The sequence below is a fragment of the Brachyhypopomus gauderio genome, chromosome 3 (genome assembly GCF_052324685.1).
Source record: "Brachyhypopomus gauderio isolate BG-103 chromosome 3, BGAUD_0.2, whole genome shotgun sequence".
NCBI lineage: Eukaryota > Metazoa > Chordata > Actinopteri > Gymnotiformes > Hypopomidae > Brachyhypopomus > Brachyhypopomus gauderio.
Window position 1 is genome coordinate 14705161 of NC_135213.1, and position 72089 is coordinate 14777249.

General features: G+C 41.2%; 2 protein-coding genes and 1 long non-coding RNA gene across 7 annotated transcripts in view; 1 reads left to right on the forward strand and 2 right to left on the reverse strand.

The window, feature by feature from the left end:
• zfp36l2 (zinc finger protein 36, C3H type-like 2) overlaps positions 1-1936 on the reverse strand; it is a 2555-nt gene extending 619 nt beyond the window's left edge. The window contains exons 1-2 of one of the 2 annotated variants that reach the window (XM_076999719.1): positions 1632-1936; positions 1-1370 (exon numbers count right to left, since the gene is read on the reverse strand). The exon at positions 1-1370 is cut by the window's left edge and continues 619 nt beyond it. In XM_076999719.1, coding sequence (XP_076855834.1) covers positions 219-1370; positions 1632-1682 — 1203 coding nt within the window. In that variant the 5' untranslated portion in view covers positions 1683-1936 and the 3' untranslated portion in view covers positions 1-218. The remainder of the gene's footprint in view (positions 1371-1631) is intronic. The other variant, XM_076999720.1, reaches the window with a different exon arrangement.
• Positions 1937-14957: 13021 nt separating this feature from the next.
• On the forward strand, positions 14958-47538 carry ppm1bb (protein phosphatase, Mg2+/Mn2+ dependent, 1Bb). Of its 4 annotated transcripts, XR_013129971.1 has the most exons (7): positions 14958-15314; positions 37618-38459; positions 38982-39099; positions 40950-41061; positions 41281-41338; positions 41963-43569; positions 44950-47538. XR_013129971.1 is itself a non-coding variant. In XM_076999721.1 (6 exons), the coding sequence occupies exons 2-6, from the start codon at positions 37629-37631 to the stop codon at positions 42248-42250; spliced, it is 1407 nt and encodes a 468-aa protein (XP_076855836.1). In that variant the 5' UTR covers positions 14958-15314; positions 37618-37628; the 3' UTR covers positions 42251-44029. The 4 variants fall into 4 exon arrangements, 3 of the variants coding, with proteins under 3 accessions (XP_076855836.1, XP_076855838.1, XP_076855837.1); XM_076999721.1 differs by lacking the exon at positions 44950-47538 and having other exon boundaries at positions 41963-44029; XM_076999723.1 differs by lacking the exon at positions 41963-43569 and having other exon boundaries at positions 14960-15314.
• Positions 47539-57626: 10088 nt separating this feature from the next.
• LOC143510404 (uncharacterized) lies at positions 57627-62671 on the reverse strand. The gene is made up of 4 exons (XR_013129972.1): positions 62613-62671; positions 59728-59875; positions 58992-59131; positions 57627-57870 (listed from the first exon to the last, which is right to left on the reverse strand). It is a non-coding gene; the product is annotated as an uncharacterized LOC143510404 (long non-coding RNA).
• Between the last annotated feature and the right edge of the window lie 9418 nt (positions 62672-72089).

The following is a 72089-nucleotide window of genomic DNA, read 5'->3' on the forward strand; positions in this document are numbered from 1 at the left end:
AACGTTTTCCCTAGCTAGTTTATCGGCTAAACAAAAGCCCTTGATTATATCTATATAAAGGCACCTTCTTGTTAATTTGTTGGTTTGGGAAAAAAACAAAACTTAAGATTAATGTGACCTGCTTGACCAAACACCCTTTGAAATCCCAACATAATAATAATAATAATAATAATAATAATAATAATAATAATAATAATAATAATAATAATAATAATAATTCAGTCGTCTGAAATCGACAGCCTGCTGAAGATTGGCAAACGTCTGTTAGAATCCAGGTTTGGTGACTCGGAACCACTGATTGTGCCAGACGAGCAGCAGGACCCACTCACGAGGCTCTCCGGGTCGGAGAGGGACTCCAGCGGGCTCGGAGGAGAATCAAATACCGGCGACTCGGAGAAAGAGCGCACGGGTGGCAAATGGCTCATTTTGAAAGGAGGCGATGGGGGACAGGCACTGGGCTGGATGTTGCTGTACAAGGCACTGCTGCTGAAAGCACTTTGGGCATGTGGGATCAAGGGGGCGAGAAACGCCTTCAGGTCTTGCTCGGGGAAGCTGAAGGCGCTGAGACACGAGGCGGGAGCGAGCGCGTCCTCGAGGAACCTGAGGGAACAGGTGGGTGGAGGTGGTGGAGGTGTACGGGACACGGGGCTCTGGGACACCGCAGCCTCCACCTCGTGGCAGCTGGAGAACCCCGAGAAACTCAGGCTATGGTGCAACTTTGGCCTTTCCCTTTGGGACAGAAACGGATTCGTCTCCTTTTCCGCCAAGACTCCAATTTCCCGTTTGAGTCTAATTTGTCCGTGTGGGCCGACGGTGCTGGTCACGGCTCTGCGCTCGTCCACGTTATGAATGAAGTGACACCGGGGCCCATACGGACAGAACCCAATAGTGTGGAATGTGCGGCACGGCTCGGTCTTGTACTTAGGATGTCGAGAAAGGTTCCTCAATTCGTGATATCCGTGGGCAAACTGGCACTTTTCCCCATATTTACACGAGCCGTTTTCTTCAAAAGGTCTACACAGTTCGGTTTTGTATCGGGTGGAGTTGATCTGTGAGCCCGGTTTGGGTTGAAACATCTCCTGAAGTTGTTGGCTGCGTTCTCCGGTCTCGCTAAACGCACGGCTGCGAAACTTGTTTTCTTTATTCATGTATGCTGGTGTAGGACTCTCCTTGCCGCTATTACATGGAGAAGAAACTTGGACCTTGGTACCACTGATGGAGTCCATGTGGCTGGCCGAGCTGCTCCGGAAATAGCCGGGCGCGTTGGACCTGTTGTTGTTCGTATTGGAGGTTCCGAGGGGTATCCCTATAGTTCTCCTGTCCAGCATGTTGTTGAGGTGGATCGCATTAGAGCACTGGGTCTTCTCCTGCTGAAAAGAAGCAAACCCGGTGAATCAATCGTGTATTATTTGCTATAATAGAGTTCTACTAACATAGTAGAACTTTATCAACATATCAACGCGTCGCTCTGAAGTTTCTAACGTTTCAAAGTGGCCTTCACTGACACGAAGGATAATTAAAGAAGATATATATATATATATATATATATATATATATATATATATATATATATATATATATATATATATATATATATATATATATATATATTCTATGAGGTTTTTACTTACCCTGTAAAATAGGTCAAAGTCGTAAATTGAAGAGAGTACTGAAGCAGACATTTTCTTCAGTGAGTTCCAGCTCAAAAAGACTTGATGGACCAAGTAGGATCCTTGTGCGCGGTAGAACTTCCACGGATGATCTACTGCGATACTGCGATTCTATTCGGGTAAACGCGAATAACCCAGCCTGGTCTGCCTGGCTGTTCTGTTCTGTTTGGTGGCGGGTTAGCCTCGGGTTTAGGGAGTGTGTTGTATCGGTGAGGTCTGCACATGTGTATAAATCCCTTACATCTGCTGGAGGGGAGGCGCTTGAGAAGTTTGTGCCGTGGCGCTTGAGAAGTTTGTGTCGTTCGGATCGTTAACTCCCACGTAACGTCAGAACCGTCCAGTTTGCTGCTAACTTTCCATGTCAGTCACGTCGTGCAAACACATTTATGGTGCTTGGAATCTGATTTCTTTTATTAAAAGTGACTTTGTCTCAAGTGACTTTGTCGTTTTGGTAACCGAACTATGAATGTAGATCATGTTCGGTACCGTTTGCCATTACATATTTCACCCAACACTGCTGTAACACAGTTCTAATGTCATAACATGGTCACATTTTCTTTGATGTTTTTATTTATACCATAATAACATGAATTATACACCACTAAAAGTGTCGCAACACTTCACCGTGGTATTTACAAAAATAAATAAATAAATAAAACTAACGCAGGCTAACAGCGCCCTCTAATGCTATTTCGTGTAATTAATAATCGTCAAAACTGTTCGGGTTGAAATTTTAAAAGACTCATTTTGCCTGTTAGCTAATTCTATCCCACAAATCGAAACTATTATGTAACTGCATGAAAAGCAATAGTTAGACCATTGATACTCTCTCAGCTCACCCACTCCCTTATTATATAGTTGTGGAACTCACCTAAAATAACCACGTAGCCTATTACATAAACATAGTAGGACACGTGTCTTATAATGTTTAAAGGTCCCCTCGAAGTGCACATAATCAAGTTAAATACAAATAATTTTATAAATACTTGGTGTAAACACTGCTGGTCGTAAAAGTGGTGCAGGAGTGAGATGGAGTGAGAAGTGTGCACTCATAAGTGAAGTGAGAAATTTGCCCAGTTCAGAGTCTGTTTGTAGGATTCAGGCACAGAAGCGATTTAAATTTGCTCCATGTTACAATTTAGTGAAATTCCCATTGCCATAAATTGGCAGTTTCTGTTACTGCCTTTGACGGCACTGTCATCCTGTCTGTAGGACGTTGGGCTCACAGGTTATGTAATGTGTTGCATCAGATACGGTGCAGTCTCATATTGCACGATTCATCTCCTCGTTTAAGCCAAGCATTAGCTCCTCAACAGAGGGACAAACAGAGGCAAATGAGTGGCTAGACAAATAAACAGTTTCATAACAGAGCAGAAAGTGACAGAACACAAATCACACAGGATGCAGAGATTGGCTGCAAACCCTCAATTTGGTGTTTTAAATTACACTGTTAGAGGGGTTTCTTTTTCGTATATATAGCTTTAAAAAAAAGACACACAGGCCAAAGACCTGGCATGGGTCATAGACAGCCATATTATACCGCCCCCTCCAAAACAAGAAAACTCTCAAACAAACTTTATCCACAGTAACCACTCATCCATTACACAGACTACGCATTGCACTGAGACTCTCTGATCATTCCAAAACATTACATCATTGCTCAAAGAGGGAACATGGCTACTATAGCCAGCATGGCTGCCAAGACGTCTGCGCTGCACTGCACACTGCCTGCTCTGTGATGTCCACAGAAGGTTTCCAAGGCGACCGTTTGGTATAGAGGGCATCCCACAAAGGAAGGGCCTTTTCCGCTCGCTGCGAAGCATGCTAATGCCGTGGTGTACACACACACACACACACACACACACACACACACACACACACACAGCACTGCATGGCACAATGGTCCTGAACAGCTGTGACGTCCAACCTCAAGGAGCCTGGCGTTCTCCTGAGTTCACTGCAGTGGGAGTATAACATGACTGTGCTCATACACTGACGTGCTTTGCTTTTCATGCTTCTAACACCTCTCTCAACACCACTGCCCGGTTTCCATAGTTCTTGGGTCCTGCCAGTTCCAGACAGCAAGAAGAAACGAGGGGAGCTCAAACAGCACAGTCTGGGACAGGAGGTCATGTTTTCTGCAACGATGCGTTCCACGTAGCTGCATTTGTGTGCCAAGTACCCCAGTGGCCTCAATTTTATTTCTCTTTTAAAGAATTTGTCCTTTTAAAATCTCTAGGATACACGGATTGTAAAATTTCACTCCAGATCTAGTCATCATCAGTGCAACAGAGCCAAGGATCTCCCCTTCAGCGTTCTCCGGGTTCCCTGCGCTTGCCAACTGTACTGCCGTCCCACCGAACACACCTGCAGCACAGAGGCTCCCTTTATACCGCTTAAAGCTGTATAAGTCGGTAAGCGAGCTGGTTGTAAATCAGAGCGAGGAGCCCAATATTTCTGCAGCGTCGTCTTCCCAGGCAGCGTGTAGCGGTGCGTCCAGAAGGCCCGTTTGAGGTCTGCTGTGCTTGTTTATGTTTGGTTACACCCAGAGCTGAATTTAACCCCAGCTGCCATCTGCTGCAGCACCCAGCACCCTGCCCAGCGCATCAAACTGGTTTGGGACGGTTTGTGCCGCACACCGGCTATAGAACCCGGCTTACCATGCTGGGTTATTATTGTCAGAGGCGTTCCTCTGTAGGGATTTGGCTTTTTTGACAGGCTTTTCTTTCCCTTTTTTTATATGTTGTAACTTAAGGGTCACGTAAGGTGTGCCTCGGTCTAACTCTAGGACTGCTTGCTGTGAATGTCTTGTGAGGTGTTTTTAGCTGGTGTTAAGCTAGGAAGGCTATGCCTTGTGCAAAGCTAGCAGAAGTGACACAAACATTCAGACAGTCCTTGTGACATTAGTTTTTGGGAGGTGTATACGGTGTTATTATCCAGAAAAGAAAACCATGTTTCTAACTTATGCTTGTGGTGTTTTGGTGTGTTCTTGTTTATCGTTTACACACAGAGCTGCGAGAAAGGCCGCGGTGTTCCTGTGCTCGGTGCCACAGAGCTGGGTCAGAAGCTTGGTATTCTGAGCTGCAGAGTGCCCTGTTGGCCTAGCCGCAGCCAGGAAGCCTTTCATTAGCGCAACCGAGGGAGGGACCCTGGACACCCCCATCGAGGATCCTGCCACACCCCGAGTGTGTGCTGCTCCATAGCTCTCCGTGTAAAAGTGTGCAGTGACATGATGTGGAGAAATACACCAAAAATACACAGAATGTAAATATAGGGAAAAGGAATTTTGACAATAGGTTGAATTCTAACATAAATTCTAGAATTTTAAGATTCCTGAAGCAATATAACATTGCTAGCAAACACACCAAAATAAAAACATGTAATTTAAACAAAATAATAAAAAAAACTGTTTAGGTAATAAAATGGTAAAAGATACACACAATCTTTGATTACCTGTATATTATAAATTAAATCGTGTAAGGAAGAGAAGAACTAAAAGTGGGAGCACAATGCCCCCTGGTGGTGAAGTCTACCCTTTTCCCCCATTTTTTGTGTTTGTGGGATTTTCCTTTTTGGACTTGGCGTCAAAAGCATCAGTACATTTAACGTTTCCTATGAAAAGAAATAGCGGCAAACTAATGATAATTGTAACTTGACAGAAAATTATAATTTTGCATTTATCAAATTGAATAGCGCACAATGATTTTTAAAAATGACATATTTTAATCATGCGGGGAACCACCACGAGCTTGAAATAACTCAAATGTAATAAAAATATATATTGTATTTTAATTCATTGTAATAACACGAACTAAAAACACGTTAGTTCTAACACACTGAAAAAAGTAAAAATGTTCAGTGTTAACACTGAGGAGACTATGATCTATTTATTTTGGACCTGGTTATTTATTAGCTAATTAATAAACTCATAGGGTACAAAACATGTGTTAGAACACCATCATAAATTTATCAGCATTCCTACATAATTTTTGTGTACATCCGTTGACGTAATTGTTTGAGGTGAATATTTGACTTTCAACGCTAGAGGGCAGTGTTGTCTTATTTCATTTAATGTAGGAAAAGGGAAAATATCTTGTTTATTGTTTTCCTCCCGTTTGACTATATGAAGGATAAGATATTTTGCCTTCCCTAGAACAGTTATGTGAGCCCGTATGTGTGTGTTCGTGCACATGTGCAACATGCAACATGCAACAATTGCTATCCAGGAATTACAAATGCGAACCAAAATATAGTTTTGTCATCAGATGCAGCATTACAGTCTATATAACGAATGAATAGGGTAATAATAAAAATAAAAAACCAAGGGCTGCCATCTTAAGGACTTCCTGACCTGAGCTTTACTTGCTAGAACAGTAGGGAGCTGCAGCCAAGAGAAACACGTAAAACTTTCATTTGTATCCTCGAGGCTGCCGGGTGGGTTAATGCACGTTGGCTCGCACCCCCAGACGCCTGGATTGAAAAGCTGGTTTCTGCTTGACTGGCTCCCGAGCCGAGGACTCATAGCGAACTCTGACCCCACATGTGCCTAAGTCGTGGTGACAGGAGTGACATGGCTCGGCTGAACAGAGCTGACGGGAGGAAGAGGTCACGTGCAGGGGGCACGAGCTGCTGCTGTCACGGGGGGATGTAGATTAGACTGAGCAGTCACGGTAATGCAAACCTATTATTGCTCTTTATGAATATTCATAGACCTGAGTGGGCAGGTTATGGTAAGGAGAAAAGAGGTGTGAGTGTGTGTGTGTGTGTGTGTGTGTGTGTGTGTGTGTGTGTGTGTGTGTGTGTGTGTGTGTGTGTGTGTGTGTGTGTGTGTGTGTGTACATTATGTTGTGACTCAAAAGCAAAGCCATAAAGCGATGTCAGTAACCCAGACAAACAAAATAGATGAGGGCAAGGCAATATGGAGGAACCAGGATAACTAGGCAAGGAGTCAAAAATCAAAACAATAAACAAAACAGGGATGACAAACAGCTTACAAAATCATTACAAACACAAGGGGTATGCATACAAGGATAATCACAAAGGAAATGGACAACAGATAAATTCAATAGACAAGGGATTGGGAATGAACAGCAGGATTATGGGGAACATAGTTAATGGGTTTCATGCTGGGAAGAACAAACATGACAAGATGTTTCAAATTATACTGAAAATGCAATGAACAATGATCACTTAAATAGTAAGATGTATCTGATGAAAGAGCAGTATCTATAATGAAATTATGAAGAGAAATATAGCAGCAAGTAGCAATCTACAGGGCTAGGTTTGGCAAATATTGGCATCTTTTAGCAACTTGTCAGTTGATGTAAAAGTATCCCACGTTAAAGTAAGTACACACAAATTAATGTTTGGTTTTGATCTGTCTTCAGTTTTAAAGTCATTAAATTTTCCTTTTTAAAAAGAACAATGTGGGAGCAGAGGTGGGTAGGAACGCGTTACATTTACTCCGTTACATTTACTCAAGTAGCTTTTTGGACAAAAATATACTTGTAAGAGTAGTTTTAATATGAAAGACTTCTACTTTTACTCCGTTACAATCGGATTTGCGCCGCGCGTTACCGTTACTTTCGTTTTGTAAATAATTCGTCTTTTCAGCGAGAAGACTGACCAACGTCTCGTCACCCGAGTATGAGTGACCAATCAAATGAAGCCGGTCAGTCACGTGATCACATACGCAAACTTTCTCCACCGTAGCAAGAAAGTGACAGAAAAACCTACCGAGCATCCCTTACCTCAGTGGTTCCCAAAGTGGGGGGCGCGCCCCCTAGGTGGGGCGCGGAGCTATTGCAGGGGGGGCGCGGAGCTTGAAAGTAAAACGTGCACATGTGTCAATTAGGGATGCACCGATTCCGATATTAATATCTGAAAAAATTCTAGATCGGGTATCGGTGACAATGTGACCGATCCATAAAAACAGATCTATTCAGTCTAGTTCTATGCTTATATTGCTTGCTTTTCGGAGTTAGTTCAACCTTAATACTCGTGCTGGTGGTATTCCACTTAGTCCGTTTATTTGCTGGTTGACCAAAATAAACCTGGGCTCCAGCAATACTTCACTGTTCATGCATGAACTGGTGAGTTGTCCAAATCTCATTTAATGCGTTACTTACAGAAATGAAATAAAGAGCAGTGGTCTGACTCGGCAGAAAGCTAAAAAAACAACAATATTCCATACGCGCACGCAACTCGCTCCCTTAAAGAGACAGTACACATATTTCTGGCCGTTACATGCTTTGTGCTCTGCGTGATGTCTGCGCTTGCAAACTAGCCGCATATGTATTGCTGTTTCTCTTATTTCATCTCCTTATTTATTTTAAATTATATTTAGAATTCTTGAACCATTTAAAAGGTTTCTTGCAGTTTATTTTTTTCATGTTTGACCAAAGTTGTGAACCTATTGTTTTTGTAAGTTTTCAACACATCCCTAGTCAATATGGGGGGGGGGGGGGTGTAGGGGGGGCGCAAAAATATTCTCATCTACTAAAGGGGGGCACGGCAGAAAAAGTTTGGGAACCACTGCCTTACCTCATACAGCCAATGTTTACATTACAAACGTGTAAAAGGACAGTTATATAATGCGCTGTCAGTTGTGTCTGCCAAATGTGTGGACATTTCAGCCTACAAGAACTCGACATCAAATTTGAGGAAACACGATGCGATAAGTTTGCCGTATGCATAAATTTGTGTAATGCTATATCTCTGAGGCATAACGTTTGTATGATGTAATTCTTAAATGTAACGCAGTGCAATACTAAAAACCAGTTCGCACTCTGAGTGTACACACTAGCAATATACGATGATTAAGTCTGCTACAAATTGATTCAGTTGGCGTCAATTTGTAGCTATACGTATTGGCTATATATTTTTATATATTATATTTATTTATAATACATTCTTTTTGTTATCATTAAGTCATTGTTTCCAGTAATTCAGTTTCCCATTATGTAATTTATTGACATGAGACAGTACTCATGCATTTACTCACTACTTGAGTAGCTTTTAATTAAAGTACTTTTTAACTTTTACTCAAGTAAATTTTTGGATGCTTACTTTTACTTGAATAACATTTGGTTCAAGTAACAGTACTTTTACTTGAGTAAAATTGTTGAATACTCTACCCACCTCTGTGTGGGAGTCATATATGCTTGACAACACTGAGAAGGCCCAATTTTAGAAAAGTGTTTAAAAACTGCATGTTGTGACGGGTGAGGAGTGCCAACGTGATCAAGTCTCAGGAGAAAAGGAGGGTTTAATGATAACGTGCAGCAATTAAAGACCCGTGACAAGATCCAGAAGTATAAAGAAAAAAGACATATAGACGGACAAACGACCCTCAGGCGGTGGCTTGATAGGCCCCGCCCACCTGAGAGTGGAACAATGCAACAATAACAAGACAACTGCTGGACAGGGGTGACACCCAGTCACTAACATAACAAAAAGATAAATAGAAGAGAAAACATTTGCAATATATAATCGCAAAAGTGTCATGTACTACATAAAATATAACCCAGTCCAGTTTTCACAAATGCTGAAAACACTGATTTGAAAGTATTTGAAAACGCTCCGCCCACTGCTAATTAGCATAACTTGCATGCAAGTCAGTTGGAAAATGAAAAGTAAAGCGTGAGAGGAAAAGCAGCAGCAGCAGACGGAGCCAGTGAGGACTTTCGTTTGCATTTTCGTGAAAACGGGTCAACGATGTGAAGAATAAAGACTTCTCCAACCGAAAGGTTTATTGAAAATGAACGACAACATTCGAACATCAAAGAGGGCGACCTTTGACAAAGGATGCCACGTAACAACAATGACAACATAATCATAAGTCATAAGATCAGAAACATGCTTAAATGAGACTTAAATATAACCGCCAGGTGGTGAGGCAAATGAGACACAACACACCACATGAGGGAGGCGTTGCGAAAGCAAACACAAAACAAAGTTTAGCACAACATAAACAAGAGGCCACGTGCTCTGCCGCAGCAGTATTCTGGTGGCTCTGTAACAATGCGTTTCATGAATAAATAGCAAATTATTAATAACGGTATTCTTGTTTGGCTGGCTTTACCTCCCATATTTTTCCAGTAGCAGTAATGGAATTTGATACTATTTCATTTATAACTGCAAGCATCCTCCTCAAGTCCCTGAGCCCTTTCAAGGTGCAATGTTATCTATTCCTGTGATATTACTGCTAAAGTTTTGAACGTGATATTTCTATATACCTGCTGCCCAAGCATAATTTCATGTTGGTGTGTGTGTGTGTGTGTGTGTGTGTGTGTGTGTGTGTGTGTGTGTGTGTGTGTGTGTGTGTTTGTGTGGGTGTGTGTGTAGGAACAATCTAGTGCATGTAAGCTGGAGGAGAACAGGCTGTAATTGTTTGACCTAAATGTGTGTGTGTGTGTGTGTGTGTGTGTGTGTGTGTGTGTGTGTGTGTGTGTGTGTGTGTGTGTGTGTGTGTGTGTGTGTGTGTGTGTGTCCTGGTCAGAAGGAAGTGAAAATAAGGGATTGTCTTTTTGTTTCAACCATGCAGTGACACAATCAGAGCGTTGGATTTAAGAGCATCCAGATCCGTCTTGGGATTTAGCACTAGTAAATAAGTGGGATCAGGCCCAGCTTTAAGGACACAATCCACTTACACTTTGTACTTCTGGTCAAAGAAGATTAGTCATGACAATTTTTCATTAGTATCCAAATTTCTTTTATAAGACGATAATACTCTTCCACTGTCTTTTTATATCAGAGAGAGAGATATTCTCATGAGGAGCAACTCAGTAAGGGTTTGAGCAGTCAGAAGGATGAACATGATGAGACCGGAGGATCATGAGAATCACTGGTTCTTTACAGATTACAGTGGAAAGAATTAAGCAAGCTTAAAGAGCCCTGCTACTGCCTGCTGTTACAAACAATCCCTCAGCAAGGAATCATCCCATTTTAGCTACTTCAGTCCATTTCTTTATGAGACAAATAGTTCACAAAGTTACACTATACACACAGATTGCTGCAAGGTATCCAGCATCCTGAAGGACACACTGTTTAATCTAAAAGTACTAAAACAAGGTGTGTGGGACGCTGTTTAAAACATCTGTTCTACATTGCGTGTGTGTGTGTGTTTCTGGAGTGTATGTTAGTCTTACAGACAATGTGTTACATCTGAAATTTACATGCTTCTTCTGTCAAAGGTATTGTGTCCATTTTATTCTTAATTCTTATTCTTCTTTTATTCTGAATATCATTATCATCATCATCATCATTTTTGTATTCTTGTTTAATGTCTTATTAAGTTTAGCATTGTTAGATTCAAATATGTTTCTGAGACCATCTGGCTAAAATGGGTAAACCTGCCTCTAAAGAAATGTTTTTATTTACATGCCAGACCATATTAGTTCTGTTTTCATGAATCAGAGGCAATAGTAAGAAGACGAGATATTGCAGGTGTCTCAAGAGAAAGAGAAACACACTTAAAATCCACTCTTACTGTTCTAAGGGATTAAGCTACTAATAACAAAGATAAGTTACCAAGATAAGTAGCAGAGACACATAACGCCTCATATGGGCATTTCCAAAGTAATCAAGCATTAAATAATCTGTAGTAATATGAAGCTACTAAATCATCTATTAACCATCTATAATCAGAATATAAGAATACATTGCCTAATTTATGTGGTAATTAAGTCTGTTATGCAGTATTTATTTGATGTAAAGAATGAAACGTTTCTGTTGCTTCTGGCTTCGATGGAGAAGATTTCAGATGTTTTACTTTGCTGGCTTTTCAGGGAAATTAAATATAGCTGTGACAGGTGAGAGAATGCAAATAAAAAGGAAGCGATCACACCAGTCTCGGGGGAAAAGGAGGATAACGTGCACCAACTGAAAGCCTGTGACCTAATCCAAATGAAGGATACAATAACTACCATTCAACTGGTACAAAGACACAACATATATAGACAGACAAACAACCCTCAGGTGTCGGCCCTCAGGTGTTGCGAACAGCAGGGGGCCCCCGTATCGTGACAATAGCAAAGAAAGTGATAGAAGCTGCATTTTATTTTGTTAGGATATTAAAGTCATCAGGCAGACTGATAAAATATATGACGGCTTGAAAATACTCTCAGTACCAGCAGACTTGTTGAGACTTGAGAGAATACTGAGAGACGTGTAGGCAGAGATGCAGGGAAGTAAGGGGAAAAAAGGATCCTATGCTAACTAGGCAGGTGTGCTCAAATATGTGTGAATATAGAGTATAACTTGTGTTTTTGCTCAGGTGTGTTTGTATTTTAGAGTATTAGATGTTGCCATGATGAACCCAAGCCAATCTATGAATGATCACAGAACAACCGCAGTTTACTGGCGTACTGCACTATGCACATTGTCTAAAGCTGTAATGAGCATCTCATTCTTTTCTTTTACTCATGGCTATTATGACAAAGACATGTAGCCTCTCAGAACAATGAGAGAGGCCACAACAGGGGTTCATTCCCTTTGTCTGGAGCCAGGCGTAATGGACCCCTCCCAGAATGGTCACCCTATTCTGGCACCCTGCCGGAGCGTGGCCCTAGTGGATTACCCCATGCTCAGTTGGAGAATTTCACGGAAATCAAGACAGACTTTTCCAAAGAGAGCCACAGCACACAGGATCCGCCAAGTGTGTCTTTGCTGTGACGCAGAAGTCAGTAGTGTGCTAGGCTGAAGTGTGGGTGGATAGAGAATACCCACAGAGACCATCCACCTGTGGCCAGGCAGGTGGTGCTAGGCACCGTAAGGAAGCCTTACCAGTGCACATTTCAGTGCCCGAGCACACCCCACACACGCAGGCCACACATCCAAAGTGACGTGTTTCAGCTACTGTGCACCGAATAAAATCAACAAGAAAAAGAAATTAAAGTGCAAAAGCGATGGCTGAAGTGAGAGATTCTGAGCCAGTTAGTTCGTCTGCATTATTACAGCCACTGGTGCTATAGGGCGGTGACATGTTTTTGTTTACTTCCAGCAATCACAGGGACATTCTCCAAATGTAAGCTACCAAATGCAGAGATGAGATGAGATGTAGTGAAGCTGGTTTAATCTGACTAAATCTGGGTCAAATGTGAGTCAAGAGGACTACAAGATTTGCTCATTTTATTCCTCATAGTTTCTGCTCTTTTTTTTTTTACTGATTTCAGCACCAATCATCTGAACTCAAAGGTTTTCTGAACATATTACATATGTTTAAATGGGCTTAAACTGATTCTCCCTCCAAAAAAGCACACAATATCTTGCCAGATGCAAATGCCATTCTGATAATTACATTAGAAATTGGTGAGAATATATCAAATTCATATTAGTGATTTGAGAAAAGCTGTTCTGTGCTACTCAGTGACCTAACATTAACAGTAAAACAAAAATGCTTGTCATGTTCTGTGAAAGATACCCACACTGAGATCCACAAAATTATTTTAAAACAACATTTATATTACATTTATATTACATTTATAGCTTTTGTGCAGAGGCAATTAAACCAAATTTAACATTCTCTAAATCACAGTAAGCATATGACAGACCAACAATCTGTTTCAAATGAGACTTTCTTCTACTGTTCAATAATCATTGTAAAGCCAGCAGGTTAAATGTCTGACTCCATTATGCCCCTCTGACCAGAGGCCCCGTAGCACCAGGGCATGAGAGGTCACCCCTAGCCTAGACCCAGTAGCCAAATAAATGCTGGCACACATGGCTCCTGTGGTGGAAAGGCCTCATGTGTATGGATCAGGGACCCTGGACTTGAGGCTATTTTAATGGCATCACTGAATGGTGGTTTGTAATATTCCATTGTGGGATTCAATGGAAAATGAAGCTTGCTCTGTATTCCACCTCCCAGCGCTGAGTGTGATGGTCTGAATGTTTACATTGTGCTGAATAAAAGATGAATTTGCTTTTAAACTGTTTACTGCGACTAAAATGCTTGGCAGAGATATGGAAAACCAAGGAGAGAGGGAACAGAATCAATGCATCACTCATCTATATGGAGCACGCTCCATCTGAAGCATGCTTTCTCTCTCACTCTCACTCCAGTGCCAAGTGTCATATACTTCCATACCTCAATGAGCTTAATTCCATTCAAACTCACATTCACTCGAGTACAAGTGTAAATCAGTAGACTGAACCAGAACCAGAAGGAACACTGGTGCTTCCCTGCTGATCGTTCCACAGAGCGCACCCAGAATGGTCCTACCAAAAACCAGGCTTAGACGCCTCTCTAAGGTTAAAATTTCAGGTGCCTACTATATATTGAAATGTTTACATTAGGTAAAATCAGTTGCATCCCCTGCATACAATTTTGAAAAGCATCTGGTGAAACTGTAGTCCTTTACTGATTCTCTTTGGTGGATGGTGGTATAACCTTTGTTGAGAGACACAATCAATTTAAATACACTTATTCAAAACTATAATTTATATTATATGTGATGGTGTCCATGATATTCTGTATAATAATTATAATAATTACAGGTGTAAAGTGTACGATCCAATATTTCTTCAGCAAAGAAATTTGTCACTGAATCATTAATTGTAACAGCAGCATTAGATCCCTGGTATAAGACTATGATAACGTATTTCTCCAAACTTGACAATAAAATATCAAGACTACATAATGACATCATAACCAGATGACTTGGTGAGAGACAAAATGCTGTAAACCACATATGGCCACTTGATGGTGCTATCAAGCAATTAACGGTTGCACACTCAGAACTCACTTTTCATTAGATTTTTTTGGTAGAAAGAGAACTGTTTCACTTGTGCATTTCCTGGTTCTTGTCATGTAACACACATAATATAAACGGATCCCTACAATTAGGATACTTGTGTATTACGTTTGACAGAGACATATTAGAACATTACAGTGGTTTGATCAAAATTTGACTTCTATTTTAGTATCTATAACACTAGGTGCAAGTTTACTACATGAGTGCACGATTACCTTTACAACAACAAAACTTAAAATATCACAGATATCGCTATCACAGAAAGAGGAAAGCAGAAATTATCTTCCGTTCAGACCCGTCATGTACCATGTAACAGGCCTAAGATTTGGCACAGCCTTATAGCCGAGTACAGTCTTGTAGCTACATTTACAAAGATTACGCTGTACAGCTCAGACCTAACTCTTGTGACTGAGATAAATGACAAGACGTTAACCAATAAAACCGCATGACCGAAGATCGATGACGCTGTTTGTCAGCGATATAATCCAATTAGCAAGCACGCTTCGCAAAGGTTTGGCCAATCATCAAACTTCAGCACAACGTGTCCCTCCCCTCCGCCGAGACTCTGACCCGAAGGTCTGGGCCTCACTGTGGGAGAAAGACCAGTTTTAGTGTTTAAGTCCTTTATCTCGAACCATGGTCCTCGTTTGAGACCAGGCTGCCAACACTTGTGTTATTGCTTCTTCAGATGGTTTAAGCGGACAAAGTTGGCTTTAAAAATGCCTAAGAATTCACGCTGTCAAAGCAGTGAAACGCCGAAAACGGAATTATCGCCTCTCGTGTGAAACATTTTATCGTCGTTTAAAAGGGATAGAATTTGGGGAAACGTCCGTATATAAGAAAAATAGATTGGAAGCGAACACCGATATTCGTGGTACATCTTTAAAAGGTAAGTGGCTAGCTTGCTGGCTACCTGTGTGTGTGTGTGTGTGTGTGTGAATCGTTCGCTAGCTTCAACGTTAGCTAGCTCGACGGCTCTCCTGCCACTAGCTAGCTGCCTCGCTAACATGGCCTCGGTTTTAAAAATAAACGGGCTAACTGAGTTAACTGTGAGCCCGGTTAGGCGAGTACAGTCTAGCGTAAACAGGAGCTCGTTGTGCTCTAACGTTAGCTCGCCTGCTAAGCTAGCAGGAGACGAGGCGTATGGTTGTGTAACAACGGACCAGTCAGGGTAGAGCGGTTCGATATGCTAGCAGGCTAATCGTTGTGTATTTGCAGTAATCTTTCTGCTCACAGTCACTTTCTCGTGGGTCTGAATCGTTCCCAACTGCCTGAAATATACATTAAGCGCGTTAGATGTTGTATTTGTCCAACTACAGCTTTCTTATTTTTTACAGCTGCGTAAACGTGATCGACAAACTCGCCCGTCAGAAACAGTACGAGACGTTGGTTGTTGGTTTTATTGTGTAAATACGCGGTCGACGCGCACCGTGTGGTGGCAGCTTCTGTCACAACGTCGTTTTGTTCCGTTTCACTTGAAGACGACGCTAGTAGTTTGTCGACACAGTCGGGGCTGATGTTTGTCCTTGGAGGCTGGTTAACTTCAGCTCCTTGTTTGGTTACTGTACATGGTTTTGAGCTGGATGTCTACCGGTTTGACCCCTGTGGAGAATACATGGAGATGGCCGTGTTGAGATAGTGGTTAAACGGGCCTGTGGGGCCTGCGCCCTCTCATGAGCACTCGGGCACACCAATCTTTTAAGTAACTCGTACCTAACGTGGCTCAAGGAGATCTCGGACTTTAAAACTATTGTATATCGATCATAATTTTTCCTGCTATTTTAAAACGTTGACACTTTGACTAGTTCTTTTTATCGCTCCCACCAGCAGGCGCTTATCATATGCGATTTGTGAGGACACAGTTCATTATGGACGTTTACCTGCTTATCTAGTGAACTGGGCCAGAATGTAAGTCACAGTTTAGATCCCCGATCTTGGTTAACATCTTGAAAACTGGATCTTCTTTTTTCACACTTGTTGATTATTCTTAGCTTACACGAGCCATTTCAGTCTTTTTGTTCATTGTAATGTGAGCTCTGAGATATTTAAACGCTGCAACAAGTAGAAACTTCATTCTAGGACTATGTTGATTTATGATTGATTTTATGTCTGTTTTAATAACTCAGTCGATTTTAAATAAAAAGGACCGATTTAAAGGCCATTTAGGCAATGTAGATTTGTGTGAAAGCTATATAGACACAGACAGGCATAGGTTAGACTGTGGTGTAGATATGTGTAGTCTTAAAATTGGCAATTTTACAGCAAACCTGTTGACCAATGCCTTATTCATATAAATAGTCGATACATAATTTGTATGTAGATAACTGTGATTAAGAATGTTTTAGTTTGTTTTATACTGCTGTTAAAATATGTGCCCAATAGTAAAAGGCTATGCCTTTTATAAAGAAGAGCCATGTATTCTCATTGGACATTGTAGAATAAATGGGCCTACATTGGGGGGGGGGTGTAGCCAACATTTTCGTTTTGGCAAAAATTAAATTATTGAGTCATTGAAACAGCCAGATGGGGGGGACAAGGGAGACATTTTACTGTAAAGAGACTTGATGTTTCATATAGATTGGCCGATTAGCACATCTTTAAACATCTTTAAAAAAATTCAATGAATATGGTGTTGATCTGACATACAAGAACCTGCCCAAAGCTGTAGTCTGAGGTCTAGGCAGCCTTGGGTTTTAGCCTATACATTAGCATTTAGCCTATCTTTCTATTTTTTATTTTTATTTTTTAGCTCAAAATGGTTAATTTGATGATCTATGAGCTGGCTGGTTTTCAGTTTCACTGTTTGTTGTGATCTGATGAATAGGTCAGGTTTAGTTTCATTATTGCAAATTACTTTTCATATCTAAATTATGGAAAGCTTTCAAGCTTGTCCAAGCCTGTACCATTCTCTCTGATGTGAATTTCCTAATAATTTGTTTGAGATACCTCAAATAAAGAAATATATAATGTTTTTAACCTTGAAAGAATTAGTTTTCTTAGTTTAGTAGATTAAAGGAAGCAGCCACCAGATCCGTGTAAAAAACATTGTGTGAGACATACTTTCATTTCATATATATAATAAGGTAGAGTATGCTAAGGTAGAGAGTTCCTGGTAGAGAGTATGCTGTGTGCAGTTGACTGCCGCTTCTCGTCGGTGTGTGGTCACGTAAGACTTGTACCTGTGTTGGAGTTGCGAAGCGACCTTGGGTAACTTGAAAGGCGCTATATAAATTGAACCTATGTAAGTATGTGTATATACACACACCGCTCACTGGACATTTTCTCTTTTTTGGACCATTCTCTGTAAACCCTAGAGATGGATGTGTTTGGAAAATCCCAGTAGATCAGCATTTTCTGAAATACTCAGACCAACCTGTCTGACGCCAACAACCATGCCACGTTCAAAGTTATTTAAATCACCTCTCTCCCCTGTTCTGATGCTGTTTGAACTTTAGCAGATTGTCTTAGCAATGTCTACATACCTAAATGTGTTGAGTTGCTGCCATGTGATTGGCTGATTTGACATTTTGCTTTAGTGAGCAGTTGGACAGGTGTACCTAATAAAGGAGCCCGTGCGCGCACACACACACGCACACATATATAGTATGTATGTATATAATGTGTGTGTGTGTATATATGTATGTGTTTATATATATTCCTGTCTTTATGACTACACAAACACTTGTGTATTAAACATTAGGCTATAAAAATGTTTGTCTTACAAAACTCTTACCATTTGTCTTTTTCAATGGATCCTAATTGCTATGCGAAAGAACAGTGTTGGTAGCAAAACTGGCAAATGAGGAGGTAAAAAGACAAGCATATCTATACTGTATGTGAGAGAACATGCCCAAAAATTCCCACATGTTCAAAATGTTGTTCCAGTATGTTGTTCCCCACATATTGGGCTACATTTGTTTGTTTTTCAGTTAGATGGTAAATGTGCACAAAATGACTAAATTATCACTTTCTTGGTCAGGAGTAATCTAATATCTTGTTTACTACTTCATAACTATGTCTCATCGTAATTGAACAGTTTTTATGACCTGTATGTAGTGACAGTAACTTGCATCACAAAATGTACACCATAAAAGCAGTTCAATAAGGATGTGACATTCATCATTCAGTTATGAAATCAGTGATGTAAACAATACTAATATGGACACATCTTGTAAACATGCATTAAAAAGCTAAATATTAGACTAAATGGAACAATATCACTTTCTTGTTCCGGACCAGTGGAAGTGATGTGCAAATATGAATGCAATCTTACACAGCATCATTTCAAGATTACTTGAAACTCTAGAAAATGTAAAGACATAACAGCTGAGCTGTTCTTTCCATTTCTAGATATTATTTAGGCCTAGAGCTTCTAGTTCTTACTTAAGAGATGACCTCTTACAGCATACCTTAAAAAGTGTAGTAAATATGGATTTGTTTAGTTTGGGAAATACTGACTCTTACTCTTATGTGAGAGTAAAATGTGAAACTCCTGTAACCCAGGGAGTGGCTGTCATAACAAAGGTAATGAACAATGTAGTGTAATTGTAGCTAGACTACTTGCTGTCAATATAGCTGTAAGGTTTGATTTACAGTTACATTTTAGATTTTAGGCAAATACATGAAAATGTAATAAATAATTTACAAAATCATGTTTATAAAGTGTAATTCTAGCATTTGTAAATTAGCTTGCCATTTTTAAATTAGAAAACCTTTTTTTTTCTCCTAAAATCTAATGATCCACACTCCTCATAATGGTGAGCACCTGCTATTGTTGAGTGCCAAAGCAGTATACATTAAAGAGGAATGTTTGATTTTTATTAGTTAACCAGTATAGTTAAACATTGTAGGCTTTTTGCAGAAAAACAAATGCACAGCAGCAACTGAAGGTTTTTTTTTTGTTTGTTTGTTTTATATAACTTTCCTGTGTTAGATCTTTTCTTATGAAGTGTAACCGATCATGTTCAAATCACTTGCCTTAATTGCCTTAAGGGCTCAATCATTGAACTTTATTGCCGTATTACTACTCTATGCAGTTTTATGATTACCAGCAAATTATTTCCTAAATTTGTTTAACAAGCTCAGTCATTCTATTTTTAATTTTCATTTTTCATTCCTGGAGAAACACTTCTGAAGTTTTATAGTTTTACTTTTTAGTAGGTTGTTGTGTGTTCATGCTATACACTAAGCTGTAATAATTTTGTAGGAATATTTTGAGTGTGTTTCAAGTTTTTGCGGCATCATGGAGTTTTGTCCCCTTCCCAGGAAGGGCATTTTTATTTAGAAAAATGGCACTTGAGTGAGGAAAGCATCTGTGGAATTCCATCACAGGAGCTGTATTCCTGCACTGATGTCATGTAGACAGAAGACGTCAAGGGGGAGGGCTTTGGGCTGCAGTGCTAAATACTTTGTTTTAAATCTTGCCCTTGTGTGATTTGCCAAGGCCATATGATGTTGGTCATCTTCCCCAGGCATTAATGTCAAATGAGTAGGAACTAGAGTGTAATACTGTATAACCTACAGCAGGTCTCAGCAGGTCACTGTCCAGATGCAGAAAATCACAAATCCTGTTAATTTGGATTGGCTTAAGAGCAGCGCTCAGTTTCTATGCTGCTCAGGAACATGACTATCCGTGGTAACACAAGCACAGATAGTGTTCATGTCTTCCTTATTGGTTAAATAGAGCATCCCTGAATGCAAAACATGTTGAACCCTACAGCAGATGGGCTACAGCCACAGAAGACCACACCAGGTTCCACTCCTGTCAGCTACGAACAGCCTGCAGAGGTTACAATTTGCACAGCCTCACCAAAATTGGACAACAGAAGATTGGAAAAACATTGCCTTGTCTGATGAGTCTGTTTTGCTGCAGTATTTGGATGGTACGGTCAAAATGTGGCATAAAAACATGAATGCATGGATCCATCTTGTCTTGTTTCACCTGTTCTATGGAGTCTGCGGTGGTGATTTAATGGAGTGGGTATACTCTTGGCACACTTTGAGCCCATTGATATCAGTTGAACATAGTTTAAATGAAGCATCCTACCGGAGTATTGTTGCTGACAGTGGTCTTTAAAAGGATGGACATGGTGTACCCATCTTCTGATGGCTACTTCCAGCAGGAAAGTGCATCACGTCAAACGACAAATCTGCAACAGCTGCGTGATGCTATCATGTCAATATGGAGCAAAATCTTTGAGGAAGCTTTCTTGCACAGTGTTGAATGTATGCCACAAAGAATTAGGGCAGTTCTGAAAGCAAAATGGGATCCAACTGGATACTAGCAAGTTGTACCCGATAAAGTGGACAGTAAGAGGAAAATGAATGCATATAACCCATATGGTTGTATATGTAGGCTAGTTTATTGCCTTATGGATTTGATTGTGGATTGGTCAACGATTAAGTTATTTTGCTTCCACTTACCAACATACCCGGTCAGGGTCATTTATTAAACATTTAAGGATGAGTGGTGTAAATATGAATGAATGATGCATTTAAAAAATACTTTTCAATTTGAGCTGCAGGTTTAATTTTTTTTATATATATATAGAAACATACATTTCTGTCAGACGCTACATTTATATCAGTTTGTTAGTGATGCAGATCTATAAGAGAGAATACTCTTTCTGAAGCCCTTTTCAGTGTTGCTTTGTAAGTAAACAAATTCAAGCTAACAGGTTGGAAACAGGTGGCTAGGTGTTGGGGTGAACCAAGAAAAGGACATCTAGAGTCCGTGAGTCTTGTCACTGGCATGAGGACTAGTAAACAGGTCCAGCCTGTTTTTTGTTTTGTGAGTGTGTTGGAATTTGGTGAATATTGTTCTTGATCCTTTTTAGATGTTCAGAATGACGAGGCAGAACGTTAAATGAGCAATACTCTTACACACACACAAAAAAAACATTAAAAACGGCTGTAATTGTACCACCTAGCTAGTTTTATGAACAAAAAGAAAAACTGCATCAAAAGTCTTTATAGTATACACTAAGTGTAATTGACATATTGTTATACTAATGAGCGCTCATAATATATATATTTTAGCATAGAGCAGGTTTCTAGTAATTAAATTACTGTTGCATTCTTGGTTTGCAGAGTGTTTTAGACTCACCTTTTCTGTCTTTAGATCAGCATTTCTTTGAACTCAAATCTGTTAAAGTACAGATGGGCCCTTGAGCACAATAGTGGAGTACTAGTATTCACCATTAAAAAAATAAGGAAAAACATGTTGCTGGTTACTGTAGCCATTACTTTTCATATGCTGCATAGTGTATTGCTCTAATCTACTCTAAGCATACAAAATAACCTCAACAACTTCAAGCCATTTCTTGTATGTGTAGGTGTTGCTAGTAAAGTCGGTATGTTTTTGTCTCATCCATGTTACTGCCCCTCCCCCAAATGTGTTATGGTAGCCATTTTAACAGTTGCCTATTAAAGTATGTCACGACTATTGAGCTTAATAGGTGCCTGGATTTCACTAATGGATGTGAAAAAACACATTAATGTACTTAATAAAAGTGCACTGTGCAGTGCACATATTAATATAAGTAATATTACATATAGCCTATATATTTTTTAACCCTTTTATTGACTCCAGAACCATTTTGAGCTCCCTTGTTTCTGTACACCTACCTTTAATAATGCAGGCAGTGGAGCAGATTCCTTATCCCACAGACACAGACTAGGATAGGCATTTAACTCACAGGTGACCAAACACGGAGCTAAGTATGCCAAAATTAGCCATCAAGAAAAACGACGAATTGTCGAAGAATTAAAAAGCAAACTGCAATCGTAACAGAATGTGTTCACAAACGAAACGGCAGTAAAAGCTGGTTTTGTTGTGGCTGAAGAAATCGCCGCGCTTCAGTCTTTTTCAGAGAGAGCATTTTTGAAGCACATTCGCTATTTTCAGTAATTTGATATTTCAAGTTCTGAACAAAGTAAATGTGATATTTGATAATTTTTTCTTTACTCACTTGGATAGTTTGATCGTTGATTGATGGAGTAATGTGGGTTTCATAACCTAACAAATTTAAAGGATTTATGTTATAATAACAACAACAAGCAAACATTTTTTTAAAAACATTTTTTACGCAAATATATCTGTAATATTTGTAACTTGAATAAGTAATAAATTCAGAGGTATTTAACATTAAGGAGTAGGTACATTTATAAGTTACATATGGCCCTCCATGGGCAACGATTATGCTGATGTGGCCCGTGGTGAAAATGAGTTTGACACCCCTGATTTAACTAAATAAAAATTGTAAAGTTACTGAATTAAAATGATTAGAAACTACTGAAGGATTCAGTCAGGTCATCAGTGTTCATTTACACACTGGTCATTCCATTCATCAGCCCTCTTTTAGAATCACATTCATGACTGACTCACACGGCCCACTGTTGGATGACTATAATGAAATTTCCCTGTAATCGAGTTGGCTTGTTACCCTGATCCAGCAGCCTTCCTCTGAGTGCTCTTTCATGCAGTTCCGCCCATGTGTTTCCTTGCTGTGATGATCTGAATGGAGGGCTTCCTTTTTCTGAGCTGCCTGTTGCAGATCTTTCCATGTATGGAGAGTAGATGTGTTTGCTGTTCTCGCTTTGTGTTTGTGTCAGTTTGCATTTGGTTAAGTGGAACAGTATTACAGCTGCTGTAGATGGATTGGAATAATGGTCTTTGGTGAGGGGACTACTGTATGAGAATTTGTGTGATGCCTTTAGAGTGGAGTAAGGGGCAGTGTGATCACCAGTCATGTTCAGCTGTGCATTGACAAGAGTAGGGATGCACCGATACCACTTTTTCCTTACCGATACCAGCTTTTCAGGTATCTGCCAATACAGAGTACCGATACCAACTCTGACTTAAATGACTTAAATTTAGTGGTTAAGTAACTGCACATTAAAACGTTTCAGAGCTATGAAAAAATAAAAATTGCCACAATGCAGAAACATTGTGCAAGAAAGAAAGCATAATCTTGCTAAGCTTCAAAGCTTTTTAATTGTTTACATTCAATTCACATTTAAACAAGTTGCTTAAACTAAAAGATTGCTAACGTAAAAGTATGCAAACAAAAATGTTCTATGTAAAAAAGGTTTGAGCTGCTTGGTTATTTTACATGTAACAAAGCCACAAATTTTGAAAAAAAAATAAGCCTGTGTACAAACAAAAGTGCAGCAAGTTCAGTTTAAACAAACATAAGTAGAGCATAAACATGGCTTAGCTTTACTTTAGCATCAATTTAAGGTTTTTCTTGATAGAGTCTTTTGCATGGAGTCTGAACTTGTGAAATACCTACAACAAATAAGCTTTATCAGCTGATAATAACCATTCAAAGACAGCAAGTATGGTTTTGTAGCAACATTTACTTTCTGCTTAATTAAGGTAGGTTTATATATTCAAAATAATAGGATAGCTGGCCTACATGTATTACAACTATTTTGTAAATATACTGTAAGGTAGCGCAGATTAGGCAAGTTGTACCTTGGCTCTAAATGTTCAATTAGTCGTCGAAAACCTATATTATCAACGACTGATAAGGGCTGGTCATCCAACGCAACAAATTCAACCAGTTTCTCAGTTAATGCTTTCGCTTTTACACTGTCAGGTGGGTATATGTCACGTCTGTGAAACGCACATTCTAAAACTAGGTTTATACTTTTGCGAGTGACCGTAGCACGCAATTCCGCACACCTCACGCGAACCTCTACGAACGGTGCGTTTTATACTTGCCACGTCACATTCTTTGCAAGTGTTGTCCGAAACGATATGTGGTAGTATAAAGAAACACCCCTCAAAAACAGGGGAAGGAACATTTACCTGACGAATTTTAATTTTGCTTTGTTTCAGTTTTGAAAAGTGCTGGAATTTAGGTTAAAATATTTGAAGATGCTTGAAATTGTAACTACTTCGTTTCACAACAAATAGCTATCTGACTGAACAGTTCTCTTGTATTACGTTAACAAATACAAGCCTCTTGTAATTCCAGGACGAAGCATGAGAGAACGTGAAGACGTTAAGATTGGGCATTTTGAAAATAAACAACCATTAAATAATGTGATTAAAAAGCGAAGTATTTCGAGTTTATGTATAGGCTCCATATTTAACTTAAATAAGTTTAACGTGCTGGGAAATATTGAAATGGACCTTGAAAGTGGCGTACAAGTGCTTGAAATCCACCCTGTAAAGGTGTATGAACCCTGCAAACATGACTTCATTGCGCTGAGGCGCGGCGCGCAAGAAGTGACAAAATTCGAGAGGTGCACAACCTCACGAATTGATAGCGCACGAAGCCCTCGCGCACGGGCGGAGCCACCGCGATTACGTCATTTTCACTGTGCGGACCCTCGCGCCGGTCGTGAAGCGTCAAGTATAAACCAGGCTTAAACGTAGTTTAAGGATTACTGCTGACCTGTGCTAGCTTGCTTCTTTGTGCTTACTTGGAAGAAGTCGTTGTGTTATTTGACGTTGCTTCACTTTAAATGCTTAATTAAATTTGACGTATTGAAATCTTTTGCTGGTCGTGCCACCCCTCGAAATGCTGGCGTTACACGTTTTGCAGCGGGCATTTTTGCTGTTACCTGTCTCATCCGAGAAATACTCCCACACTGTGGACAAGTTCCATTTAGTGGTGCAAATGCGCATCAATAAGCTTCATGATATTGGCGCTCTCTATTGCCGATACCGATACTTTGTGTAAGTGCCAGTATCAGCACCGATACCGATACGATATCGGTACAACTAGACAGGAGGGTAGTTTATCTAAACAGCGCTTCCCTACTGTGAGTGTGCAACTGGCATCTTCCATGTTGCTTAATACAGTATGGAATAAAATTGAATTAAATTTGGGCAGAAGGGAGGTTTCAGGTTGGTAGAATTAGGTGGTGAATAACATGAACTTGGCCCTTTTGTGGCAATCGGAAATTATCCATTGATTGCTCTCACACGTATTTGAAATGGTTGCAATACAAGCAGGAAAAAAAGTGTTGTTTTGGCATGGCCGTGATCTCAAGCGCAGGACGGCTTGCTGTCCAACATTACTAACAGAAGGGATCGTCTGCAGCTGCACATCATATTTTTGGTTTCAGTTATTACAGTTAAGTAATGAGGTTTATAATTATGTTCATTCAATTATTTTAGTTCATCCGTTGTATTCATTCTAGTCTCGGGTTCCCAACCCAACCCAACACTCCCATGCTACATCTTTTGCTCCGCCATTGATCAGTCCAAGTTCCATGCAGGTCTTATTGCTTCAAGCTCACAGTGTGTCACCCAGTCATGGCCAGTGTTTTGCAGCTCTGGCAGCCTCCATTTCCCCTTTTCATTGATGTTGCATTTCTTGGCAACATTTGTGCAGGGGAGGCTTATGCTTTGGGTTTCACCCTGCGGTTTGGATAGGAACAACTGCTCAGTGACGAGTTTCTGGGGGCTCGAGGTCGAGAGTTTGTGGTTTCACCCATGGTAGACAAGGGCGGGTTTTTTTCTGTGTATGTGCATGGAGGGAGGGGAATTAAAGTGAGAACTTTCTTGTGCTCTGTGTGAGAATGTCGAATCCTAATGCTTATGGCGTGAACTGGAGAAGTGATTTCATTGTCATGAAGATTAGCTTTACCTGGGGGTTTTGTTTATTTAGCTGAGTGGAATTGGAAACTCTAGATGCTGTCTGAAAGTACTATTTAAAATATGTGGTTCAGTAGTATACAGATGTACAGATGTGGTTATATGCAATATGCAAATGCTTAGTGTTATGAGAACTTTTGCATATTTTGCCCAGCCAGCATGCTAGTCATCTTGCCCCTTTACATTTATTCTCCAAAGACGAGTGTCCTCATATAACACAGGTCACATACTATTATTGTTGTAATAGATGGGTGTGGTTCCAGAGTGCTATTTTCATAACATCTAGCCTTTCAACAAGTCAGGTATCCAGCAATTTCAATTTTGTTAAGAAAATTATGTTTGGGGACTTGTACTTTGTGGCGGTTTTTACTGTAATCACGGCACTAACTTATTTGTCTTGTATGCATGTAGCCTGGTATATGGGTGATACTATGGGTGATGATGCAAATAAAAAAAAAAGTCAGCTAACTTGCACATTTCAAAACTAGAAAACATGCATCATAGGCAATTATTCACATACTGCAGGCAATTTCAGACAAGCCAGATAATAAATGAAGGCGGATCTTTAGACTTGCAGTTGTACCAATGAAATCATTAACTGAAATCTGTTACCACCTGAATCGGTCAGCTGGTGAAGGGTAAAGGCTTTATTGCTTTATTGTGCTTTATTCTGTTGTGCTGTGGTCGTGCGTGGTGTGTGGAGGTCATCCCTTATCCATGTAAGACTCTGTGTTTGTAGTTGGGTCATTGAATGAAGCTAAGTCCCTTGTTAGGGTGCAGCACTCAGAGTTGCTTGGCAACCTCACAGTGTTTACTTTATTTTTAGAGTTCAGTACTGGCTCACTAGTCAGCCAGATTAAGAAAAATGGGGGTAGAAGTCACAAACGTGATTCTTCATGACAGGTGCTGTGGCTTACTTTTGGTTCTTTCTGTCTGTGTCCACTTAAACTCAAGAGAAAATGGAGATTAAACCAACTTTGACTGATCCCTTTGTCTTAAAAAAGGGCCCCCTCTACCTCAAAAGCCGCACTCTGCTTTCTCCGTTGTTAGCATGGGATCCCTTGTTTGGCATATATATACATTCACCGGCCACTTGATTAGGTACACCTTTCTAGTACTGGGTTGGACCCCCTTCTGGGATTAACTCCCTTAATCCTTCATGGTATAGATTCATCAAGGTACTGGAAACATTCCTCAGAGAGTCTGGTCCATATTGACATGATAGCATCACGCAGTTGCTGCAGATTTGTCAGCTGCACATCCATGATGCGAGTCTCCCGTTCCACCACATCCCAAAGGTGCTCTATTGGATTGAGATCTGGTGATTGTGGAGGCCATTCAAATACAGTATACTCATTGTTGTGTTCAAGAAACCAGTCTGAGATGATTTGACATGGTGCTTTATCCTGCTGGAAGTAGCCATTAGAAGATGGGTACACTGTGGTCATAAAGGGATGGACATGGTCAGCAACAATACTCAGGTAGGCGGTGGCATTGACATAATGCTCAATTGGTACTAATGGGCTCAAAGTGTGCCAGGAAAATATCCCCCACACCATTGCACCACCACCAGGCTGAACCGTTGATACAAGGCAGGATGGATCCATGCTTTCTTGTTGTTGACGCCAAATTCTGACCCTACCATCCGAATGTTGTAGCAGAAATCGAGACTCATCAGACCAGGCAACGCATTTCCAATCTTCTATTTTACAATTTTGGTGAACCTGTGCCAACTGTAGCCTCAGTTTCCTGTTCTTAGCTGACAGGAGTGGCACCCAGTGTGGTCTTCTGCTGCTGTAGCCCATCTGCCTCAAGGTTCGACGTGTTGTGTGTTCAGAGATGCTCTTCGGCATGCCTCGGTTGTAACGACCGATTATTTGAGTTACTGTTGCCGTTCTATCAGCTCGAACCCGTCTGGCCATTCTCCTCTGACCTGTGGCATCAACAAGGCATTTGCGCCCACAGAACTGGCGCTCACTGGATATTTTCTCTTTTTCGGACCATTCTCTGTAAACCCTAGAGATGGATGTGTGTGGAAAGCCAGCCTGTCTGACACCAACAACCATGCCACATTCAGAGTCACTTAAATCACCTTTCTCCCCTCTTCTGATGCTCGGTTTGAACTGCAGCAGATTGTCTTGGCCATGTGTATTATTCAGATTGCATTTACATAGATTCCTGTCCAGGAGGAATTCAGCTAATTCTGCGTCCAACTTCATTTCCTTAACCAAACAATTATAATGATGGGGTGAGGTAATGTGGCATTGAGTTGTCTCATAAAGTGACCGAGAGGAGGTTTGTAACTACAGACCAGTCTCCAATCCAGAGGGCAGTTTTTCAAACTGGTTTTGTCAGGCACAATAATACACATGCTTCTGCAAATGCTAAAATAGAGATTATTTTTTATGTTCTCTATATTCCAGAGTTTATTTGAAACTCGTAAAGTGTGGGGTGGGGTGGTGGAGGATGGGTGTAGACTAACACACCTTTAACCTCAAGCTACCTGACCTGCTATTTCCAGTGCTTTGTTTAACCCTAGTTCTCATGCTCACTTTGGTCCCCAAGGCATTCAGCTCTCCTACTGTATAGACCAGAATCCAAAGTTTAAATTGTCTTTGACAGAGGCATCAAGATAATGTCTAAAGTTATTTTTTTTTTTTTTGGGGGGGGGGGGGGGGGGGGGGATTTTATAGCCACTGGTACTTGAAGGCTGTAAGCTCTTTAGTTCATTTGACCCGAGTCATGGGATCAGAGGTAATAAATAGGACAGGTTCACTGGGACTTCATATCAGCATTGAGGATAATGGAATAAATCTTGTATAAAGTTTGGCTGACCTCCCCGTGGAGAGCAACTGTGGTGCTGGTTGAGCTGATGGGATACTTTGAGTTTATTTACCCATTTAGGCTATGATTGGATATTTGGTGATGTAGGCTAGCTGATGTGCTGATCTCAGACTATGAATCCTTTATATTCAGTTTAAATAATACTCTAAGCCTAATGGACCAACTGTACAAATAGTTTTATATAGCTAGCATTGTTTTTAGATTAAAGATAGAAGTTAAACTTTTTTAAAGCAGAGAGTTGTTGTGTAAAATTGAGTCTGACTACTATTATAAAAAATTCTGCTCTAGTGATGGTTCATTAGTGTTCGATCAGTGGATGCGGTCAATCAACAAACTCTGCAAGGAGCTACTAAATGTTTAATATGCATTAGAACAATGGAATGCTTTTTTAATTCATCTTTTATGGGGAATGTCTGATGTATTTGAAAACAAGGCAAAGGTTGCATTACATTAGAAGAGCAAAGGCTGGGATACAAACACATTAAGTTGCAAAACTTATAAAAGGTGCTTGCAACTTTAACATCAACATTGGGAATGGTGAAGTAAGCAGCAGTGTTAAATGGGAAGGCAGTAGGCTCTTGCTTCCATTTTGCAGTGTTGAGGTGAGCTTTCAGAGCGTTCCTTGTTCAGTGTGAAACGGAAACACTCAAAATGTAGTAGGCTGTTCTACATGGGGTTCGTTTTCATGAGAACTTAAAGTCTAATTAAAACTACTTCTAAAAGAAGATTCAACAAGAAAACATGTCTCTCAGAATTTAAGGTTGTGAACTGCAGCTTATGCAAAGTAAGATCAGCTTTGTATGAGACCTCAGTTATACTGGACCATTTTGAGAGGAGGCACATGGGCTGCACGAATTGTCTCTGTAAATTGGCAAACTAGTTTTAACACGAACATTGGCTAACCATCCAAATTGTCACGACAAACCATCATGCCTTCAGTGTTTTGTTTTACAATGCAAACAGTAACCTTTTCTATTTTGAAGTACATTTTCTCTTGATCAATAAATTGTTCATGGCATTGACCATACTAGAAAGCTACGTGAACATGAAGATAGTGGTAACACTGTGGGTTTCTTCAGTAACTTAATCTATGGGTGGGCAGACAAAAATATTCCAAGGATAAACTTTACAGTCTTCCCATGGGAACAGTAATAAAAATATCTATTAAGAGTGTGGTAGTGTTGTGTGCTCTTCCACCTAGTTTTACTGTGATTAGTCTTTTTTTTCTCCTTGCATGACTGGTGAAATTGCCTTGTGCCTTTTTTTGGCACATGATGCATATTTGAGTCCTTGTATGTTTCTTTTAAATTTAGATGGATTGTTTATTTGATTAAGGGAAAACGGCTTATTTTATCGCAACATCTTATTTATAACTCATTTTGTCCCAACAATCAATATTATATATTGTTATTTATTTATTATTATATAATGTTTTTATAATATCGATTGAATTGCAATCAACAGCCAGCTTGTATGGAGAACACCCTTTTGATTTGATACGTGGAACATTTACTTCAACTGGTGGTGTTTTATATTAGAAGTACAGGAATGGAAATTAAAGTTTTCCTGTACCTAACTGGGCTGTGATGAACTGGGAAGCATCCCAAGGACTCTGTTTTACATTCTGCCTTTTGGGAAATTGATATGAGCTGCTACATGCCAAAAAAATGTGGTAAACGTTTGTGGAGGGGGTTGGGTTTAGACGCTTGTGTCATCTTTCCCCTGTTCGGTTTCACCAGTTGGCAGCCCAAGCTTGGTTTGGGAGGGTTAAAAATAGTGTGGTGCTTTGAGTGGGTGGAGTGGCCAAAAAGACAGCATGGCAGTCCCAGCCATGACTGTGCATGTCAGCCACCACCTCTACCCCCACCCGCAGAGAACCTGCCTCAACTTGGCTATATGCTCCAGCCCTCAACAGACTTTTCTTGGCACATGCCTGCCATTCCTGTCGTTTGTGGAGCAGGGAGCAGAAGCAGCAGTGTGGGCTAATTAGAGACACCACCCCTCTGTGTAATTCTGCCATTGCCTTCGGGGGCTACAGGCCCTGGCTGTAGATGTTGTTTTCTGTGAACTCGAATCTCCCACATGCTGCAGCTTCTACTGGAACTAGGTCCTGCTGACTGCTGTTTTTCCTTTGCTGGGACAACTGACCAGACTGGCTCGTGCACATGGTGAAGGATCTAGAAAATCGGGTGGGGAGGGTTACTGGCAGATTGAGCCGTCTGGTGAAATTTCTTGTAAGATCAGTTTTAAAAGCTCTGCTGGCCTGAATGCTCTGTGTTTGGTGTTGGCATCAAGGCCCAGAGTAGTGATCACACAGCTTATGTTCTTGGCTCAGTCACCTTTGTCTCATGGCTTATTTAGAGGTTGTCAGGGGTGGAAAGTAACTAATTACATTTACTCACATTACTGTAATTGTGTACTTTATGAGTAATTTGTAAATTTCTGAGTAGTTTTTGAAATATGTAATTTTTACTTTTACTTGAGTACACATTGATGGTGAAAAATTAAATGCGGGCAGAAATTTAAACTTCGAGTCCCAGAACTGAAGGCCAATTGCATGGCCTTGCCTTGCGTGCACCCTTTCCATTGTCTCATAATCAGGTCGTAATCTGGTGCACTTTTTTTCCAAAAGGATTGTTCTATCTTTAAATCTTCTATCTATCAGGTTCTGTGGGATCCTGTGGACATTTTATTATGAAAAGTGGAATCCTGTGGGCACTGTATTTTGAATAGTTGGATCCTGTGAGCATTTTAAATAGTGGAATCCTGTGCGCATTTTGTTTTCTTTTGAGATGGGATCCTGTGGTCATTTTATATTTTGAGTTGTGGCAACCTGTGGGCATTTTATTGTGAATAGTGGGATCCGGTGGGCACTGTATTTTCAATAGTTGGATCCTGTGAGCACTTACATTTAAATTGTGGGATCCTATGAGCATTTTTTTATGTTTGATGTGGGATCCTGTGGGCATTTTATTGTGAGTAGTGGAAACCTGTTGCATTTTAGTTTGATTTGTGGCATCTTGTGGGCACTTAATTTTGTGTGCATTTTGTTTTTTGAATAATTTGTCATTTAAATTTCTTTATTCTTATCATAGTGTTGTCCGTTGGACAATAGGACTGAAAATAGTTTGCACTTTATGGTACAGGTTGTGACTGTCCTTGTGCTGTGTAGTATGGAAGTATGTTCCTGAGCCCAGCTGATCTTTTTGCAAGCTGATCTTTTTTGCACTTGTGCTGAATTTGGTTCATGATTCATCCATGCATTAAATAACTGAAAGTAACGAAGTAACTTTTACTCAAATTACATTTTAAATGAAGTAATTTTGTACTTTTACTCGAGTAAATTTTGTGATGGGTAATTTTACTTTTAGTCTGAGTAGATTTTAGGCAAAGTAATGATACTTTTACTCAATTACAATTTTTCAGTACTCTTTCCACCTCTGGAGGTTGTAGAACATTTCACAGACTATTTCTATAGGCATATAATGATCATAGGTTTGAGGTTTGCTCAAAGCAGCTTAAAGCTTTAATGCTGAGTTCAGGTGGGGAACTGAACTCAAGGTAAAAAATAAAAATAATAATAATAACTATGCTGTCTTGTGAATTTATTGCAGACCTAGAATAATTTGTGGGATTTTGAATATTGTAAGATTTTATTGTAGCTTTGTTTAATATTTTAGCTATGCTTCCTTATATTCAATTGAGGATTTTGGATCACCAGTAATGTTTAACCCTTAGAGCAGTTAACTGGTAAAAATTCAGTAGCCTGTTATCACATCTCTTTGCTCAAACCTTAAGGATAAGTGGTGCAGTCATTAGTCACTGCCAGTTTTGCGAATAACGCCATTAAAAATAACGACGTTGGGTAACGGCGTCATTTTGTCAGTAACGGGATAATATAATTAATTACTTTTCCTGTCGTTACAACGCCGTTGACGTTACTGGTCATTAAAAGCGGTGCGTTAATATATATTGATATACTAACAGTAATGCGTGCGGACTGCTGCCCAGGCTAGTGAGGAGTAACAGATCTCGATAGGTCACAGTTCTTGGTGTAACACCTGTTTAACTTAACAAGTCAGTAAGCGATTGGCTAAGGCAGCGTTATGGTAGCCAATCAGAGCCAGTGTTTTTACACGTGTGCCGAAGCACACCAGTGACACGACACAAACGGAGAAGAGACAGAAATGACGAGTCAGGAGCAAGCCGATGAAAAATTAGCATTTTCAAGGTGGTGATATATAAACATTATTTAAGAAAATACTTGAAGTTACTGAATGTCTACCAGACTGGGTATTTGATTTATTTAATTAAGAATAGAGGTTTTATTGTTAAGTTTACTTCTGTTGTGAACAAATCAGTTGACTCAGGTTGAGAGAATTTAATTTTATTTGATAGATGTAAATGCACTTTATATAGTGTAATCCTGCACTGGTCTGTTGATGTGCAATAAATATCAAAAGTGAAACATCTTTCTGATCTACTCATTTCAACTGACTGTGAAAACTGCTGTTTCAAAAAATCCTTACTCATTGGTATTAGGGCTGCGAATCTTTGGGAATCCCACGATTCGATTCAGAATCGATTCTTGGGTTCACGATTCGATTTTTTCCCCCGATTCTTTCAGATCCCAACGATTCGATTCAAAAACGATTATTTTCCGATTCAAAAACGATTCTCAATTAAAAACGAGCTACTTCGGTCTGCTGGCATGAAAGCAGAGTACATTTATAAAGATAATATAATTGTAAAGGTTTTATCAACATATTGCATATGTTGATAAAACATATTAATGTAAACACACAAAGGTAAATCCAAGACAACATGTCTGTTTGAGGCTGACACTCAGAACACTACATTAAACTAATAAAACTAGTAAAGTAAATAAAATTGGTAGGCTTAGGCTAGCTGCCAGAACTGGCCACTACTCATGTATTATACAAAAATACTGCTCTTTCTGTAAAAACAACAAATTGCTTCATACAAGAATTAGGCTTAGGCTAGCTGCCTATTTCTGAGAACATGCCACTTCCAGAAACAAAACCACATGTTTTTCCTTTACAAATCACAAAAATAAAAATGATATGAAAGTGCTTCCAAAAATAAAAGTGCTGTTACATATTAAAATGGGTAGGCTTACGTTAGCTGCCAGAACTTCCACTTCACAGATGAAAAAAAATATATATATAACGTATTTTCTAAAAGCCGCATATATCTACTGAACTGAACACACTTAACTGAACTGATCAATTTCTGAACGGTGCCTGTAGCATTTCATGTGCGACAGATTTGGCTTGTGTGTTGTGGCGAAGTCTGACCCCCCTCGTTTATCCGCATAAAGACGCTACAGATTATATTGTTGATTTACGTTTCTATGCATAAATAAGACTTTAATTATCCATCACAGCAAACTGCATTATCTATGTCCAAAGACACAGTGGCTCAAGGGTGTTAATTATTTTAAGTAAAATGCACACCGGCTATACCGAAGTTCAACTCTGACCATGACTTCGCAGTATTACAGCAGTATTGTCTAAATATTCAATGAACTAAGTTATTTTTTATTTTTACTTTATTTTGCCAGGAGTTATCACTGTAACTCCCGAATATCATCTGTAGCATCTTTATGCGTGTGCAAACGATCAAGCCCATTCTTCCCGGGCCGGATTGACAGTAAAATCTAAAGTGTTTCCAAATGGTTGCTTTCAAAGACCGCGGAGCCGTTTGGACTTCATACTTTAGCAGCGCAACAACAAATACCATACACTACACAACCCGCTGTAGCTTTACTAGCATGCCTACACATAGGCAAAACAAGGAAACGGCGTTGACTAGCACTACGGTGGCTGAGAAGTAGGGATGCACCGAAAATTCGGCCACCGAAATACTTTCTTCAACGAAACAACACGGCCGAAACTATGTGTTGTGTTGATGCAAGCAAAAATCGCCACCTGCACGTGCTTATTTGGATAAAGGCTAGCAAAAAAGTTTTCCAGTGAAGACGCCAAGGCAAAGGACATTACACCAAAAATTATGGAACTCGTTGCCTTAGACGATCAGTCGTTCTCTGTCGTAGAGGATGCGGGATTTTGTAGGCTAATAGAGCACATTGAGCCCCGTTATGTTTTGACGAGCAGACGACATTTATCAGAAGTGTGTTTACCTGAGCTGTTTAATGTTGTTGCAACTCGCGTCACGTTTTTATGAGATAATTTATATTTATCCTCTCAGATAAAAACGGTCTGCAAGCGAGTTAAATTTAATTAGTGGTCGGCCGTTGTCAGCGTTATCGCCGTTAACGGCCCACCACTAATTTTATTTTATAATATGTGTAACGTTCCCATTTGGTACACGAGGTGAGCCATTGACTGATGGTTTATCCCCTTTTATTGTAGTACAATGTGGATTAACAAACCACCGTAAGAGCTGTATAAAACAAAAGAAAACTACAATAAATGTCACCAAAGCATGTTTCACCAAAGCATGTTTCCTCTAGCGCAAATCATTTGGAGTGGTTAAACGTGTCCGTTATCAGTGCTATTCCTTAGCTAATAGCTAGCTCGTTGCTATGACGATTAAACTCACTAACTATTACTCCTTTGCACAAAGTAATTAATTTAACAAGCAAATCTAACACGAACTTAACCAATTTCTTACCTTGTGCCTCTACAAATGGGAGCGCAAACCTTAATATATTTTACACAATTGCTAATAACGCTTACTCTGTCACTCTGCAGTTCGCTCCGATCACCTGTCTCGACAAGGAGCCTCGCGCTCCGTCGCGAACACTCGTCATCAAACCCAAATTAAAAGTCTCATCACACAAGGGATAACTTCACACAACAAAATAACATTAACAAAATTAAACATTTGTCTTTTAAAGTGTGGGACCAAAATAAATCTCCTCTAGGGGGTTAGTTACAATATGCATTCCTGTAATGTCAGTGCTAAATAAATATTTTCAAATCAAATTTTGTAGTTGATTTATTCTTTGAATAGCAATGCCTTGATTTTAGTGAGGTTAGCCATAAATCCAATGTTACTTATAATTGGCATAATGTAGGCTTCGGTGTTTCGGTTTTCGGCTTTCAGCCTTGGTTTCCTCATTTTCGGTTTTTGGTTTCGGCTAAGAATTTTCATTTCGGTGCATCCCTACTGAGAAGGCACACACACACCCAAAAATTTTTTTTATTTTTTTAAAATGAGAATCGATTCTGAATCGTTCAATGTTGGAAACGCGATTCGAGCTCGAATCGATTTTTTCCTGCACCCCTAATTGGTATATAACTTTTTTTTTTTTTTTTTTACTGTAATGCAAATAGTTACTTTCCTTGGTAACGAGTTACTTTTATTATAGAGTAATTCAGTTACTAACTCAGTTACTTTTTTTGAACAAGTAGTGAGTAACTATAACTAATTACTTTTTTAAAGTAAAGTTTCCAACACTGGTCACTGCCCTTGTTAATGTTTAGATGGTAGTATGTTGAATCAGAGATGCTTTATTGAATTTTATTTTTAAAAATAGTGTTGTGATAAATGTGTTCAGTACAAATTGGTGTCCAATGTTTGTTACTGGCTAGATGGCTTTTCTAATTTAAGGTTATTGTAATGTAGCCACTTGCATTATATAAGCCAACATGTAACATTATATATGTATAATGTAATGTATAAGCCAACATGTAACTGCGGAGGTAGCAATGATTTCTGAAATGAGCACATTTAAAGTTGCACCTTAACATAATGCTCAGTGTCCTAAATTAGATATGCTAGTGGAGTTCACAAGGATTGTGCCTGCATATATATGCATCATAAATTAGATTGAAAAGTCTGTGTTTATAGCAAAATATTGATGAGCCAAGCATGTAGGCTAGTGCAGCTGCTGAGATGGTTGCATATAACTACAGTTTAATATTTAATCTGTAATAATGATTAATGTGTAATATGACCTTTTTCTCTCTCAATAGTATTTAAGTCTGTTTTGATTATGTTAACCTGGAGTAATTCTTAACTTTTTTTGGAAAGGCTTTATTTGGAATAATGATTCAAATGAATCAAATAATTTTGATTCTCAGTGTTGCTAGAAGTCCTGAGTTAACTGTATTTTCTGAGAGATAAACAGGTGTGACTTTTTATAGGCATCACTATACCTGTCTAGGCCTATGTATGACATCAGCTCTGAGACACCCAGTCTTCAGTCCCACACCCACCAAAGAGCGTTTTTACTTCCTTGTTTGAGAAACCAAAGCAGATGATTAATTGTTAAAAAAAATGATTTGACATTTATTTTCTGAGCAACGTAAAATTTTCTTTAGCACTGGGGGAGGGGGATAGCATTTCAACCAAGCAGCCTCAGGAAAAATCTGATGTTACAATTCACACATTTTGAGGTTTAATGTTTTTTTTTTTCCTCTCATTTTTTCCACTGTTGCACTATAGTGGCAGCAGGATTTAGCCCACATATATAATTGCTGGCTTACTGTATTCTACAATACTTCAGTCATACAAAAATCATGAGAGGCTGTTCTTTGGAAAACAATTTCCAAAGTTCAGAACTTCATAACTGTACAAATCCTACTATAATCGAACGTCCACCCATAAATGTAATACATTTTCAAGTGTTCTGTAATCATGGATATTGAGTTACTGTTAATAGCCTACTCATGAAGATTTATGCAAAAGTTTAATGCATAGAATTTGAATGAAACATTTTCTCTCTGTCGATCTTGTCTCTCAGTGTCCTGAGCCATGGGGGCATTTCTGGACAAACCGAAGACTGAGAAGCACAATGCCCATGGTGCGGGTAATGGGCTGCGCTTTGGCCTGAGCAGCATGCAGGGCTGGCGTGTGGAGATGGAGGACGCACACACGGCAGTGGTGGGCCTGCCCCACGGCCTCGACCACTGGTCCTTCTTTGCCGTGTACGACGGCCACGCCGGTTCCCGGGTAGCCAACTACTGCTCTAAGCACCTGCTGGAGCACATCGTCACCAACAGCGAGGACTTCCAGCCTGGCGCCGACTCTGTGGAGGGGGTGAAAAGCGGCATCCGCTCGGGTTTCCTGAAGATCGACGAGTACATGCGCAACTTCTCCGACCTGCGCAACGGCATGGACCGCAGCGGGTCTACGGCCGTGGGCGTGCTCATGTCACCGGAGCACCTGTACTTCATCAACTGCGGAGACTCGCGGGCGGTGCTGTGCCGTGCCGGACAGGTGCGCTTCTCCACGCAGGACCACAAGCCCTGTAACCCACGCGAGAAGGAACGCATACAGAACGCTGGAGGTTCCGTGATGATCCAGCGTGTCAACGGCTCTCTCGCGGTATCACGTGCCTTGGGCGACTATGACTACAAGTGCGTGGACGGGAAGGGACCCACGGAGCAGCTGGTCTCCCCTGAGCCAGAGGTTTACGAAATCCCTCGGGTTCAAGAGGAAGACGAGTTTGTGGTGCTGGCGTGTGACGGCATCTGGGATGTGATGAGCAACGAGGAGCTTTGTGAGTTTGTGCACTCACGGCTGGAGGTGTGGGACGACCTAGAGAAAGTCTGCAACTCTGTGGTGGACACGTGTCTACACAAGGTAATAGAGCAGCACAGCAGAGTCAGTTTGCTCTTGTTTTGCGAACCATCATTTAGTTGTGTGTCTGTCAGATACGTTTCTGCCCTTTTTAGTCAATACAACAAAAAGTCTTTTTTCCATCTGAAAAGTTTTATCTGGGCATTTAAATGTGTATTTTGCTTTATTTTTTATATTTTAAGTGTCTTCTATTACTTCCATGTAAGTTCCTTGCAGCATAATGTAATTGTAATGTCGATCTATTATGAGGTTCAGTCCATCTCTTTGTTATGGTGTAGTATCATTTCCATTCTCTTTGTCCACCTTGGACACTTTCACTAGTGTTCTGGTTAACATCTCAGTACGACTGCAAGTCATACACTTCTATGCAAGGTAAATATTGGCGAGGAAAGAGCCAGCGTAGATTTGTGATCGTTTACAATAGCTTTGCTACTATAAACACACACTGAACTGATTTGAATGTAAATTTTGCGCTGTACTTTGTTCCTTCACGCCATCCTCTCTTTTTTCTTTCTTTCCATCCAGGGCAGCCGTGACAACATGAGTGTTGTATTGGTGTGTTTCCCCAATGCGCCGAAGGTGTCGGAGGAGGCAGTGAAGAGAGAGTCAGAGCTGGAGAAGTTCCTCGAGTCTCGTGTTGAAGGTAAATGAAAGCTGACAAACTTTTAGGATCAGTTTTTAGAAACGTTTAGAAAAGCTTTCTAAAACTCTGTTTAAAAGGAAATTTATAGGACAGGTCTTAACAATTTAATTATTCAGGATACATCGGTATTCAAATCTCAGTTCTGTTTTGGAAAAAGAAACCCTAATGCTTGCCCTTAGGTTTTTAGACTTGCTACTGTTAATATATGAACATACATTTAACCTAAATGAATTACATCTGGTTGAAATGTATATTTGCTGTCTTAAACTCACATTGCGCATTTTAGATTATGCTTACTTAAAATATGTGGTGATAAATTTTCAATGGCAAGTTTTTGATGCAAGTATATGTAGAGATGACACGGATCTGATACTACGTATTGGAATGAGGTTGATATCAGCAAAATGCTGGATGAGATATCGGTGAAGAAATGTTTAAAGATGACGATTCAATACTATCCAAAATCCTGTCTGAAAATAGCACAGCAGAGCTTTGCAGCCGTGCACTCCATGTGATGATAGCCAAGTTAGTTAGAGCACAATTTATTTATCAATCGTTTCCAGTTTGGTTGTAAAGTAAAAAGTTCAGGATCGGGGAAGGAGAAAAGCAGCAGAGACCTGACGGAAACGGATCTAGGAAGGAGAAGGAATAAAGCACTGGCATCTAAATGACTGAAGTTACTCTGTGGCTTCAGTACATTTAAGCCTAAGAAACTTGTTTGCCGTTAGCCTGCTGAGATTTAAAATGAGACTGAAAATGAAAGGTTGAGATTAAGCTGTTTAAGCTCTGTGAGATATCCAAGGCAATAATATCATTTTACTAAGAGAGGTACTGGTTGTAATGAAGTGTGAGGGGAAAGTCTTTTTGTTTTTATAATTTTATTTATACTGAACCACAGTTCCACAGTGTGGTGTTAACGATATTGGGCGAATTTCTAATGCATATCACTATTGTATTGGTATAGAAACATTGGTATCATGCTATCTCCAAGTATAAATAGTAATTGTGACACCAATAAATGGCACATTGATGCTCTTCTGTACTAACATTATGTTAGTGATTCTTGAAAGCATGTGGAATTCCAATAATGTAGATTTGTCTGCCAACATCGTGATTCATTTCATTCATCATGGTTTGTTTTTGTTGGATGTTTGGTTGGTATTTTGGATGAAAGCTTGGATGCTTGTTCAGAAACATCAACTAACATCTTAAACTTGGTATTTTGTATAATGTTTTGGGTTTTTTTTTTACCGTAGCATAGAATTTGCATTTGGATGTCTTTAGTCTAGCACTATATCTAATATAAACTTAAGAAACTGGCAAAAATGGAAAATGGTAGTCATATAGCCTTCCATTACATCTCTTCATGGATTATGATTATTAATCATTTATGATGTACTATATATTCCTCTGCTGTTCTGCCATATAGATCTATATGTTAGATTTAAATACCACTCTTCTGTTCATCCTCTTCTTTCCCTCCTTTGCCTTTATCTACTTCATTTATATGGCACAGCCAGGCAGGTTTTCACCTCAGAGGGTCAAAGGTTGGCAGAACCTTCAGTGTTTCACTTGTTCTCAGGTGTTGCCCATATGCTGGAGATATTAGTAAGGGCTCAGGGATGAGTAATGCTAATCAGCCTCTCCTCTTTGTGCTAATATCGACATCCATATCTATTTGGATACATCTTAAGTGCTGCGTCTCCAGGAATGGCGAGATTGATCCGAGCGTGCGTCCGGCCGTGCTTCCCCATACCTGATGTATCAGATGTTCTGCTTAATCGACTCTTTTGGCAGTGCTTGGTGTGTTGCACTTTTGTAATGTTCTTGGTGCTTCTCTTACCTTGCAGAGATCATGGAGAAATCAGGAGAAGAAGGTATACCAGATATGGCCTACGTCATGCGCAGCCTCTCTGCTGAGAACATCCAGAACTTGCCACCAGGAGGAGGTCTTGCTAGCAAGTGAGAATCTCGCAATTAAATGTCCTAGTTTCTGCCTTTACGTGTTAAAATCCTAATAATATTACCCTTGAAATAGGATCATAAATATTCTTACCAGCCAAGTTGGCTCCACTACTAACTACTACTTTAGTATTTAGCATTATTCTGTTTTCTCATGTGTAACACCTTTTATCTGTGGGCACTATTCCTGCATCTTAGGCCTTGTCTTTCTCCTCTTAGACGCAGTGTAATAGAGGCTGTGTACAACAGACTAAACCCACACAGAGAAGATGATGGGGTGAGTTGGTCTTTCTAGTTTTAATGGAAAATATCGCTCAAAGCAAACTAGGCCATCATAGGCTTGATCTTAGGCTCTTCAGATTTGGTGGAATCTCGTCTTGTTGCTGATATGGTAGCCTTTGACAGTCACATGATATTAGCAGGACTTTTAAATTCATCACAATCTTTTGTGTTCTGGTGATCTTTAGTAATGAATTCATATCAACAGCTTCTTAGAGCGGTTTTCATATCTCTGGCTTTGTTTCAGTTTTGTGTTTTGCGTTGCTTGAATACATTTTGTGTTCATTTCATGTCTGCGGGGGTTTCAGTCAGATGTTTGATGTAATCTCCGAGCGCCGGTGAAATTGTATTGCCTGAGGAGGGTTTGGGAGTTTGAAGGGTTTGAGTGTGTTTTTTTTTTTCGTTGCTGAAAAGGTGCTTGCACATTTTGTCTTCACTCCAGTGCTTACCTCGACACACTTACACATTCATCAGCTTCTCCGTGCCCCACCCCTCTATTCTCAGTTGTTCTTAATGTGAGCCAGGATGATTGCAGTGTGAGATCTTGGGGGCAGATGGCCTGTCCTAATCAGGCTCAGTCTCTTAACCTTCTCTGCCCACTGACACTGGCGTCTTGCACCAGGCCGCGGCGAGTGAGGAGGACGAGGGGGGCGCCGCTGCCCACCTGCTGGAGGCACTACGCCAGTTCCGCCTCAGTCACCGGGGCGAGTATCGCCACGTGTTGGAGCACGCACTCTCCACCTATCGGCTGTCCTGCGAGACAGGCGGAGCCTCCAGACCTAACCCTCAGGAAGAAGCTTCCTCAGCCCCACCGTCCACCGCCACAGAGCCCCTCAGCTCTGGGGAGGAAACGGAGGAAGCCGCCAAGCCGCCACCCCTCGACGAGCTCTCCGATCCTTCTGTTGCATGACCCCTGATGTCCAGTACAATAACCTCCGACTCCCACAACCCCCCCCCTCCCCCCCCTCGCTCCGCTGTCTTTCCTCACTGGCTCTAAGCACTAGTCAAATCCCCCAACATTTTGTGGCACGGCTCACTCCCACACTAGTAAACAGTTTTGGTGCAGGTTTTTGGTTAAACATTCAGTCTCGTCTAGGTGTTTTCCAAAAAAGAGAAAACGGGGCCCGGTTCCGTGTCCAGTTATTCCGCAAAAGGGCCAAACTTCTGTATAGCAAAGTCAACAAAGGACAAGGTTTGAAGCACTATTCTCGTAACTTAAAACCTGCCCTGTGACTGTAAATGATGTTATCCTTGGCATATTCCAGCGCTGTCTATAGTCAGCACTTTCCTGACGTGTAGCACTTAGCATTGATCTAATCTGGACCCCATGGAAGCTTTATTCATCCATGAGGGTATATTTGAATGTAGAGTTTGAGTGCAGACATGGTATTGGAGGTTTCCAATAAGGGAACAAAAATCACTGCCACTTTTAGGTGTGGTATTCCAGTGTTTACACCATGTGATTCGCTAAACATTTTAAAAGGGAAATCACATTCATAGAGCAGACAATCTGGGGCTTGCCAAGGGCATTCACTAACTTCTTGCTCTTGAATATATCTGCACATGCTCGTTGCAGTGCATGTGTACTTTCCAATTTGGATAAATTTTTTCATTACTTCCCCGGTGCGTCTACAAATGGGCACATGCATATGTGAGCGCGCGTGTGTGTGAAAGAGAGGAGCTGCGTGGTAGAAGTCACAAGTATGGCACTCTTTCCCATTCTGACATGTCAATAACCAAATGTGTGTGTAAGAAATGAATGATGGATGTGCATTCTGTGTGAGGGTGTGGTTGGAAGCAGTAGCTCAGTGTTTATATAATTACCCTACTTGGTTATATGATTGAAGTCACATGTTTGCTGTCACCTCTTTGACTGAAAGCAGGGAAGGTGAGATTTGACCACAGTTGCCACTTAAAAGCTCAAAAATGTTAATTCAGCAACAAAAGCCTTTAGAAAGTAATAAACTTTGCAATGAAATTGTATTTTTTATTATACTCTTCATAACCAGTATACATGGCCAGTATGCTATACATTTCTGTCTGCTTGCCTTGAAAGATGGTAAGACATTTAGTGGACTTTTAGCTTTGCCTCTCTCATCTTAATCCTCAGGTTAGTTGACACCCCACTGCCACATGTTCGCTCACATGTCTGTTCTCTTGCACAGTTTGCACAGAAACACTTCACCATCAGTATGTGAACTGGATCATTTGTGATCCTGTCCACATGGGGTGAGTGTCATACTCCAAAGATACCAAAGCGTTCTGTCACCTTTTAAGGGTTCTTGTACTCTACAGATTGGCCATCTTGAAGCCATTTACAAAAAAATTGTTAATTTAGTGTTTTGAGTTTTTGGCTTAATTGAATATTGCATACTGTAATACTCTTAAGCAGTCAGCATAACTGCATGTCTATAGATCTCAAATATCCAATCAAATATTTCTAGTACATCTGATTATAAGTGTGAGTGGGGGTCTATATGTTATCCTGTTAATGTCTTCACCTATCAGCACTAACCCATAGTTATTTTGGTTTGGGTTAGAGCTTTAGCAAAACCTCTGGAAGACATTATATGTTCATCCTGAACAGTGTGTGAGTTCAGTGTGTTTTGATTGTGTAGGGTTTATTTTATTTTCATTATAATTCCTATTATAATTGTTTTGAACCAAATAAATCTAATTGAACATTGAACTGTTGTCATTGCTGCTGTTTGACGTTAGTAGTGCTCAAAATCTGCTAAACCACTGTGTTGGTCAGGTGGCAAAAGCTCACAGGCTGTACATGTGGTCAACAGTTAACATGTCAGTAACTCAATGCTGCCTCCTTTGTACCGATGTGCTGTTTTGTGATCACACATTTTTGGTTTGGCAGGTAGGTATGTTGGCAGAAAATACAAAAATGAGAAACATCTGGACACCTGGTGTTTTGAATAGCAAAACTTTCAAAATCCAAATTTCTCTGTCAGTACATGTGACTCTCAGTTATCCATGAAAAATGTTTTAGAATTTCACTATGATCTTCTCAGGTAAGTGTGGTTAAGGTCTTTTTGGGGCCTCTTACATGTGTCTAGTTACTGCAGATAGTTGAACTTTTACCTTTCTGGGTTTGTTTTCATTGTAAACAGCATGTTCTTGGCTGCATGGTATAATCTGATATTTACCTTGTATTCCTCTATTTTTTAAAACTGTAGCAGGTTCTGTTTCAGATTTGCCTTGTGTGGGGTACCTATGTCTACCTAGTGTTAACTTTTTTTTTTCTGCCTCATCTTTGGTAATGGCCCCCAGTGAGACTCTTTAATGTTCATACTCAGAGGCCTGTGCTGTTTCTCAAACAAATTCTGCCTTTGCAAGTCCTCTGGCACCAGAATCCCCAGAGTACTTAGACATGTAACCAACCATTGGTTAATCTGCATAACCTCCATTTTGAATGTTACATGCGGAGTATTAATGTCTTTGTTTGTTTTTTTGTTTTTGTGTTTGCTTAGTTTTTTTCCCAACATGCTTTGCTCTTCCTGCTGTCTCCTCAGTTCTTGCTTGTCAGCTCTTTCTCCTCCATGTTTTTTTCCTTAGATTGCTCATTTCTTCCCTCTCTTTGTTTTCTCCCTGTCGCAGAGTGGAGGTGACCTGGATGACCCGTGGTAGCCAGAGACACCCATCACTCCAAATGAGAATGTCGTCAATGCACACAGAAGAAAACCTTTACTCACACTTTTTGGTTTTGATTCCAAGAGATTCATAGGAAATGTTAAGTCTGGAAAGCTACATACAGAAATCAACAGAAATGGCAAGATTTTTAGAACTACAGCATTGTTGATAAGAGATAATTTTTCAAATTTTTTTCTTCCTCCATGATTTACCCTTCCTGCTATAATTTAACTGAGTGATAACTGTTGTGAGGATTTGCGGCTTGTTCCTGAAGTGTAGGAGAGGACTCTGGACCTTGGGGATGGACAGATGGCAGTGCCAGGGAGCTCTGAGAGAGAACTGAGGTGTTTGGACCTCTTTTGATATTTCAGGGTGCTCTAGCGTGAGGAGCTCACTCTGCAACTCCTCACCAGATTCTTGGATATGGCTTTCATCCCCACCCCACGCATGTGCAGCTTCCCACACACCAGTGTGAACAGCAGAACCTCATTGTTCACCGTTTTTTACTTCCTCCTTCTACCAAGCACCCCAACTCTGCTTTCACCCTGGATGTCGGATTTTTCTTCTTCCTAGTCCTGCCGCTTGTGAGCTCTTAAGTATCTTTTTTTTTTTTAACGTTTTGTTAGGGGTATGCTTACTGTGTCACATACTACTCCTGGTGCTTGTTTGTTAAAGTATATATATAGACAGAGCACTCATTACAACAAGAAGATAAAAGGACAAATGCTAATGTTCCCCCAGCAGCTCAAGAAAACAAACTCCTGGAGGGAATGTCGGTATGGTTAACTTTTACATTTGGTGGGGTCTGCAGGACTTGTTGAATGCCATTCAGTTCCTGAAGCAGTCGGTGCAATGCAGAGATCTCCCAGACAGTCCTTGTGGAGCCTCAGCTAGGTTCACATTTTTAGTCAGTTCCTGCTGGGAACGAAGGAACCTCAGGAGGGGTTTGCTCTTAATGGAGGGTTGGGTTCTGCTCAGGAGGGGCCTATTCTTAAAGCAGTAGAACAAAGATGTAAACCAGTTGGGGATTCAAAAGAACTGGATTTACCCTCCTCCCCTTTTTTAAACTTCCAGGTCCTTTACCTTTTCCTCTTTTTCTTTTTACTGAGTCTTTGCTTCTGTCACTATTACTCTTTTCCCTAATACTTCTCATTTTCCCCCCATCACCCTTTCAGTTTTTTTGTTTTTGTTTGTTTTTTTGCAGTTCCTCTAACAAAGTTAAAGTTTTAATACAATTTTAAACTTCTCATTTAAAAGATTATTAAAGCTGTTTTTGCAGGTTTTATGACATAATTGACTTTGTTTGCAGTCACATAAAAACATGAGTTTAAATAAAATATTTAAGAAGGTTAAGACTGTTAGAGTATTTCTAAAGCAACTGCAAAAATGTGTATATGCACCCAGATCTTGCTATCAGCAAGCAAGTGAAAAGATTGAAAGTTTTCTGTGCAATAGGTACTTTGAGTTCCTTGTGGGTAACCCCTCCCCCCCATCCCCCCTCTTTTAAATTGAATTGAATTTATAAAAGTAATTGTTTGTTTTTTCTGCAAATTTTGAATCCTGATGGGAAATCTGTAGTAGTAAAGGTTGGCTTTCAGTACAGTTAGGTTAGGGTGAATAAACCACTCGTTTAAACACTCATACGTACATATGTACATACGCAAGCATTAACTAGCATGAGTGTTGCTCATACGTATGTATGTTTTTCACGTTTTTAGTATATATTGACACATGGTTTTTCACATTCAGATGTACTTATTTTCATCCATGCTCGGGGGTGTATTCTTCTCACCCTCTTCTCCTCCATTCTCCACTTCTCTATTTCATCTCTACAGAAACACGTAGTCAAATGCGCTAAGCTGTGAAAGGCTTTCTGGAAGTTGTCCTCTAACGTGCCCACACCATCCTCCTCCCCTCAACATTGCTCTTGAACATTCATTTACCTTACCTGATCAGGTGTGTAGCTTTAAAATGTGTTAATTGAATTAAATGAGATGATTGTTTATGTATGTATATATATTTTTGCAGTTTCTTTTCCTACTGGTACACTTAAATTGTAGCTATATGCTGGAAAGCTTAATTTTATGATGGATAGAACTAGAAAATAAATTTACTAAATGATTTCTAGTTAAAATGGTAAAGATATATATTTTGTGCTGTGGGTGCCCAAAAAGATGTACCCACTTTTTCTATATCTACAATTAATAGAATCACCGTTGGGGTGGATTTTATTTATTCAGAAGATTTGGCTTTATGAGAAGTGCTGTAAGATAGGGAGGGGGGGCTGTTGAGGGCTAGGAGGCAGAGAATGCTGGCCAAATATGGTTTTGAGATGGTGATGGCGGGGCATATTTCTTTTTTTTTGCCCTCACACTCTTCACTGCGTATCTCAAGACTCTGCTCTCTCCTGTTCTCTCTCTCCCTCACTAACTGTCTGATCCTCTCTATCTACTTTGTAACATCCATGTAATAAAAGTCCCTAGTATGATGTTGTGGTATTTCATTAGCATACAGTGAACATGATCTGTTATCATCAATAAAGGATTGATAAAGGTTGGTGTTAAATCTACTGCCTTGTTTATATAACTGTTCTGTCTTTGCTTTCTCTTGCATTTTTGCGTTTCCTTTTTATCCATCGCCGTCTTGTTTCCAAAGGCGTCTTGGAAAATTCCAAACTTTTACAATTATCCTATAATAGGACTGAAGACCTGTTTGAGGCTGTGGTGTCAACATTGAGACACAAGAGGGCATGATAACTGCACTGAATGCTTCAGAAATTTAATTACACTCCTCCGAAGGTCTAAGGCTGTGAGGAACATGGGTGTGCTAAATACTGAGAACAAGGGATGGCATCTGAATGGGGGAAAAATGAATTGAAGAATGCCCTGAATTATGATTGAGAACGTCCACAAATTATGAAGAGCAGCAGCCAGGCTACAGACTTTGTCTGAACTACAAGGCATTTATAATCGCATGTGGAGAAGGTGATGAAATGCTTAATTGCGTCTGTGTTTTCTGAAAAGATCTCGTCCAGATTAAGAGTATTAGTGCCAACGCTCTCAGCTCCTAGACACAGTTGGAGTTATACTAGTGTGATCTGTTAGAAGGATGCTGCTGTGAGAAATTGGGGTAACGCTGTAGGTGTCTGCTAAGTAGTCCCACTCACCTGACACTATCTAGGTTGTCTAACTCTTCTAATCTGCTACCTCAGTGAGCAGACACATCCTTCCTTAGCGCTGGTTCTTTGCTCTTCATTTCAGAGCCTCTATCCCAGTAACGGCCAAATCCCACTAATGGTCCGACTGAGCCCCCGCCCTGCCGTATCTCCTAAACCTCTCCTCTCCTGACAGTTGTTTTCCTTAGATCAGGATGCCAAACATGTGGATTAGAGTAATCCACTCTCTTCAGACTGAATCGGACGGTGGTCATGTGGTCAGCACTTGACTAAATTGTGGACATCCTCATTTTTGTGGATTTGGAGGGTAAGCAATGTAGACTGAGTATATGTTGGACAAAGTAGGAAGGTGAATGAAGGGGTGGCTGTGGTAGATGAGGGAAAATGCTTGATGTCTTGCAAATACCACGATGTTGTTTGCCACACTCGGTCTTTTGAACTTTTTGCTTTTTTTTAGACGTTATCTTGTATTCTGGTATTACAAGTGGTCCATCAACTCAGTGTTGTCTGAACTTCTTGTGATGCAGAGCTTGAACTGAATATAGAGATTCCTGTGACAATTTGTGTTGTGCCCACAAGCTGTTTTTATTTTTTAAAAGGATAAGCAAACATCTTGCCACTGTGCTGCAGATATATAGAGAAAGGATGAAACTAATTGTTTACAAATACGAGATTATCTTGTCTGTGAAATTTTTCCAGGTCACTGATTTGAATCCTTGTTGTAAGTCAAGTAAACTGACTTAGAGGTTGTTTTTCCCACTCTGTGGGACTTCCAAGTTTCATCAGAACTGATGACGTCTCAGAACAGTTGATAACTTCAAGATTGTATATCATCCAGTCACTTTGACATGCCAGAACAGAACTAAATAAAGTCCTATCATGTGGATAAGGATTGCTTATTTTTCTTTTCCTTTTGAAACTCTTCATGGAAACTTTAATGGCATAAAACAGTAAAGCCTTCATGTTTTGTTAAACAAGCCTGTACCCCCTTCTGTAAACAGGGTGCTGGACTGTGATATTTGCCATTTTAATAAGCTCTCAATACTTTTATTGCACTAAGCAAATATCTGTCCCGTGCAGTGTGTGGAGTGGGCACTGATGGTTTGAATGGCAGGTAGCGTGAGCAGGGGGTCGGGATTACCCCACTCTCCAAAACCTTGGTTACACTACAGGATTAGATGAGCCGCTGAAAGAATGCACCCGGGGTGGTGCGAGCATGCGTCCTGGGGCGGGAGATTAGGAGGGGCTGGAGTGGCAGGATTACAGAGGAAATGAGAGCAGAGAGCAGGGGAGTCCGAGTCAGGTAATTCAGCTCTAATTAAACACACTGACCAACCCGCATGCTTCCTCTCTCTTCACCGGGATTTTCCTCTGCCTGTTGAGATGATGTTAATTTATGTATTCTAAAATCCCCCTGTTCCTGTTCAGGTTGGAACGGGTTTGGGTGGCCAGGTCTGTATGTTGACCTGTTCTTAGATTGCTGTAGATCCTGTCATCTACCAACTTATCCACCCCTCCTTACTAGTTTTCGTGTGAACTCAAGGTAACTTTGCGTTCTCGGGTTCTTCATATAGCCCTAATCATTCCGTATTTGTAGTCTTAAAAAGCTGCGAATGAGCACTTTTTAAATTCAAATTTTATTGTGCAAGTATAAAGCAATATAAGTTGATCTTAACACTGTGTGTGCATGCGAGAGAGAGAGACAGACATCATATTTTTGTTGGTAGATATTTGAGTCTCAGCAGGCAGTGTCCAGTGGAGCTGAATGTCCCTCCCTCTTAGCCGCTGGCCCACCAACCAGCTCTGTTCTGACATGACGGCTCTTTGTGTTTGTGTAGCCAGGCCGAAACCCCTGGCCACAGGAAGGAATTAAGAGAGGAGAGGAGGGGAGAAGTAATTATGTTTAGCCACTGAATTCTGGAGATCCTTGTGTTAATTATGCGATTCACTACAAAACACTGTCAAGTCAAGTGAAAAGAGCAGGAATGCTGGTACGGGCGGCTCAGAACATGACACCTCCGTGCCCCCCGAGAGGCCGTGTCTCTGCTGTGGACCTAGGACGGCAGGATAAGCTCCTCATGTATAGCAGCGTCCAATTACAGCCCTGCCCATTAACATGCAGCTTTGCATCTCAGCGTGGGTCTGCCGGTTTCTCAGCAATTTGTTTTGTAACTCTTTGTTGAGTGGTGGTGTATGGCACAAACAAAGAACTAACCGCTGGTATATATTAATTGCAAATACTGTTTTTTGTTCTGTTTTTTAATGTCTAAATAAATGTCCACATTTTGTTAAGGATATAATGAATATTTTTATTTATATAATTTCCTCGAGTCAGCAGTTTGAGACTGTACATGACATTGTGTTGTATGCCGAATCAGGAGGAATGGGTTATGCATTAATGGCTTTCAGATTCACGTGAAGAGATGTGTGCGATCCCGAGGAGGCGGACCAGTGTACACTTAATGCCTCTCCAGATTACGGCTCCTCTTTCTGAAGCACGGAGAGAGCAGCAGATAGGATCAGGAGCAGGACCCGGCTCTGCAGGCTAACGTAGTACAGTGGAGGAGAGGAGATGAGAGGAAGTCATTTGTGGACCGAGCATGTTTCATGCCTCAGAAACCATGTGGAATTAAATGGAGTAATCACAGCTCGGGGCACCTTTCTCCCTCTCACTCCATCCTCCTCTCATGAGTGGAGCAGATTACCAGTGGATCAATGTGGGGGCTGGGTCAACACACACACACACACATCTTCCCTGCAGTGGTTTTCATCAGGTGCGTAGGTACTAGTAAGGAATTATACAGACGACTTCTTTTCTTAGTGGAAAAATAAAGGGTGGGCGAGGGTGTTCATCAGCTATTCAGAAATGTGAGAAATCACACAGGTAACGCATTGGGATTTTCCGGATGTATCTCTGAATTCTGAATCGTCTTCAAAAATGTGTTTTGTGATTGGTCCAAACACCTGCCACTCACCCGTTAACATCAGGAACCTTGAAGTCATTTAACCCCGTGTCCTGCCCCCTGCCAGAGAGAGGACACACACAAGGTCAAAGGTAGAGCACTAGTTTTGATTCGGACCAAGCCAAGCATTTAATTGCAGACCTTCCCCCAGGCGACTTCTGTGAATGTTCTTAATCCACTGCCGTAATGCACATTGCCCAATCGTGTATGTGCATTATCTGCACTCAGTGTGTGCTCCTTTGGGCAGTCATTGTGAAACACGTCTTCTGTGAGCTGTGTGCGTTTGGACAATGGCAGTTGAGTATTGAGACGAGGCCATTTATCTTTTTTTTAAGGGTTGGAGAGGTGGTGGCCGGAGGAATCGGCAAGACTCGAGCATCATTGGGAACGTCCGTAATATGAATGTTTTTGATTCCAGCACATGCCAGATATGACCTAGACATTAAGGTGTGATTCTTTTAAATAAAAGCACAGTGTCTGATAGGGAAGGGATATCTTCAACCTTTTCCTGTACAGCAGAGTAGGAAGATGGTCCACATTTGTTCTAAAATCACTATGTTGCACATTTTAGACCTACTTTAAAATGGTCGTCTAGGCTATTAATGTAGTAATGACACTGGAATGAAAAGGGCAAAAGTATTGGTACAAAGAGGTCACAAGCTCACAGGTGTCCTGTGTAGTTAAAAAGAAATCTTAATGTGAAGGGTTTTGCCTTCTGTCCGACGTGTGTGAGAGAGGAGAAACAGGAGATATATTCTGAGCGTACCAGATAGCTGTCTACCAGTGGGTGGCAGCAGTCTCCACATTTTGTGTTAGGTATTCTTAAATGTGTCCCCTGACTTAAGAGTCTACAGCAGGGGTGCCCAACTCGTGTCTATAAGGGGCTGCAGTCCAGAAGAATGTGTCCTTGTCATAATACTCCTTTCAGACCTGCTCATTAACTGATTAGATGAATCAGGTGAGTTTGAGCAAGAGCTTGCCCCACTATGCTGTTCCCCTCTGTGCTGGTCTCTGGAGCTGCACTGACCCCTGATGTAAACTGATGTCTCATGTAAATATATATTCGATATTCAAATGATTTAACTCCAGCTTGGTGAAATACCCTGGATTGCTTTAGTTATTGCCTCACAGCAAGAGCAGCCTGTGTAATGAAGGAAAGAGGCATCACTGACATATGAGCTGTTCAAGTCTCAAAAAATAAAGTGGGAAGTGATAGAAAGTGATTAATACATGTACACTGCCATTTTCTGCTATTTCTGTTCTCTACTAGTGCCAGTAGTGCTAGTGCCTGATAAGTGCAGGGAGAGAGAGAAAGGGCTAACATGGAGGAATGCCATTCTGCAACACCTGGGCAGATTTACTTAGACTGCCTTTTGGTGACTAGAGGGAATGGAGCTGTTTATACAGTGACTCCATCACAATTTCACCATTTGCTTCTCTCTCCATTATGTATTTATTCACTTATTTACACACATGCATTCAAATATGCACCTGCGTCTTCCTGTCGCTCGGTGTAATTCCGCTGATTTTGTCACATCGTCGGCCGATTGGCGTTTCCCTCCCCCAAAAAGCACCTTCAGAGTGTCGTCTACAGCTGGACACGGGTGGTTTTACTGGATTGTGATTAGGTGCTGATGATCAGAGGCTCTTAATTGGAGTGGCACATGTTCCTAGTTGAAGCTGGAGATGTTGGCTAACAGATCTATCAAAAGTAGAGACGGGCTCAGAACAATGGTACTGCACGGCTAGGAGGCGGAAGGTCAATAATCTCTAATCATTTCCGATAGGTTGCCAAGATGCCACAGTTCCGCTGTGTTTTGACTCCTCGGGCCTTTTCGTTCTCCGCAAGATTACCGTCCGCCTGTCCATCATAATGCAATCATAACTGAAAGGTGTTCTCAATCAGTATTGTGGATTAAGAGATTACGCTCATGTTCTTGCCATCCATTATGATGGGCAGCCCAGTGTAATTTGGTGATGGGGAACTGGTCTATTTCCATGGACTATTACCCCGGTCACCCTGAATAGGCCTGTGACAGGTGTGACCTCTCTAATAACAAAAAGAGCATATTGATATAATTGCTCCCATTTTTGTGATTAATTTCATATTGTAATGGGGCAGGATTTAACAAAGCTTTCCCAACTCCCCACCAGCAGTGCAAAGCTTCTCATTACAGGGAGAATTCAGTCTTCGGGCCTTACTGTTATATGTCTGCAGTTAATACAGGTCATCCTGGTAAATGAGCATATGTTATATTGCAGCATGTCTGTGTCCTTGGAGAGACCTGCCATGTGAATGACTCGGATTCAATATAAAAAAAGCCTGACGAGTGAGAATGGAAAGCAGCGGCCACTCATCACTGTGTGTGTGACGCTACACACGCCAAACCAGGATGATTTGCATTTGCAGGCCTTGGACGGGTTAAAAAGGGTGCTCTCTCTCTCTCTCTCTCTCTCTCTCTCTCTCTCTCTCTCTCTCTCTCTCTCTCTCTCTCTCTCTCTCTCTCTCTCTCTCTCCCCCCCCCCCTCCCCCCCCATGACGGACGTCTCTTGCTCCGAGGAGCCCTGCAAACATACACAGCCTTCCAGTCTGTCACTAAAAGCCTGGATTAAAACCTTTTGAATTTTACATGTGTGTAATGGAGTTTTAATTCAGATATATCCAGTTCTGTTCATTATTCATCAGACGGTTTGGTGTTTCTGACTGCAGCTCCGTTCTGTCTGCGCGCTCCTAAGGAACGGGCCGGAGACGGACAAGGCTGTGTTGGAAGTCGTGACCTCTTGTGAACGAAATGAAGCGAGTCCGTTCCCATTTCTACAGAGAACGTGCAAGCTTGGAGAATTGTGAACACAGAGAGGACATAGGCTGAAATGACCTTTGACCTTGGCCATTTGGGCATTGCTTGGTAGTGATTGTATATATTCTTTGCTTTGCACGCTATGCTTTTTCCCCCTCACTGTCCTCCATTCAGGCCGGAGCCCTCTGCACTGCCCCTTCACCTTTCACCCTTCACCCTCTGCCTCCTGAAGCATTCTCTGCTTTGGCTGGCCCATTCTCCAGACTGGAATTGCACTGCACCCTGGAGGTCAGCAGGTAGGCCTCCTGGTGACCCCCAGTCTTTGCCTGTTGCATAGGTCTTCCTGTTACTTTCACATACTGTGCCACGGTGCTGACCCCAATGTGGCAGCCCGCAATCGTGGCCGTTTGTCTCTGCTTTGGCATGCGGCCTGTTTTGCAGGCAAATTAACCCTAGTCCTGAACAGAAGACGGTTGTTAGTGGAGTCCAGTTTAGTTCAAAGCAGTCACTTTTTTGAGAACCAGACCATAATGTTTCAAACATAGTGTGCGTAGGGAGAAAATGTAACATGCCCATCCTGTAATTTCATTTGGGGTGCGGCGATCAAATCGAGGCATCTTCTAAATTGGAGTAATCATTGCAAATTGCTTCAACATGGACAATAATGTGCTAAAGTGACATCTGATAAAACAATGAAGCTGTCATGCAAAAAGTTCCTTACATTGTTAGTAATGTGCCAATTGCAGCTCATCAAAAAAGACTGTGAAGACATTACTCACTTATTTCTCTTAAGTGCCTCTTAAGTTTTAAGAGCTTTGCTGTCCATCAAGCTCCTATTATGTCTCTAGGTAGTGCCCTCTGTCTGTTAATCTTATCAGTTTTATAGCAATTTCATAACGGAGTACTTTAATATACTGTGTGGTTTCAAGCCACTAACTTCTCGAACAGTATCAGTGAAGTATATACAAACATGCACATGTGCATTGAAGCAGGAGAACACTGTTTTCTATTGGAGACACAAGACCTGTGAGGTCACTCTCATATCTCTCTCTTTCTCGGTCTGTCTTTCTCTCTCTCTCTCTGTCTCTCTCTCTCTCTCTGATAGTGGAGAGTAGAGGATGAGCAGGTCTCTGTGGAGTGAATAAATGCGTAAATGCAGGCCGTTCTTCTCTAATCCACAGAGGTGCGAAGGCAGTGAGCCGTTAAATAAGCAGAGTGCTGAGCTGCTTTCCTCTCCTGCTGCATATTGACCAGAGACTTAAGATGATTAATGCAGCACTTTAGCACTGGAGAGAGAGAGGAGGGGGAATATAGATGTTGAGGAGGTTAATTGTTTTGTTTTACTGATAACAGCTGTATAAAGTGATAGATGTGAGATACTACCGTTGCAATATGACTGAATGTGGCAACATAAAGCCTTTATGAAAATTCAGCAGCTGTCAGCACATATACAAACACTGAAAACCGCCTCGATCTGAAAATTTGCCTTGATCACAAGATGAAAGATGGGGTTAGCATTGACTAAATTGCTCAAGCAAAGCTCACACCACGGATTCAGGCAACTGTCTTTGACCAACCAATCTCAGGGGAATGCACATAGTACTAAGAGGGTTTGTAATTGGCTGCTGACAGGTGAGGTGAAGGGTCAGATGCAATCAGGACACAGGTAATCTACTGCAGGAAGTGATTTGCTCATTTTGTTTGTTTTTCATATTCACTGCTGCATGAGCAATTGCCTTGGAGAGGAACACAGTCCTGCTGGATGCTGATTGCAAGTGTGTGTGTGTGTGTGTGTGTGTGTGTGTGTGTGTGTGTGTGTGTGTGTGTGTGTGTCTGTGCATGCGTGCACACATGATTACATGTGTATATGGTCATTCACCAGCTTGAAGCTTTTTTTCCTCTCTGTCACAGCCCTTTGTACTAAAAGACCTCCATATCACATTCAACAAAGATGTCACTTCTCTCTCTAAACCACTGCAGAAAAGAGAAGTCATTTAGGGACTGAGAACTGTGTTTCTTTCATTTATGTAGCTATTTTGTATGGGTTAGTTTTTCCCAGACATTTTTTACAGGAGGTTTTGAAAATCAGAAACGTACTGCCCTCAGGGCGACAGGGCGCTGTAATGCGTTTGACGTGGAGCTACAGCGATTCAGTGCTATCAATATAAAAATGTATATGGATAAAGATGCTGCCAAGTCAAAAGTAGTAGTTTGTCATAGAAGGCCAACGGGTGAACGGCAGTCGCTTCAGAGACCAAAACAGGTAAAAACCTACACAATGGAGGCAGACATTTTGATTGTAATAGCAGGGTCATATTTATGCCCTGTGGTTAAAGGGGCAGATTGATGCAACTCCATTAAATTTTTGGCTCTGGATCCATAACCAAAAGAGTTTCCCAGTTACCACGTGTTTCTGGAAGAGAATGGGTGAGAATGTCAGAACGCAAGGAGCTGATGTATTCGCCTCTGATCCTGAAGACAGCTAACCATTAAACCTGACATGAGGTGAGCACATTATGCTACAGTATGACCTCCGTAGAGTTTTGTGGTTTTGGAAAAGGCTTTTTGCCATGTAGTGTTGCCTTGTTTTTTTTCTTCTTCAAACATTGTCCAGCACACAGAATGCCCTGCAAAAAGGTGAACTACCCTAGCCTACAATCTATGATGTTGGGAATACCTTTAAAAAATACATGCCCTGTTAAATCTGGGTTATCAAAAATGGTTGACTCCGTAAAACGGAAAGATTAACAACACGTGCTTATGGGTTTTACAAAATGTAACAACAACTTCAGGAATAGCAAAGGAGGCAGATCTGGATGAGGAAAGTCTAGTGCAACTTGCCGCTTCGGTTGGTCTAGCAGCAGTCAGACTGCCGTTTGTCTTCAGTAATTAGCAGTTAGTCAGGGAGGATGTTCTGAACGCTGGGCCTCTCAGGTGCCGGTGGAGAGGGTCTTCGGGGAACGCCGGCGCAGATAAAGCGCTGGAGAGTGAAGTGCTCGGGGCTTCCTGGGAGCCATTTGAGCACTCTCCCAAAATCATTTCTGCAGATAAAATGGTTTTTAAAAAGCTGTCTTCAGTAACACCCTAGTGTTCACAGAGTTCTTTTTAAATGTCAAATTAAACATATGGGGTTTAATTTGGGGTTTTATTGGTTTCTGTGAACAAAGTTTAAGTTGCGTGTTTTCTTCAGTTTTGTTTCTCCCTTTCCTCAGTTCACCAAAGATTATTTTTTTTTTGTCCTTGTTTCTCCTGTGTTCATTCACCCCGTTTCTGTGAATGTGCAGTTCCACAATATATCAATCCTACTCTATTCTGTTGCTTACATGGACAGACATGAAGGGTGAAGTGTCATGGAACAGGTTGTCTGTAATTACCACCAATATGAATGAGTCAAGTAGTGCAAGCAGGACAAACCAATAGAGCAGATGTGAGAGGTTTAAATTGACTTCATAGACTATTAACTCAGTCATACAGACCTGACTGACTGCAAGTTGATTTATTTTTATTTACCTTATAGTCTGTGGGGTTTTATTGCCTTAAACAAAAGGTGATGAGTATTACACAATACACCAAGCCAGGGAGTTGTTGCACACACCCTTTGCAGAAGTGAAGTAGATTATCATCAGTCATCAGACTGACAAAAAAGTGATCTTGACATGGGAGAAGATGTTTAAAAAAAAAAAAAAAATTATATAAGGGGATGGAAGTTTACAAGTTGTTAGAACAAAATGTTCAGCAGTGAATTGGCTGTTAAGTATGACAATTTCATGAACAATTAATAATAAACCTATTATTGGATCACTGATGTATAAGTTTGTAGACTCATAGCAGATAGAAGTTGTCAGGTAGAGAATAAAGGGGGAAGATGTGCTCTCCCAATTGTCCTGCACTGTTGTCAGATGGTAATTGGGGCCAGTAATTATGGTAAGTGGAGGGTTAACAGGCAATTAACCTGAAAAGAAAGAGAGAGAATGGAAGAGACAAATAGAATGGAGGAAGAGACAGGCCCTGATGAGTTTTACTACTCGAACATATACCATTTTAATATGCTGAACTTTGCTCACCCATCAACAAAGGTCCAGACTTTGTCAAACAAATGGAGAACTTTAGATCACAAAAGAAGTCAATGGTGCTTAGAATGCCGGGACAAGGTCAGATCAGAGGAGATGAAGATGTCTTTTTTCTGTGCCGTAGGAAGTTAGCACAGCTGTAACGTGTGCGACTGGTCCGGCTACCTCCCTCCCAGCAGGCAGAAAATATGCAGTGTGTGATTCAATAACACGTTCTAAAAATGATTCCCCTATTTGACCTTTTAAGAAGATTAGCACAGTTATAAAATGAGTGGTCAGAGAGCGCTGTGCGTGACTCTAACCTGCGGGGCAGAAGAGCTCAGTTCAGATTAGAGTCCATTTTGACTGGCGGAGAGGGTGAGATGGGCCTGGCCGCGCCCGCAGCTGGTAGGCAGAGGTGGGCATGTAGTGGCGGGCAGCCCTGGAGTGGAGCAGTGCTGGTGAACCTAACCAACGTTAGGCTCCCGGCACCTCCAGACTCCAAAACACTGCTTTGAAAACTTTAACCTGAGCTGATGTGAATGATCCTCTTGGCTCCCCAGAGAGCAAGAGAGAGAGAGAGAGAGAGAGAGAGAGAGAGAGAGAGCGAGCGCATGCGTGTTTGCAGCTGGGGCGGTTAGCTTATCGAAGCTGAAATGATTTTACCCTACCACTGTTTGAAGATGTGCTTTGCCAAGCAGACTGGTTGAAGTTTTAAAAAGCTTAACTCACCCCCCCCCCCCCCCCACCCCTCCCCACACCCACCCAACAGCTCTACATTTTTTACTCCCAAACACAAAATTTACATTTTAGCATTACTTATATATTTTTTTTAAGCTGACCACCCACTCTTTTTTTTTTGTTGTCCTTGACTTGAATGTGTTGTGTGCGAGACAGTGTGTATTGCTCTGCCACAAGGTCATCTATAATCAGAATCACTACAGGCCTCTCAAACCTTTTGTGAGTGTCCCTGCGGTAGGCGGGGAGTGCTGTAATCACATATGTGCAGTAAAGTGGTCTTCACCTGTTTCCTCTCTCTGCTATCAGAGACTCATCCGCCAGTCACCTGTGCAGTGTTAGAGGGCCTTTAATGGATCTGCTGGAGGTTATTGTGCCAACGGCTTTACCCCCGAGTCCAGTGGAGTGTGGAGCAATCATAGGCTTCTGTGGAGGAAGGATAGGGGCAGAGCGTTGAAAAGCTGGGAGTTTTTCTCGGGAGTTACAGTAGCTTGTGCATGCACATTTCCAGAGTGGCAATCTTCCCTTCCTTTTTCCGCTCTGAATAAAGGTGATGAAATCCCTCTCGCTGCTGCTAATCTTGAGCTGACAGAGAGGGCTGCTATACAAGACAGTCTCTATCTGTTATGAGAGGCAGTGGACGTCCGCTTGTAAGCTGCTTATGATATTGACTGCTTGCCTCCTCTCCTTTTCAGCACAGCTCAGCCGCCCAGGGGTACACAAACCACACACACACACTGCCCTAAAACCTTCCTCATGAGGCAATCTCTGTTGCCCCCCCACACACATCCAGCAGTGTGAAGCTCGAAGTTAAGAGGGCTGAGAGCGCTTGCTCCCGTCTGTTATGCTGTTTAAGTGGACCACATTGGCTATTGATTAATGCTATCAGCTGACAGTCAGCAGAGTACTGAGGTAATTTGGCTTGTAAAAAAAAAAAAAGAGAGAGAATGGAACGTTCTGTCTTTGTTTGATATTGCTCTGTATTGATATTTTTATCCTTAACAGTTAAATCAAACACATACCTGTCACCTAGCCACTTTTCTAAACGTCCTTACAGCCCAGAGGCAGAGCTCAGAGCAATGATGTCTTCTTCAAAATGTTTTGTTCAACAGTGCCGGTGTTTGCACTGATTTTGTTCCAACTGCTTTCTGGGAGTAAAAATGGAAGGGCCTGAAATGGCAGGAACGCAGATGACAGTCGAGGTTGGGGGGTGCAAATTGGCAGTTGGGGGGGGGGGGGGGGGGGGGTTTCACAGAGAGGAAGAGAATAGGTTTATAAAACATAATCAATCCACTCTGGCCTGGGCTCAATTATCCCAATCAAGGTTAATTCTTTTGAACCCTGGCACAGTTAAAGGGCACAAATACAAAGGAAAGAGTACATTGTTGAAGGGATTCACAGAAGAAATAGAGACACAAAGGTAGAGGTCTGTAAATCAGTCATTTCTATTCAAAAGCACCAGGACCGACTGATGGCAAAGGACAGCACACTACAATTGCAAAAAAGCATAAAATCAAAGCTATTGAGTTCTACTTTACTTGTGACTGCACATTTATCCTCCATTTAACCCATTTTACACAGGCGTGGAAGGAGGCAGGGTGGCGGCTCAGGCTAAGGAGTTCATATTTCTCATAAACATATTACAAACATTACAGTTTTTCCCAGTCAGTTTGGTTCATTTCTCACATCATGCTTTACATTGGCATCACAACTAGTGCATTTCTCAAAACAGTTAGTGCAAACAGCAAAACTCAATGAAATACCGGCAAAATCACATACTTCACTCAAAAGCAACCAGCTTCAGCCATTGTGAGACCATGACTTACATGTAAAACATGGTCCACAATTACTGTACTTCACTGTTTTGTCCCCTCAGCCTTACACCACACAGTCTTACCCATCTACACCATATAGTCTTACCCCTCTACACCAGTCTTACTTCTCCTATTGACTGTTCACCCTATACATGGCCTTGTCTTTCCATTATGAGACTTTGTGATACTGCCGTGTTTAGCGTCTATAAATGTTTGCCAATTACAGTAAAGGTTCATGAGACGCACCTCTGACCTGTGGTTGAGACCATTGGTTGATCTAAGCCTTCACCAATTCCCTTTCTTACTGTAACTGAATGTTCACTTGCAAACAATTTAATCAAATTAGGATAAATTACCAAAATGTAACACAAAAATTAACTAAATAAATGTAAAATGATGCCGTAGAGATTATGACAACATATTCAGCACTTTTGCATATAATGACCTAGGCGATGACCTAAAGACTAAATGTTTGGGAGGGTAAGACAATTCAACAGCCAATCCATACAACACATTTTGATAAACATGACATAAGCAACACATAATGTAAAAAACAACAGACAACTGCCCATGTCCATTTGCAATATGTACAAAAGCATTTGGAAAATGTTAAACACAAAGAGAAATTCAATTATGATGTGCACAAGTGACAAGGAGATGTGGAGACTGAATGAACTGTTTTGAGAATTTCAATTCTGATCTGAGAAATGAACCAAACCGACTGAGAAAAACTATAATCTGTTAGTCTTTTTGGATTGTGTGTGTGTGTTTGGTCAGTTTACATCAGTTTACAATTGGCTTTATAATATTTATTTAAATGTATTTAAAATGTGCAAGTCTAACAATATAATGAAGCATGTCTAAATGGTGCAGCTCAGCTGAAGCAGGTTCTGCCATCACGGGTCCCAGAGGCTTTCTGTGTGAATGGGGGTTACAGACAGGAACATTCCCATTGGGAAAGCAGGTCACTTCCTGTTCCTCAGAGACCCTGCGGTTTTCCTCCCTTCAGACAAGTCCTTTATATATGGTTGTAAGGAAACCTGCTACACTGACATTTAGAGATAAAAACACGGTTTGTGTTTATATACAGTGCTGCTTGAAAGTTTGTGAACCACCCAAACATGGGCATTGTTTTCCATGTTTTAATTAAAACAATCTTATGAAATTCATATCCGAATCTCAATTTGTAAAGCATATATAATCAGAGGTGTCAAAAGTATTCACATTCATTACTCAAGTAGAAGTATAGATACTAGGGTTTAAAAGTACTTCTGTAGAAGTGGAAGTATCAACTCAAGCTTTTTACTCAAGTAAAAGTGTTAAAGTACTGCTTTCAAAACTACTTAAAGTATAAAAGTAAAAGTAATGTAAGGAAAAAAAGCCATTAAGGACAAAAGCTTAGGTCGCACCACTGGGGTCTATAGTGCACTAGCCCACAGAGGTGTTTTTTACATCTACACCTGATCTACAATTTGACAGCACAGATTCCGTGACTGTTTAAAATTGACATATGAACGCGACACGCAAAACGTTATGTCCATTCAATAACTGCCTTTCACCGTTTCGTATTGTAGCAGCGAAACACCACGATGGAAGCCAGTTACTGCTATAAACCCTTTAACTCGCACTTCAGACATCCACAGCGCGTTGCCTCAGTATCACCAGTTCATACAAGTGGCATCAAGGAAGTATGAAACACTTAGTAATGACGCTTGTTTGGTAAACAATATTCTTTAGTTATCTGATCGTATGTTTAAGCGGGAAACACTAATGTGCGCGATATTGTTGGAATCTTCGTGGCGAATTAAAAAAGGTAGCGCGAGCTAACCAGTTAACGGACGCTCAACGGTTTTACGAGCTATAGCGGATGACGTCGCTCTTCCACCGAGTACTCCTGTTCACCGTTTAAAAAAGTAAGTAGCTTTACTAACTGGCTAACATTTGCTGTCAGTGGCCAACTTTCCCGAAGAACCAGTTTAGGAGCAGTTCTTTTATGTTATATTAAAATGTTAATGTTGAAAAATGGGCACATATGCCCATTGAAAATGAATGTACTTGAGTACAAGGGTTGGTTGGTCATCCTGGCTACCAACCTCCTCGCTGGTGCTTAGTTGGGACACTTCGCTCAAATTCTATTGAGTCTGCCACGGACATCTTTATACTAAGCTACGTACGTCTGCTACGTCCTCGCTGGAGTGTGACGTGACGTGTGCAGGTGTGATGGATCACGTACAAACCAATAGGGTGTCGGAATATTATATGTTTATACTTCTCATCCAACCACAATCAAATTCACTCGATCCGGATGGCGTGATTAGGATAGGGTTTTTTTTTAAAGCGATGACATGCCGGAATGAAAACAAGTCGAAATGAAATAGTAACGAGGCTATTTTTAAATGTAAGGAGTAGAAAGTACAGATAATGGTGTAAAAATGTAAAGAGTAGAAGTAAAAAGTCAGCTGAAAAATAATTACTCCAGTAAAGTATAAATAACCAAAATTTCTACTTAAGTAAGGTAACGAAGTATTTGTACTTCGTTACTTGACACCTCTGTATATAATACATATAATGTAAAGATATATAGCCTACAGTAATTTTATTAATAGTGCAAAAGTATGTGAACTCTTGTCTTGTGTTAACCTCAAATGACAGACTTACATCTGCTTTTGGGGATTTTTGCCCACTTTTTCCAGAACATCTATCATGTCCCGCCTTTTTCTATGGGATTGAGGTCGGGACTTTGACTGGGCCAATCCAGAGTGCAAATCTTCTTTCTCTATTCCTTGGTACTTTTGGGTCATTTACTTGTTGCATATAATTCACAATTCATTCATTCATTAATTCAATTCATTGATCCAGCATGCTTCATCAGGGTTGCCAACTCTCACGCATTGAGGGTGAGACACACGCATTTGCCCGTCTTCACACGCTCTCACACCACACTTCCGATTTCTCACGGCGAAAAAAAAAATCCAGTTTATTTACCTCTGATCCATATCTATGATTCAATGAGTTACTAGTTCGCTCTGGCAGACAGATCGCGGTATAATACTTAATTTGTGTCCATTTTACGTTCGCCACCCCCCCCCCCCCATCCCCCCACGCACTACAACTTATGTTCGCAACCCCCCCACTCAATAATTTACACTCGCCACCTCCTCCAGGTTAAAATCTCACTCCAAGCGAACGTCAAAAGTTGGCAACCCTGCTTCATGTTGGGAATGGTTTCTTCTCTTTGCAATACAATGTATCCTCCCTGTGATCGTGACCAAATAATATAATTTTGGACTCCTCTGTGTAGAGAATAGACTTTCAGAAAGCATCTGGTTTGTCAAAGTGCACTCTGACAGTTTAAACAGGCAACATTGTTCTTTCTTGAGAGCAGAGGCTTATTTCTAGCAACTCTCCCATGAATGCCATGTCTGTTAATTTTTCACCTGATTGTAGACGCATGTACATTTATCCCAGATCCTGCCAGAGAGGTCTGCAACTCTCTGGTGAAGTGCGGGTCGGCCTTTACTTGAATTATTAGTTTTTTGGTGCTTCTTTGTGATGGCTGTCTTCTTCTGCACAGAGTTGCAGTGATGCTGAGTGCCCTCCATTTGTAAATGATTTGTCTTACAATGTGATGTTCTTGTAGCTTTCCAAACACTGAATATACTGATATATACCTGAAAAAACAATTAGTGTTCATCCTTTCCCCATTTTGTCAGATCTTGCAGGATGCTCCCATTCACAACTCAGATCACCGATACACGCACTGGGATAAGGTGCCGAAAATGAAAAATTGCTGCCGTGCAAAGTTACATGAAGGACATGAGGTAGACAGGCCAAGCGAGCCGATGGCGGAGTGACAGCCCTGCACGATGGCTCACACTGATAAACGCTAACCTGCAAATGAAAGACTCTTCAGGCCCCGTCATCTGCTGTCACAATGCAATTACTCGACAGGACGATAGCAAGATAGAGGCTCCCAGGCTGACAGATAATAAAGCTATTGACTGATGTGACTTAATGATTAAACGTTAAAAAAAAGAAGAACAGAAGGGCAGAAGAATGGGAGACTGATGGGATTTGTGTCTATTTTTGTTACTTTTGCCTGAATGTCCAGTGCAGTCTAACTACTCAAGTAACTGGACAGTGACACTGTTTTTGATCTGGTTCTGTACTTCACTCTACAGGATTTAAATGGAAAGGATCATTATGGGGTTAAAGTGCTGAATTTAAATATGACGGTTATGTGTATGTGGAGTGGCCCATACATAATAAGTGGGTCTTTTTTTATGTATTCAGAGCTATTGGACATTTGGCAGTTCAGATGTTCAGTGTTATTATGTCGTCTGGAAGAGAGCTAATGAAAGCTCTAGAAATAAAGTGCAGTGTTTGCATGTGCTATTGTGCTGCTGCTTCTCAACATATGGACCACAGAGGCGTCAGTGCCGGGAATGCAGGCCATTATCATTGCTGGAACTGATGAAATAGATTCATAGAAGTAATATTGGGTCTGTCAGAATGAATTGTTTGATTAACTATTTGAAGGCACTGGTTAGCATAGCAAAAGCAAACAACATGGAAGACCACAGTGGGGAAATGTGCTGAGCTAAAGCACTATTCTGTATACACAGTACAATCAAAGACTACCTTAAAGGGAAAAGCACACAAGCATGACTTCAGAGGACCTACCCAAAGATGATAACCTCTGGTAAGTCTTAAAAAAGGAAAGAGGCGGTTGGTAAATGGTAACAAGCTGGAGCAGTTACAGGAGCTGAAAAACGAACCTGAGTGGACAAAACGACAGCTGCTCATGATCTAAGGCACATCACGGTGCAGCATGGTGGCGTAGTTGTGTGTGCCGGCACTCTTGGCAGACTGGATGTGTGTGACGGCAGAGCTGTGCGGGATCATCAGCTGCTCGGGCCCGGCCGAACGCGTTAACGCTCCGCGGAGGGCTGTTCACTTTTCAGGACAAGGAAAGGATTCTATTTCAAAGCCTAAAAGCAGACATACTTCTTTAAAATGAGTCACCCAGCCTAAACTTCAGTGAGCATGCGTTTCATTTACTGAAAAGAGGACAGAAAATGACTGCGTTACAGGTGTGACCGATCGTTCCCTGTCATCCCCCGGGAAAACAGCCAGAAGCGTGGGGATGTGTAGGCCGACTGCAGACCAACCACGATGATTGTGCTCGTTCGTCAACTTGTACTTCTTGAAATGAAGGTTTTGAGGTTCACTAACACAAAATGCACAAAACATTAGATCTTAACTATACCAAAAGATGGTCAGCAAATGCCAACCATGAAGGTGTTTGTAACTAAGTGTATGCATAAAAGGACTGTAATTTATACACGGTTCATCCAATATATATGTAAATCTGCTAGAGTACAGAGTCACAATACCAAAAATCCTGTTGCTGTGCAATTCCTTGTAGATTATAATGTATTGCTATGGAGAGCAGGACTCATACCTCTTCAGTATGTCCTGTACTGAAGTGAATTGGACTGTGGGAAGTAAGTTTGAGGAATACTCTCAAGTGTCGCTGCCTAAGTGTTTCACTGGGTGTCCTTTGGAGTGCTTTTGACTTTGGCTTGTTGCACCCCTCTTTCTCCTTTCAGTGCCTCCTTGTCGTGTATTTACACTCAGTGATGAGATTGAAGACGTAAACGTGTAATTAGTCTTCATTGTTTTCTTTGCAGATTAGGAGCACCTTCCGAGCGTGCGGTGTGAAGGGGCCGGGCTCCGACGCGTGATTGGCTAGAAGGGGGTCTGGATGGGGCACCCTGCCGCGGACAGAAATGGTGTTTCCCCCTGGGCGTAATTTTAGTGTAGTGAGTGTGAATAATGAGTGATTATTAATCAGAGCCTGCCAGTGTGAGCACAGCCTCCTCGCTCTGTGATCAGAGGTCCTGCAGAACCTCCCCGCTCCCAGGGTGGCATGGGGCTACATAATATACTGCCTGTCTATGCAAACAAAAAACAGGGAAGGTGAAGGAAAGAGCGCAGGCCATAATGCTAGCGAAGCAGACAGGAGAACCAGAACCAGCCTGGCTATTTCTTTGGGAGCAGAGCGCGTTTGTTTCTTGGTTGACTGGTTCTTGGTTTGCTGCTGTGGCATTGTGCCCGTTCTGCTCAACACGGTGAGCAGGCGGAGGTGAAGGCCAGAGGTGAGTTGGCGTCTCCTACCCTGACCCCCTCAGTGGAGACGGAGGCCCCATCACGCATGTTGTATCACATCGGGCTGCTTCTGGCCTGACGGTCTGACAGCTGCTCTTCTGTTTGTTTTTAACTTCTTTTTATGCTGTTCAAAAAAATAACTATGGCAAAATAAGAGAGATAATTGGACTCTATGGAAGAAGGTAGATTAGAGAGAGTGAGGGAGTGTTGGGGTTATAGGTGGATGTAATGGAGGGTTCATTCTCTGCATACACTTGTCTTTTGTGCCTTTCGTGCTTTCAAGGGTTGTGATAACCTGTAGAATGAGTGTCTTGTTTGTAATAGCTGGCAAGCACTTGTCTGACATGAAGGACGTTTTCAGTCTTGGCTCAACAAAGATACATGGATTCATTTTTTTTTAGCCCCAAAGAGAAAAAAAATGCCCATGACATTTAATTGGTCAATGAATATTATTCTGATGCCGTGCAGAATTTAATTACATTTTCTTTGATAACTGTGATGGATTATTATTCTGTTTTCTTGATTCAGTGCATGTATGATATGATGCTTCTCTTAAATGTGAGGCAGGTATCATGATCACGCTTGTTGCTAACTGTTTAAGGGATACAGATATGTAATAACTTGGATGTCAATCACACAAACCGTCTGAACTTATGTATGACTTAATTATACTTAACGCATTGTGAATTATGAATAGTAATATTCATCATAAAAAAAAAAGATTTTTTAAAAATGCCTTAGGTATTTGGTAATAATTGTGTTTTGTGGAAACACAAACAAGTAAACCTTTTCTTTGAGGTTTCACTTTGTCATTTCCTGAAAAGGATAAATGTATAAATGTGAATAAAGGTTGTGTGAGAGTATAAAAAAGTGGCCTGGAGCTTGTGAACTGAACTGTAGTCAACAGACCTGAAGCTTTGGCCACTGTCTGCTAAGCACTAGGTGTGTGTGCTGCAGTATAATGCTTCGAAAGTATCAATTAAATGATTGAAACAAATTCTGCATTATAGATGAACAAAGAAATGTCTCCTGTCGGCTCCATCAGGTCCATGTGGCCATGTATAAGCATAAACATTTAATCGCCTATGACATCAAGTCATAGCATAACTGATTAGAATAAACACATCCCTAAGCAGCGCCATATGATTTTAGTCGAGTAATTTAGCAAATGCGCTGCTGCCCCATTGTTCCAGGGGATCGCTCTGGTTTCATAGTACAGATGAGGTGACTGAGGGAGAGATTAGGGCAGATTATGGGGCCACATGTGGCCAGTGAGGCAGACAGAGATGTCCTGGCACCTCCCCTCCCTGTGGAGCCCCAGCAGTGCAGGCCCAGGGCCCGTGGACACTGACAGCCTGAAGTCCAGCCTAGGGCCCAGAGGCAGGACCGCCAGTCTAGTGACGTGTTCTTATCGTCCACGTCGCACATCCGTTTGGCTTTGTTGACCACACACTGTGTGAATTATATCTCAAATAAAAACTGAGCCGAGTGTCTGTAGAATATTTTAAGAATGTAAATAGAATATCCCATCTGAACTGGTCCCACAATCATAAACAGTGTGTCTTGACCTCTAAATGGACCTTTGAACTGGCTTATAGAACGAATGGATTTAGTTGTTTGAGGCTGTTCTTTCACACGGAAGGTGTCGTTTTTCACCATAATTCTTAATCTCTTTTTCAGCCACACGGAGACTCAGGACCTTGACACAGGACTGGGATAATTAATGCAACAACCAGATTAATACAGCATAATGCTTAAAATATTTTAAAATATGTTTAATATGCAATTTGGATTTATTGTCCTTATCTGGCTGTTGCCTTTAGCTAATCTAGGAGGAGACCCTTCTCTCCCAGGCTGACAGATAAGGCCGGGGAAAAACATCACCCACTGAATGAGATTATTGTTTGTCTGTGCAGGGTCGGACTATTCACTTTGATAAAGAGACACATTTGACTGAGAAAATAAGAAGCAAATTGAATACCCTTTGTGGGCCGAGTCTCATTTGTAACCTCTTTTGAGAGGCGCTCATCTGCAAGCAGACACACATGCATACACACGCAGACAAAAAAAAAAAAGAGGAGTTAGTGCCCTCGTTTACCTAGTGGCCTTTTTTCCCCCCACCTTGAAATTAAGTTCACAGATTGAATCTGTGTGAGTCTGTGCTGGGGAAGAGGCTGTGTGTCCTTCACATTTTTGAACATTCAGTATGTGTGTGTTTACATGTAAATCTTTATCAAATGGAAATCCAGGCTCCAGTCAAAAGGATATGATCGGTATAACAAAGCCCCTGTGCTGTTGGCCTGAATCTGGGGGTGAAATGACATTGTTGAAACAGTTATAGGACAGCACACAAACGAGGTGCTTTTAGATCTTTGTACTGTATTTATTGTCAGCCTCTAATAAAATATGACCTCAATAACAGTATTAAACAAAATGTCAAATTCATTATTATTTTAAAATCAAAGTCTTTAGTCCAGGATTAGTGGCAGACATTTGTGTCACTGATTGACTCAAATGTAAAGTGTTTGTTTGAAAACTAATAAGAAGTTCAGAACACAATTTTTATTTGCTAAACAGTTTTATTTGCTAATTAACATTTAAACATTTTTGTACAAAATCACAAATTAAAACAGAATATGTCTACACATTAAATTGATTAATATATTACATTGCCACAACAATTATCAATTATCATCAATTGATAATGACCATCAAATGTATTAATGGTCAAATGAACTGCTGTGTTAAGATGTAGCTTCAGGAGTGAGTATGTGCATTGCATTGTGAACCTACTGATATTCATGTCATATTCAACTTTTTTTCAATAATTATTAATTTGGAAAATTGTTATTATTATTACTATTGTATTTTTTATTACTAAAGGCAAAAATAGCGTCATATGGTAGAGAACATAATGATTTCTTGCTGGGTTAGAGCTTTGCTCAACCAGCATGTCATGTTGGTGTTTGTTTTTAAATATAGGTCTGTATCGCACATATTAACAGTAGACTCTCAAAGCACTCAAACCACTTTTGTGGTAAACCTCCCTTACAAAACGAATCAATTACCATTACCTAATCAAACACAAAACCATATGTGGCTAGAAAAGATTCAAAACGGAGCTTATCTTTAAACTGAATTAGCCAAAAAAGGCTAGCATACACTGCTGTGCCTTACCGTCCATGTTTAAATCCTGCCTGAATGTGACTAGCTGGCACGCAGCCTTACTGATGGTAGATGCAGGAAATGATGTTTGAATCCTTCTGCTTTCTGTCTGCCATTTTAGTTAATAGTTCAATGTCATTTTTAGGTGTTTATGGAGTCTTACTCTGGGTTTCTATTCCATTCTAACATAAAACGACGGCTTTGCGGTGGGAGTCCGTCCTGCCCGCCTCCCTCTCGCTACTGCACATCCTTCTCTTTTCACGGTAAGTGGCAGTGCGCGGTTTCACAACACAATGAGTGGGGGGGGGGGGGGAGTAAAAGCAGAGACATGCAAGAGTGAGGGAGAGTCTGTGGTAAAAATCACTGGCCCTGAATAGGGTGACATTGAATACCTGCAGCCGTGGCGCTGATGGAGATTTTTGTGACACTTAGCACAGTTTGTGGCACTTAGGTTGCATCAGAACTCCGGATGATCTGACCAGCTAGGGTTACCCTCCAATTAGAATGCAGGATCAGTAAGTCAGGTGGAGTTACCCTCCAATTAGCGCCCACGACCGAGCGAGCAGGTAGGGTTTCATCCCAAATTAAAGCGCGGGATTAAGTGCCCAGGTAAGGTTTCGTTCTTTCCCCTCCAGGTTTGCAGAGGTGTGAGGAGGTCACACACGGGTCAGCTAGTGGTCATAAACAAGCCACCACACCTCGCTCCCTCCGTCACCCCCTCACGCACGTTTGCATTCACTCGTTCCCTCCATCCCTTCATGTATAGGAGAGCGGGAACCAGACCCGTGCGAGCAGGAAACGGGCTGAGGAGCAGGTCTGCGGTTTGGTACGCAGATGAATATGGGAAGACTGGGATGGGAGGGGAGGATTAGCCCCTGATTGAATCGTTCCTCTTATCTTCTCTGAGACAGTGCAGAACGCAATGCCTGTTAAGATGGAGCCGATTCTGTTCGCTCTGGGAATACATGCAGAATGGAGTTGCACTTCCCGGCAGCCTGTGGAGAAATCGGCACAAGATACACACTACAATGATGTCTAATGCTAGAGGCTAGAAAACTTAAGTGTATTCTACATAACAATTGCATGTAAGATCAATAATAAAATTATGTACGGAAATAACTCCTCTGTATTGCAGCTGCTGAATACAGCATTAATGCAATTAGTCTTAAGAACATAATGGTTATATTTATGATGATATTATTAATATATGTTAATATAATGGTGTTATGTATATTGCAGATGTGTATTTCTCATAACTCTAAGAAACTCTAAAGCAGTCCTCAAAAAACAGTGACAAGAATGCATATTTCTAGCATTTCATACATACAGCTTTACATACTATGAGCACAGAGCAACCCAGCTTCTACACCAGGTCATATGATTTGCTGAGTTTTAATACTACTTACTTAGAGACTGTAAAGCCTTGAGTGGGTATTTCATTAGGTCTAAGCTGGGCGGCCGTGATCGATGGGTCCTCTCCCAGGCGCGGTGGAGCCGGCCAGGGGGGATTGGATATGAGTGGCGGAGCAGCTGGGCCAACCTGGCCTTCACAAGCCCCCTGCATTCAGCTCCGCCAGGGCCTGGTGATCCTCTTATCCCTGGAGTCTCAGTGGAGAGAGCAGGCAGCATGGCTCAGAAGAACGGCTGATAATGCTGCCTCTTGCAACCCCCCCACCACCACCACCACCATCCGCCGCCACTACCGTTCCTTCCCAGCCCATCTTAATCTTTTTCTTATACAAATGCTTTCAAATGGAGTCATGAATTTTAATATCGGCCCCCTCCACCCGCCTCCCTCCCCCTCCCAGCAGAGTTACACTCCACTTTCCTGTCGGCCGGGTCCGCCGCTCCCGCACACGCACGCCTCCCCACAGCTGCGCTCCTCCACCTGATACGCCGCACACTCGCATTTCTTTATTTTTATTAACCTGTTTGGTTTTCTAAACATCCTCAGGTGTCTCGTCACTTTACGCTAGCAGCCGACTGGTCCCGCCCCCCCCCCCCCCTCCTCAATAATGCCATCATATCATTTCTCTCCCTCGCCTTGATAATTACCAGAAACAGTTGCACAACACAGCTGCCTGTTATCATCTTGGGTGTGTGGGACTCACCAGGGGTGTGAGGGAGCAGTGGTCGTCCCCCTGCCCCATGGGGTCTGTGAGCGCACCGAGGCCTCATTAATCACCACCTCCAACCACACTGCTAATTGAGCACATGGCACTCCCTTTTTTCAT

What these genes read in the sequence shown, in the direction of transcription:
- ppm1bb (XM_076999721.1), top strand. Translation starts at nt 37,629, where the DNA reads ATGGGGGCATTTCTGGACAAACCGAAGACTGAGAAGCACAATGCCCAT. An exon ending in TGGACACGTGTCTACACAAG is followed by an intron (nt 38,460 to 38,981) that starts GTAATAGAGCAG and finishes CTTTCCATCCAG; the next exon opens with GGCAGCCGTGACAACATGAG. An exon ending in CACACAGAGAAGATGATGGG is followed by an intron (nt 41,339 to 41,962) that starts GTGAGTTGGTCT and finishes GTCTTGCACCAG; the next exon opens with GCCGCGGCGAGTGAGGAGGA.